Genomic DNA, 63,134 nt, shown 5'->3' on the forward strand with positions numbered 1-63,134 from the left:
AGAAAATGTTTATCATAATACGGACTTGTTGTCTCAACTTGATCAAATCCTATTTTTGTTTAATTGCCATAATGTCATAGGCTGGGTGAACCCTGCCTGAACTTCCGGGGAATTTGAATTTCGCCCGGCAGCTCAGGCTGGATACCAGCAGGTCTAATTCCTCTGCATACTGCCAGAACCTTTGGCTCCAATCAGAAAAGGCCATACTCTAGTCCTGGCACGCTATTGGCCGGTGACGCTCCGAAAACGAAACTTAAGCGACGCGAAGTGCAGTAGAGACAAAGCGCAGCCTCGCCAGACTAATGTTCAATCTTAAAAGATATAGTTTAGTATGGTGAAAACCAGACTAATGACCTGGTGCTTATTAGGGAAATAATGATAACAAATAAAGGTCACATGACTGTATCCATTTGGTTGCGTGCGTGGTGGATGGGTGGATGTTTGCATGCGTGGTGGACGATGTGCGGGATGCCTCTTCGGGTTTAACTGGGTAACCTATTCCTACGCACCTGTCCCCACAAAAGAGGTGTGTAAAAGCGTTTTGTAAACCCTCTATAGTATAACCATTTATATCACCATTGATATACTTATTAATACTTAATATGACTTACAGTAATACTAACACACTCTATTTCTCTTCCCTTTCCCCTATACCTCACCTGTGAGGTAAACCATTACCAGCCATCAACCATCTCAGTGCCTGTCCCTCATCACACCTGAAGTCACATCCCTATGACTGCCCTACCATCGCCTGCTGTGGTTCCCTGCCCGAATCTTTGGCCCTCGGATCTCAGCGACCCATCACCTTCCGAAATAACTAATGGATTACTAATGGACAATTTATTCCCTACACTGGACTATTTGAACGTTCATTCTCATTGTAACTTTCAAACTACAAATGACTGTACTGTAACTGACCCAAGGCAGATGGGTTGGGCCCTTGAGTCGTGGGTCTGTCTGAGGTTTCTTCCTATATGTATCTCCAATTCTAGGGAGTTTTTCCTTGCCCCTGTTACTCATGGGCTCTCTTTGAATGTCTAACACTCTGTAAAGCGCCTTGAGACATGTGTAATGTATTGGCGCTCTATAAGCGACATTAAATTGAAATTGAATTGAAATTGAATTGAGTTTATTCAGCAGGCCAAACACCAATTTCACAAAACATCTTCTGACATAACTAGAGTGTGAATGATCAAAAATCCTCAGAATTACAAAAGCGGGTGATGTTCTTGTCTGTCGGGTGGTGTGGACTACTTGGCAGGGGGTGACAATCATCACACGCAGCAGATATATTCATTTTGTACCCCCTCAAGCCACGTGTAAAGAAACAAATACTGGTATTGTTCCAAGGCAAATGTTGTTAATAGTCTTTATTTTGAAAACTCAGGAGAGGTGTTTTAATAGAAATACTGTATGGTAATGTGAAGACCAAAAAGTTTGGCGCTGCTGGCGCATCTGTGTCTTGTTTGCCCTGTAGATACTTACAGTATGTTCCCAATAATGACCGGTGCTCTATACAGTACATTATCCCTCACTTATTACAGGGTAGTGTTTATTGTTACACTATTGTCTCCTATTCCCACAGTCTCTTGATTGTTCCCTATTTTTGTAAGTTGCTTTGGACAAAAACATCAGCTAAATGAATTTATGTAAATGTAAACCTTTTTTTCTGAACACGGTCACTTGAAGGAGGAGATTATTTATGAAAACAAAATATTTTTAAAAGCCTTCTGGACTTGGTCAAGACCAACTAAAATATCTGGCAAGACCCATTTCTGATAGAGAGACAGAAGACCATACATACTGTAGTCCCATGTATAGGCCTGCATAGGCAAGCCCATTTCATATGTGTAACATTATGTTGCATGCCCTTTATTAATGGCACATTTTATTAGGTAGCTTATTAGACTTGTTTACATCTTAGATTCCTTTTCACCTGTGACATGATGGTCTCTGTATAGAATATCTCACTAATGTATTTTCTATTTTGAGCAACAGAATAAAAGAGGAGGCATATTTTTTTGTGATGTTAAAGTGTATTGCAAAATGAGTTTGTGTTATGTAGCTGAACATCATTCTGTTATCATTCAACTTTGTAGGTTTGCTGAAGGAATGGGGAGTTGTCATTGGTCTCAGGTCTTCAGCCAGTGGTGCTGTAGCTGGAACTCCATGGAGCTGCAGAGTTGGCTCTATGCTTCTGAAGGAAGGCAATCAAGGCCCTTCTCTTGCTCTCCAAAGCGGTCAGCATGAGAAACAGCAGGCTACGGCTGGGGTCATGTAGGGTCATCTTAGGGGACAGAACCGGCTTCTGGGGCTGGGCCACATTGTCCTCACAGAGAAGAAGAGACTTGAGCTGGTCCGCCAATGCGGAGGTCTGTGAAGCCAAGCCTACCTGCTCAGCGGCAAGCAGACAAGGAGGTTTCAGGCCGCTCATGGGGCAGGATGATTGGACAGTGGGTCTGTGGGAGGCTGAGCTGAACATTTCATCATTCAGCTTGCAACCATCTACAGAAGCTTTGGTCCCTTCATGCCGCTTCAGCTGGGCCAAGAGGTGCCGACACCCCCTCTGAAAGTAAGGATGGGCAAACACCTGTAGGAAAAAGGGACGTGGGTGGCAGGTGAAAGAAAGAGTTAGTGAGCACTCATGCTCTTCAGACTTACTTTTATCCATGGTTTTTATTTGTATTGATGACTTTGCAGAATTTTGCGTTAAAGTGGTGATACGTACTTTGACCTCTTTGGCAGTCACAACCAAGCTGGGACTTCCATGGTTAAATTCAGGCCTGGTAAATCCATACAGGTAGAGCTGGTGATAGAAGCTCTTGATGCTCTTGCTGCCGAATAAATTTTTTTCTAGGATTTCAGCAATGAACATCATCTCATGGATAACCACAGCAGTTCCATCGGCGCTCCACCAGATGGACCGATAGGAGTCACTATTGGCAAGATTCCAAAACAAATAGGGCAATATGTCTGACTGACCACCCTTGTCGGTGTTTGGTTTTTGCACTATTTGAGTTGGTCTCACTTCATGGCCGATTTTCTTCCACTTGTCAGAGGATATCGATGACAAGAGCACCCATGCCCTCTCTTTCCTCAAGGTGTTTAGGTCAGCAGCTGCTGAAGATAAACCTTTGGCTGTCGGGCGACTGTAGGGCCGAAGTTTGTCTTTCTTTTGACTGGACATCTTCAAATTGATGGGTGACTGCCAGTCATTGTGAAGATCCACCACGTCATCCATTACAATATCAGAAGACATCTTACTCTTTCGCAGTGTTAGCTGTGAATGAAACATTGGACCACACCATGAGATAGAAGTAGAATCCTAACAGCGTTCTTAATTCTAGAGTTGCCAAGGTGAAAGACATCATAAAGAGTAAGCCCATAGACATAATGAGTAAGCCCTATTTTTTCTAAAATTCTCTCATTTGGTTGCATGCCGTTATTAAGTGAAGATGTAATAATGGGATAATACATCTCTTTCTGGGTCAAAAGCTTTCAGACTCTCTTGTTTTTCTCCATAGACAGTAAAATAAGCTATTTCTTTCCCCACTGTCCTGAGTAGCCTTTAAGAAAATGTTTATCATAATACGGACTTGTTGTCTCAACTTGATCAAATCCTATTTTTGTTTAATTGCCATAATGTCATAGGCTGGGTGAACCCTGCCCTGAACTTCCGGGGAATTTGAATTTCGCCCGGCAGCTCAGGCTGGATACCAGCAGGTCTAATTCCTCTGCATACTGCCAGAACCTTTGGCTCCAATCAGAAAAGGCCATACTCTAGTCCTGGCACGCTATTGGCCGGTGACGCTCCGAAAACGAAACTTAAGCGACGCGAAGTGCAGTAGAGACAAAGCGCAGCCTCGCCAGACTAATGTTCAATCTTAAAAGATATAGTTTAGTATGGTGAAAACCAGACTAATGACCTGGTGCTTATTAGGGAAATAATGATAACAAATAAAGGTCACATGACTGTATCCATTTGGTTGCGTGCGTGGTGGATGGGTGGATGTTTGCATGCGTGGTGGACGATGTGCGGGATGCCTCTTCGGGTTTAACTGGGTAACCTATTCCTACGCACCTGTCCCCACAAAAGAGGTGTGTAAAAGCGTTTTGTAAACCCTCTATAGTATAACCATTTATATCACCATTGATATACTTATTAATACTTAATATGACTTACAGTAATACTAACACACTCTATTTCTCTTCCCTTTCCCCTATACCTCACCTGTGAGGTAAACCATTACCAGCCATCAACCATCTCAGTGCCTGTCCCTCATCACACCTGAAGTCACATCCCTATGACTGCCCTACCATCGCCTGCTGTGGTTCCCTGCCCGAATCTTTGGCCCTCGGATCTCAGCGACCCATCACCTTCCGAAATAACTAATGGATTACTAATGGACAATTTATTCCCTACACTGGACTATTTGAACGTTCATTCTCATTGTAACTTTCAAACTACAAATGACTGTACTGTAACTGACCCAAGGCAGATGGGTTGGGCCCTTGAGTCGTGGGTCTGTCTGAGGTTTCTTCCTATATGTATCTCCAATTCTAGGGAGTTTTTCCTTGCCCCTGTTACTCATGGGCTCTCTTTGAATGTCTAACACTCTGTAAAGCGCCTTGAGACATGTGCAATGTATTGGCGCTCTATAAGCGACATTAAATTGAAATTGAATTGAAATTGAATTGAGTTTATTCAGCAGGCCAAACACCAATTTCACAAAACATCTTCTGACATAACTAGAGTGTGAATGATCAAAAATCCTCAGAATTACAAAAGCGGGTGATGTTCTTGTCTGTCGGGTGGTGTGGACTACTTGGCAGGGGGTGACAATCATCACACGCAGCAGATATATTCATTTTGTACCCCCTCAAGCCACGTGTAAAGAAACAAATACTGGTATTGTTCCAAGGCAAATGTTGTTAATAGTCTTTATTTTGAAAACTCAGGAGAGGTGTTTTAATAGAAATACTGTATGGTAATGTGAAGACCAAAAAGTTTGGCGCTGCTGGCGCATCTGTGTCTTGTTTGCCCTGTAGATACTTACAGTATGTTCCCAATAATGACCGGTGCTCTATACAGTACATTATCCCTCACTTATTACAGGGTAGTGTTTATTGTTACACTATTGTCTCCTATTCCCACAGTCTCTTGATTGTTCCCTATTTTTGTAAGTTGCTTTGGACAAAAACATCAGCTAAATGAATTTATGTAAATGTAAACCTTTTTTTCTGAACACGGTCACTTGAAGGAGGAGATTATTTATGAAAACAAAATATTTTTAAAAGCCTTCTGGACTTGGTCAAGACCAACTAAAATATCTGGCAAGACCCATTTCTGATAGAGAGACAGAAGACCATACATACTGTAGTCCCATGTATAGGCCTGCATAGGCAAGCCCATTTCATATGTGTAACATTATGTTGCATGCCCTTTATTAATGGCACATTTTATTACGTAGCTTATTAGACTTGTTTACATCTTAGATTCCTTTTCACCTGTGACATGATGGTCTCTGTATAGAATATCTCACTAATGTATTTTCTATTTTGAGCAACAGAATAAAAGAGGAGGCATATTTTTTTGTGATGTTAAAGTGTATTGCAAAATGAGTTTGTGTTATGTAGCTGAACATCATTCTGTTATCATTCAACTTTGTAGGTTTGCTGAAGGAATGGGGAGTTGTCATTGGTCTCAGGTCTTCAGCCAGTGGTGCTGTAGCTGGAACTCCATGGAGCTGCAGAGTTGGCTCTATGCTTCTGAAGGAAGGCAATCAAGGCCCTTCTCTTGCTCTCCAAAGCGGTCAGCATGAGAAACAGCAGGCTACGGCTGGGGTCATGTAGGGTCATCTTAGGGGACAGAACCGGCTTCTGGGGCTGGGCCACATTGTCCTCACAGAGAAGAAGAGACTTGAGCTGGTCCGCCAATGCGGAGGTCTGTGAAGCCAAGCCTACCTGCTCAGCGGCAAGCAGACAAGGAGGTTTCAGGCCGCTCATGGGGCAGGATGATTGGACAGTGGGTCTGTGGGAGGCTGAGCTGAACATTTCATCATTCAGCTTGCAACCATCTACAGAAGCCTTGGTCCCTTCATGCCGCTTCAGCTGGGCCAAGAGGTGCCGACACCCCCTCTGAAAGTAAGGATGGGCAAACACCTGTAGGAAAAAGGGACGTGGGTGGCAGGTGAAAGAAAGAGTTAGTGAGCACTCATGCTCTTCAGACTTACTTTTATCCATGGTTTTTATTTGTATTGATGACTTTGCAGAATTTTGCGTTAAAGTGGTGATACGTACTTTGACCTCTTTGGCAGTCACAACCAAGCTGGGACTTCCATGGTTAAATTCAGGCCTGGTAAATCCATACAGGTAGAGCTGGTGATAGAAGCTCTTGATGCTCTTGCTGCCGAATAAATTTTTTTCTAGGATTTCAGCAATGAACATCATCTCATGGATAAACACAGCAGTTCCATCGGCGCTCCACCAGATGGACCGATAGGAGTCACTATTGGCAAGATTCCAAAACAAATAGGGCAATATGTCTGACTGACCACCCTTGTCGGTGTTTGGTTTTTGCACTATTTGAGTTGGTCTCACTTCATGGCCGATTTTCTTCCACTTGTCAGAGGATATCGATGACAAGAGCACCCATGCCCTCTCTTTCCTCAAGGTGTTTAGGTCAGCAGCTGCTGAAGATAAACCTTTGGCTGTCGGGCGACTGTAGGGCCGAAGTTTGTCTTTCTTTTGACTGGACATCTTCAAATTGATGGGTGACTGCCAGTCATTGTGAAGATCCACCACGTCATCCATTACAATATCAGAAGACATCTTACTCTTTCGCAGTGTTAGCTGTGAATGAAACATTGGACCACACCATGAGATAGAAGTAGAATCCTAACAGCGTTCTTAATTCTAGAGTTGCCAAGGTGAAAGACATAAAGAGTAAAGGGCCGTTCACACCAAGAACGATAACGATAACGATAACTAGATAACTATAACCATAACGATAAAAGCGTCCACACTGGCCAACGATAAGAAAAGTCTCTCCTCATGTTAATGAATGTGATGGCTAGAATATTATGGGTTCTGATTGGCTGTTAGCTTTTTATCGTTCTCAAAATCGCTCTGAAAGTGATCAACAACGATATCGTTCTTCATGTCGTTATCGTTTAGGTGTGAACGTTGTCATTCATATTAACGAGAGTGATATTTATTTATAGTTATCGTTATCGTTATCGTTCTTGGTGTGAACGGCCCTTAAGCCCTTTTTTTCTAAAATTCTCTCATTTGGTTGCATGCAGTTATTAAGTGAAGATGAAATAAGTCAGGGATAACGGGATAACGGCCGACGAGGTGACCGGTTCGATGGAAATAATGGCGAGGTGGAGGTCTAGAACTCCGGCGACGTGTTCTCAAGTTAGAAAGTGCAATAAGACCAACTGAAAATGAAACCTGCCGTTTTTCTAGGCTGATTTGACATGGAACTACACTCTCATCTGGCGTAATAATCAAGGCAACTTGCAAACGTACCATGGGTGCCGTGATATCACGCAGCATCTGAACATAGTTCCCATAGACAACAAGCAGTAGTAGTGCCAGTAGTTTGCAAGTTGCCTTGATTATTACGTTCTAAAGAGACACGTTTTAAATGGGAAAATTACCGTAAATCTTAGTCACTTTTAAACATGATGCTAGCAGGCGAGATGCTACTGGTCTAATCCGTTTCAATGATCTATGCTAGGCTGAAGCTAAAAGTTGTATCGCCAGACTCACAGAATGAACGGGAAAGCTGGATGAACGGGAAAAAGGTAAATATCAATGGTTTTGCTCGAGGGGAGGTGGAAATGAGCTTATTTCCAAAAATACCGGAATATCCCTTTAATAACCCAATAATTATGCTATTGTATGACCAGCAATTTATCTTTCTTGCCTACCTTGCTGCCTGGAGTTTTGTCTAACTGATTTAGCTAAGCCTTGCAAGCTGGTTGACATCAACAGCTGTTGCGTGTGTGCTTTCATTCTCTCTCCTGTGCAAAAATGATCTCCTGCATACCTAGCTGTGTGTAGTTGCATGAAGTTTCACAAATACATTTGTTTGTTTTACAGAAATACAGCCTATTGTCATGCAGTTAAGGTAGACCACAGTGCAGAGAGGAGTCTGGAAATGTTCATATGCCAACTTGGAGTGACACACAGGGGAATTCGCTCTCACTCCTCTGAGGTTACAGGGAGTATGTCCATACACCTGAAGGAACTTCAGGCGAGATTGGGCTTTCTAACCAAAAAGCTGTTTTATTATTATCATTATTGATTGATTTCTGCGTACCAGGGCATTACGTTTTTAAACAGTAGTAATGTTTATTTTAGTCATGTGGGACTGTGCAACATTAGGGTCAACATTATCAGTAATAGTGTCTACATGTTCGGCCATTGGTGAAATCTGTATTCTAACTGTCTAACTGTACAATAATATGAATCAAATCATACATTTCAAATACTCGCAAAGGTTCCACTTTCACCTATGTTCAAACCCAACCAAGATGAAGAAGAAAACAAAACATTACAACTTCAATGAAATGGTCACAAGGAACAATCATAAAGACATAATGACCACATTCTAACCATTTTCTTTTCTCTGTTGCCCTAGGGCAGGTTTTCTTTTTGGTCAACAGACCCAGTTCCTCTGGCCCCGTCATCTCCAATCTTCTCCCTCCCCCCTTCAGTTCCTGGTCCATGGTGGCGCTGGATGTGGTTCTTGAGGCTGACATTGTGGGTGAAGCACTGCCCACAGTCCTGACACTTGAAGGGTCTCTCCCCTGTGTGGAGGCGCATGTGGGACTTGAGATGTGCTGACTGATTGAAGGACAAGTCACAGACCTCACACCTGTAGGCCTTCAGTCCTGTGTGCACCACCTTGTGTCTCTTGAGGCTATAGGCCTCAGGGAAGCCTTTGTTACAGACTTTGCAGAAGAACCTGCCATGTTTCCAGTGGGTCTTCCTGTGAGCACTACGGCTGAAGCGATCTGCAAACCGTTTTGGGCACTCAGAGCAGCGGTACTTCAGGCTCTCCCCCTTGAGGGTCTCCTCGCGCTCCTGCTTGTCTTCCTGGAACCTGAACTTCTTGTAACAGTTTTGGCAGGAAAGTCCACGGTCCTCAGTGTGCACCAGACCTACTTCATTGATGGAGCGCTTCCCACAAACCAGACATGAGAACGGCTTGACTTTGTGATCACAGATGTGCTTAGTCCGGCTGTCGCGCCTGATGAGGAATTTGCCACAGTCTGGACAAAGCTCACCATGGAACTGTTCCACATGGATTTGCAAGCTGTACGGATCGTTGAAGTAGACGGCATATTTTAGAGGGTTCCGTATCTCCTCATTTGCTGCACTAGTTTCTTGGTGGCAGCTGTTGGAAGACTCGACTTGAGACGCAGAGTCCTGATCTCTACTGCTGGTGTCTTCTGGACTTTCATTTCTAGTTCTCTGGTCACTGCTGCCCATGCAGCCCTGTTCTCTAATGCTACAGCTGCTGCTTAACTCATTAACCCCATTGCTGGTTGACTTCTGGATGCAACTGATGGTGGCATGCTGGCTGGCAGAAGAGATGACCCCTTCACAATTAATTCTGTTTGAATCTTCAAGACGATCACTGGAAGCAGTTTGTTCGTTATTGTTGTTGGCTTCTGGGCTGCCTGCGAGTTCAGCTGCTTGGCTAACATCACAAGAGCCCTCTTTTTCTGCAGCAGTAGGGGACTCTGGACTGATGGTGTGTTGGGTTTGCTGGACGTCTGTGCAGACCAGCTCCTGGTCACCGTCCCTGTAGCCGCACTTAATGCAGCAGTAGAGCTGCAGGTGTTTCTGCTTGAAGCAGCGGGCACCGGCCTCTTCCCCACAGTCACAGCACCACACAATCTGAAGACCATGCCCCTCTTCTTCATCAACATCTCCAGGCTCCTCATCTGACACCTCTAAGACCTCTCTCAGATTCGGTGTACACTCTTCATCACTGTCCCTTCTTTTCCACATACTTGTTTTTTGTTTTTCCTCCTCTTCATCCTCCTCTTCTCCCTGCACCATCTCCTCCCCGGTAATCTCCTCCTCCGTGCATATGTCTTTGAATGCCCTTCCCACTGGCTCTGTCATCTACAGGAGACAAAGAGTTTCAAATGTATTGACTTTTGTTAAGGATGAATCAAAGTGAAATGGAGTTAGAAAAGGCTTCTAAAGCTTCCCACCAAAGTCAAATCTTAGATAGTAGAAGAAGGCAATGCAAAAGTACCAAGTGTCTCAGTGAAGAATGGCAAAGATATAAGGGTGGTTGACAGGACTTGGCCTTTTTGTTGTCCTGAGTGTCAAACATAAGACATTTCTAATCTGCAAAGAAATATGGTTATATTGTTAAGAAAAAGCTGTTTTCAATTAACATTGACTATTCATGCCAGTAATATTCCTGTTTTCACAATTTTCAGCCAAACCAGGAAATGCTCATATGGTGTGATTGTCCCAAGCCTATTTCACACAAAGTGTTTTGATAAAAAACAATAAAATGCAGTTGGAATTGCCGTTGTTTATTCAAAGTCTTTAGACTGTCCAAAGTAACCTGGGCTATCTGAAGTGTCAGTTAGATTGATGAGAAAGTAGGACTGGAGCAACTGGAAGCTTGTAGAATGATGTGGAGCAGAACATTTGTTACCTCTAAAGTGTCTGGGTCTGGGAGCTGCTGGCCAGGGGATGGTTGGTCTGGGAGCTGCTGGTGAGGGGGGGTGTGGTCTGGGGGTGGCTGGTCAGCTGGCTGGTCTGGAGGATGGCTTGCCCAGTTCCTGTTGTTCCCACAGCTCCAGCACTGCTGCACCACGTGGAAAAGGAATCCCTTGGTTTCCGTAGTGACGCTGCAGGCATTACTGCAGCATTTGAGGCACTTCTGGAACAGCTGTAGCAGGCTAGCAACGCTCACAATGACATCCGCCATCAGGCAATTCCTACCAGAAGAAAAGCAGTAAGTGAGTGATAAAATTCCTGGTTCTGCACACTATTATGAATGGCTGAGAGCTGATACCCACCTGCAGATAGCTCTTTGAGACAAACACAACAAATAGGTGGATCAAGTCATCGTTATTGCACTAAAAAGTATTGCACTAAAAACAATATAAGAAAAACATTTTAATATTATATTTATTTCATTAAAAATAACCACTAATAGTTGAAAGAAGCAATTAAAATGTACCCTACTGCAGTAATAGAAATACACACTCTAGTCATCCTGCCAAATTTTGTTTAAAGGCAAAATATATACAGCAGTTAATTTTTAAATAACTTTAAAGTGGACTTTATATATTAGAATATCAAAACTGTACAGTTACTGTGACTAAAAAATGCATTTTATAAAACATACCGAACCGTGGGCAATCTGGGCATAGTGTACTGTTGCATTCCTAGCATGTAAGAAGAGCTTCTTTTTGGATCTGAAATATTAATGCAACTTTAGAATAAAGTGTACTTATAACAATTCTTATCAACTCACATACACTATATGGCCAAAAGTGCTCACCTGCCTTGACTCTCATATGAACTTTGCAGCTATAACAGCTTCAACTCTTCTGGGAAGGCTTTCCACAAGGTTTAGAAGGATGTTTATGAATTTTTGACCATCAGGACTGTGCAGGAAGGGGTCGTCCCCGAGCTGGGCCTGGTCCCTTAGTTCCAGTGAAAGGAGTTATAATGCTTCAGCATTAGGAATTATAATGCTTCACTTAGTTCCTTTCACTGGAACTAAGTGCTTCAGCACTTAGTTCCAGTGAAAGGAATTATAATGCTTCAGCATTTTGGACAATTCCATGCTTCCAACTTTGTGGGAACAGTTTGGGGATGGCACCTTCCTGTTCCAACATCATCGCACACCAGTGCACAAAGCAAGGTCCATAAAGACTGTGTGGATGAACTTGACTGGACTGCAGAGTCCTAACCTCAACCCAACAGAATGCCTTTGGGAGGAATTAGAGCGGAGACTGAGAGCCGGTCTTGTGGAAAGCCTTCCCTGAAGAGTTGAAGCTGTTCAAGCTGGAAAGGGTGGACCTACATCATATTAAACCCTATGGATTAAGAACGAAATGTGACTGAAGTTCATATATGAGTCAAGACAGGTGAGCAAATACTTTTGCCATTGTATGACCACAGGTAGAATGTTATATGGGAACCATGTAAGGGATAATCAACGACGCGCCGTACGTTTATAGGAAAATAATGCACGTTCGAAGTGGTAATAAGGACCCGACGCCGCAGGCGGCGGGGACTTTACACTTTGATAAGTGCATTATTTTCCTAGAAACGCACAGGGCGCGGAGTTGATTATCCCGCTTATACCACTGCTACTATCACTTTCGTTTATATTGCCGCTGTCTTAGATACAACGTTGTTGTTTTTACCGTTACATTGACATTGGCGAATTAATATTCAAGTGTAATAAGCCCAAAAGTAGGGAACTACTTCATAGCCGTGCGGTATATAGAAAAATAATGCACGTTCCAAACAGCGCATCACAATAAAATTTGACCAAGCAGTGGTATAAGTTGAAATAAATTCAGCTTTATTTCAGTATTATAAATGTGCGCAAATACTGTATACAGTATAACAATAAAAGACCAAGGTTTTCTTTTTTTCAAAATATGTCTGAAAGAGTGAGGTCGTCTTATATTCGCGGCCTAGGGAAAAATAGGAAAAGCCCATAAATGGCAACATATCGATCTTTTGTAAGAAGTGTTATGGAGCAGTCATCAACCTTCTTCACAACAGTTTACGAGCCTGAATGATGGAGACCGAGAGATCATCTCAAACAAAGTCTTGACCTAACATCTCAAAAGTAGGTCAAGTTAACCAACAATTGAGAGGGAGCTTTATTGGCAATTTAAAAATTATATGATTAACGTGATGGCAAGTCCAAAAAGACCGTCTTCAAAAGGGAAACATCAGACTTCAAGGAGAAGCCAACAGTCTTTTCAGTGGTAGGTTATGTGATCAATTTAAGGAAAAAATAATTCCCACCCCTTGAATCTGAAGGGCAATGCTGATCAAACATCAATGTTTTTTGCAATGACAATATCGGTCAGTGTTGAAAAAACAAACAAATTCTACATGAAACAACATTTGCTTCTATTTAGGCTATTCAAATTGTCCTGAAAAAGGGGGGTCTTCTTACATTCGGGCCAATTTGGTACAAACAATTGTTCATAAATCTGTTGGAGCCTTACCTCCCGATTCTTTCAAAGTGAAATTTTGTGGAGGGTGCAACAGGAAGTCCATATCGTCGCCAAGGGAGACGTGTGTCACTGCAGGAGTCTGAGTGACTGGAACACACACACACACACACACACACACACACACACACACACACACACACACACACACGAAATTAGACTGAGGTCAGAGGACAGGGGGTATTCTAAGTACGTAGTTTAGTAACAAACCTGGGTAAGTTAACAGAGAGTAAGTGGTAAACCTCCTACAACAAGAGCCCAATGGCATTGTTTTGTTAGTAGAATAAAGCTGTACAGCTCTTCTATTAGGAGGTGTACCACTTACTCAGAGTTAACTTGCCCAGGTTGTCACTAAACCACACACTTGGAACACCCCCCTGGAAGCGCAAGTTAAACACAATGAACTATTCAGTGCAACATATTTGTTGCATGTGCTACACACACAAAAAAAAAATCAGTCTGTGCGATCAATGATTTAGCAACTATTTTTTCAATAGTTCTGCATATGGCAATGTATGCCTGTGAGACTGAGACTCTTGCTTGTTTGTTTGAAGTGCATGTGTATACATTGGTGAGAGGAGGATCAATGTGCTTTTATTTAATGGTCTAAACGATTAAAAAGCATATCCACTTGTGTGTAGTATCCATATAATCCAAGTCCAAATCCCACATCTTGCTAATTATCCTCCCGAATCAAGCAAATGATAGGGTTTGCCTAAAGCGAAAGTATCTCATAGGCTACAGGCATTTCACTTGTGCAATGGCAATAAAGTTGACAAACCTGTACAAACAAAACATGAATGAAATCAGCATTAGCAAACTTCAGCACATCATACAGTATATTGTGTTTAAATAAATTAACTGACTTCCTGATAGCTGGTGAAAAGTCAAACTGCATGGATCTGACAGGGAATGTTGTCGTTGTTGTTGCTAGTATCTTAAAGATGAGATTGAGAACTACATGCCCTTTAATCAATCCAGTTGCAGTAGGCCTGATTCCCCACCACAATTAATTAACTGTGGTGATGTGCCCAACTTGTGATTGTTTCTAGAGATTTTAGAGAATTCCTGATGCTACAGACTTTGTGGCTGGTCCTACACATCACTTCACTTTGTAGCACCGGTGCTACATGCAAAAAGAGTTAACATACAGCCCTGTCTGAGATGAGCAGATGGACATTAGGATGGGCTGCACTTGAAGCATGTACTTTTCCTGTTTTGTATAACAAATGCATTCTACTCTACTGAGTGTGCAGCGCTTCCACCAGAGAAACACACTGGAGTAGCAAGTCATTCCTTATTGTCCTGATGACCCCACACCTTTACTGCACACATAGAAGAGTGCCTTAAAAGGCTCAGCAGAGGGTATACTTCCTGAGACAGCAAAGGAAGTTTAATCTGCCTGAGGAGCTGCTGAACACTTTCTACTCGGCGATCAATCATCTGCACCTCCATCACTGTCTGGTTTGGGTCAGCCACCAAACGGGACAGGACCAGACTGCAACAGACCGGAACTGTACCGGTCCAGGGTCAGGAAACGGGCAGCAAACATCCCTACTGACCCCTCACATCCTTATCACAAACTATTCAACCTCCTTCCCTCTAGTAGACGATACAGTGCACTGTTCACCAAAATCAGTGCAGACACAATGACAGCTTCTTCCCCCAAGCGGAAATAGAACACTCAGAAATAGCACTCACCCTTACACTGAACAAACACCATGTTCTGCTCATCTTCCATTTGCACCTCAATCTTACAGTTACTGTTATTAATACATTATTATTATTAATGCACTGAACTGCCTTGCGCTATATTTATATTTAATCTTAAACCTCAGTCTATACTGTTATTGCACTACTCCTATCCTCTTTTCAATTGTATATTGCTTGTGGCTGTTGAGGTGTCCACGACCAAGGCAACCTTGACAGGGACAACAAGGAGGCGGACATTCCCAGCCGCATTCCCCCTCCGGACAATTGCATTACTCTATCCCACTAGTGCCTCTTTATTTGCAAATGTACATACTGAATGAATTCTTATGCATAGCCTTATTCTACCCTTTATTAAATTCTAACTGTTCTGTTTGTATTCTTTTTATGTTTTATGTCTTTGAGTATTGTACTTTGAGAGCAAAGATTAACTGGAGTCAAATTCTATGTTTGTCTATGCAAATCTGGCCGGTAAAGCAGATTCTGATTCTGATTCTTAACATCCTGGGGCCCATACCTTTGCTGCGTACAGAGAGAAGAGTGCCTTTGGACAACTGAGTTCCAACTGATCTCTGTTTAATATCACACTGGCAGTCCACGTTCCGAGTCCGTGATGAATGCCCCTGCACCTGTGTTGGAAACAAAACTTCATGAAAGACATTGACATTGCTACCAACCAAGACTCCAAACCAATGCAGAATAGATCTCCTATGGTAATCAGACACACCTTTATTTTACACCAATTGTTTGCTCACGCTATTTTATATGAATATTTAAAGGAAAATGCATTATTTTGGAATTTTTATTCAATACCTGCCAAGCCATGACCATAGCCATATTTCAAGTAAAATACATTATCTCCTATAAAGAATGGTCTCTTTTCTAATACCTCTCAAGCCATGTGACCAGGTGAGTCCAAACCAATGTAGGCCTATAATTAACCCATTTTGAGCCTATAAGATTTTTTTTTTCAATAGAGTGTGCATACAATACTGTAGGCTAGGTCACATCATGGCTTTGGAGGTAATGTCAAAAGAGACCATTCCTGATAGGAAATAATGACTTTTCCTTATATTAATATAAAATAGAGTGTAGCCTAGCTACAGTACACTCATAAACTCTCTAGGAACCATTTAATACCACTAGTGTTGAAACATTGGACAATAACCTCCACCGTCATCAAACATGTTCTGAATGTCTGAATCTCATGGCGCAGTCCACCTTAACGTGATAACAGAATTCATAATCTACCCACCTCTTATTTCACCACTTGCCACCCCTGGTCTTAGAAACAGTCGCTCATAAAAAAAAAAAAACAAATAAATCGTCACACGTTCTTCCTACGCTAGATACGTTCGCATCGCTTGGTGACAAATTCATATTGCTTATCGTAGCGTAGCCTACTTACAGTTTGCGGCAGTGATGGCAAGATGGTCGGAACAGCCCCTCTTTTCAAATATAGCCGTGTAGCAAAGCCTGCTTGAAATTGTCCAAGGTTATCGAAGCTGTCTGGGGTGAAATGATTCGAGCAAATGGATATTTTCGTGTCGAAACTGCTCAGAGGGATCTTGTCGTTTATAAACATCAACCATGCCCGTTGAGTGTTTGGTTCCTTGGGAAGAGCATGAAAAGTGATAGCATTCCCTGTACATCCTGGAACACTGCAGTAACGACCGTGGCTCATTTTGATTGTCCTTGAAAATCGTCCAAACTTTCTTCTTTGTGATTCCTGAAGCAGTGTGCAAGCTAGTGTGTCTGACTTCTACACGACTTCTTTTTATATTCCTGGGCCCAGAAAGTGGGTTGTCGTAGACCAAATTTCGGGCGTAACCCAGAGTCACTCTGGCGTAACTTACACTATTTTGCCAAACGTATTGGGTCACTTGCCTTGACTCGCAGACCTTAAGTGACATTCCATTCTTTAATCTATAGGGTTTAATATGACGTCGGTCCACCCTTTGCAGCAACTTCAACTCTGCTGGGCTTTCCACATGGTTTAGGAATGCGTTAAAGGGAATTTTTGACCATTCTTCCAGATGCGCATTTGTGAGGTCACTCAATGTTTGAGGAGGAGACTTGCTCTCAGTTTCCACTCTAATTCATCCCAAAGGACTCTGTGCGGGCCAGTCAAGTTCATCCACACCAAACTCTGTCATCAATGTCTTTATATGGGCCTTGCTTTGTGCAGTGTTGAAACAAGAAAGGCCAATCCCCAAACTGTTCACACAAAGTTGGGAGCGTGGAACTGTCCAAAATCTCTTGGTTAATGCTGAAGCATTCAGAGTTCCTTTCACAGGAGCTACAGTAAGGGGGCAGGTCCAGCTCAGGGATGGCCCTTTCCTGTTCCAACATGACTGTGCACCAGAGTACAAAGTCTGTACAGAATCCTAATGTCAACCCAATAGAACACCTTTGGGATGAATTAGAGCGCCAGTCTTCTCATTCAACAACAGTGTGTAACCTTACAAATGCACATCTGGAGGAATATATTTTCTTTAAATCCCATAAATACACTCCTAAACCTTGTGGAAAGTCTTCCCAGATGAGTTGAAGCTTTTATAGCTGCAAAGGGTGGACTGACATCATATCAAACCCTGTGGAAACACAATGGGATTTTTTTTATACAGGCTGCTGCCAGATGAGAAACAAAGCTATCTTTGTGTTATTTTCTTTTCTATTCCTCTCCTTTGCTGTTAGTTAAGTTATAATAAAGTTATAATGTACTTTTGCAATGAGATGGACTTGTACCACTTATGCCTAGAGGAACATTATTGTAGGCTACTTTATAAGAATGGCAGGTGGGCCTGCTATTTTTGGAAGGCATGTCTTTGATGACTTTTGACATGTTGATTGTTATTACCTTCGCCAAGGAGGTTATATTTCATCTGGGTTTAGATGACTCAATAACTTCTGGATGGATTTCAATGACATTTTCAGGAAAGGTCTGAAATGACCCAAGGATGAAACAAATAATATAAATTTTGCGAGTAATCCGGATCACCGCCTGGATCCAGGAGGTGCTTGGCGGAGGTCTGCACTCTCGGAGTGCTTTTCTATTTTTTTTTATTGTGATATCAGAGCTGTCTACTATGGTAAACAAGCAAGTTAACTCCAAATTTGAGCAAAGCATTTTCACGCCATAGACAGAAACATAGTTGGCTAGCCATGTTTGTGTATGTGTTTGTCTGTGTCTCTTTGTGTGTGAGAGAGAGAGCACGAGAGAAAGCTGCTATTTCACACTTTCTCACAACTTTATGTAAATGTTGCATCTAGTGTCTACTAAGTTTGCATCTAGTAGGCAAGACTGGCAAATGTTTATACCCATAAATTCCAATGTTGACCTTTTTTTTTGTGTGGATCATCCATAATACCTCCTCTCTCCGTCCCTCTATTTCTTTCTCTCCTTCCCTCCCTCTCTCCGCTCTAATTCATCCCAAAGGTGTTCAATCGGGTTGGGGTCAAGACTATGGTTTATACCAGACTGCCCTCTGCTGGCCAAAGTGAGAACTGCTGCATTTTCTTCTCATAGGCTATATTATACACTATATTGCCAAAAGTATTGGGTCACCTGCCTTGACCCCCATATGAACTTCAATCACATCCCATTCTTAATCCATAAGGCTTAATATGACATTGGTTCACCCTTTGCAGCTATAACAGCGTCAACTCTTCTGGGAAGGCTTTCCACAAGGTTTAGGAGTGTGTTTATGGGCTTGTTTGACTATTCTTTCAGACAACACACTGAGGTTGGATGAAGAGACAAGCTTTCAGTCTCGGATCTAATTCATCCCAAAGGTGTTCTGTTGGGTTGTCATGACTTTGTGCAGGCCAGTCAAGTTCATCCACACCAAACTCCGTCATCCATGTCTTTATGGACCTTGCTTTGTGCACTGGTGCAGTCATTGGAACAGGAAGCAGCCATCCCCAAACTGTTCCCACAAAGTTGGGAGCATGGAATTGTCCAAATTCTCTTGGTTAAGCTCTCTAAGCTAAAGCATTCAGAGTTCCTTTTACTGGAACTAAGGGACCAAGCCCATCTCGAGGATGGCTCTTTCCTGTTCCAACATGATTGTGCGCCAGTGCACAAAGCAGTAAGCTCATTCGACTTCATGTAGCCATCTTAAGTTGACTGTAGACGTGACTATTTTTAACATTCTGATACGACTCAAATCGGAATTGTACATGTGTCATGGTTGAAAACGTACCAGAATGTCAGAAATAGTCATGTCTGCATCGTCTTAAGACAGCTACATGAAGTCGAATGAGACTCATGTCCAGAAAGACATGGATGACATGAGCAGCTCAGGCTGGAAACCTGCACATCTATCTCCCCTGCTTCCTGTCCACAACCTTTGGGTCCAATCACAAACTAGCTTATCCAAAAGACGCACCCAGGTCGCTGGTCTGATTGGTTGCAGGACTATTCAAGCGTATGGCGTCATTCAAACTATGCCCATTGATCACGCCTCTTGTGCAGTACAAATACAACGCAGACTCCCTAGACTAATCTTAAAAGAATGAGCTTAGTATGGTGATATCCAGACTAATATTGAACTATAAACCCATAGATCTCAAATTTGACTACTGAATTTTAAATAATGTTGCCAGTCAAAGCCAAACACTGCTTTCACCAGTCCTACACCCCCCCCCCCCCCCTCCAACACACACACACAGGTTTTAAAGAGGAATAATGCAGGATTGGCGATTTCATCTCTGGTTTCGGTTTCGTTTTTCGTTTTCGCTCGTTTTATGCTTGCATATTTCTCTGCAGAGCTTCCCCGACAGCTTGAGCATGTATATTTATATATATATAGGCTATATATAAATATATAAATTGCAAGCGTGGTTCTTCTTGTTCCTTTCGCGTCTCTGACTTCCAGATGTAAACAGCAGACGATCGTTTATCAGAAAGTTGCAAGGTTGTAATAGCGGAGAGGGACACTAGGGGCGGGAGGAAATGTGACTGTTTTCGATAAAACTGGTCAGTCAAGCAAAACAACGATTTCTAAGCGATTTTATGACTATGAAAAAGTTGCATAGGGTCTCTTTAAATTAGAAGCACACATCTTGAAATCAGTATCAATGATAACTTTATTTAGACATTTGTAGCTATACTGTACATCATCACAGATAGAAAACTGAGGACTCAGACACACATGTGCAATCCTGAGTTTTAGTGCTGGTTCGCTCATAGAGCAGAATAGAACAACTCTTGGAGACTGAACCAGAAGGTCACAGACCAGTAGGTGAAACTGAAACATGAGGTCTGATGGGTTCTTTTTAAAGACCAGTTCCATACAGGGGTAAAAAGTTTTGAATCCGAGCTATGAATCTGAAGACAGACGAATAGACACCTGCTTGATTTTTATCAGCTCATCTTTTGCATAACAGCTGTGAGGTTTTTCATTTGAAAAAATAGACAGACAAACAAACATACTAAAAGCTACCAGTACACAAGACATGGCCGTCTCAATCACTGTCATCACTGTCTGAGTACGCCCCCAGCAGGCTGAGAGAGGAACCGTTCTGAGGAACCGCTGACTGGGTCGCTGGGGAGCTGTTCTGCTTGGCTGCTGGTTGTGTGTTGCTGCTGGAAGGGGTTGCAGTCTTCCTTTCTGTGGGGTTGAAACAGAACAGGGTTAGAGTGACAGCGAAGATTACACAGCTACAGGAGTACAAACCTGCAAACACAACAGACGGTCTTTCTGAATCAGAACCAGTGCACCACGGACAGACAACCATGATGCTGGCATTCATGCCAAGTGCAATATCACTACTCACAATGGTCCATGCAAGATATCCATATTATCATATATATTCTTAATATTGGTGTGTTGTGAAAGTGTTATGTATTGTTGTTTTTTTAAAAGGTGATTGTGTATTTGTGGCTTGTACTGTATTTATTGTCTATTTATTGTGTCTGTATTTTAGAAACCCACCTGTGGAGACAAATTTCCACTTTTGTGGACAATAAAGCTGCTATTATTATTATCATTAATTGTTGTTGACAGTAAGAAACACTGTGCAGCTTTGTTTATTGATTTGTCAAAGGCTTTTGACACTGTTAATCACAGGTTACTTCTTGAGAAAATGTCCTCTTTGGGTCTAGATGAAGTTTCATTTACATGGTTTCAAAACTACCTCTCTAATAGAACACAGTGGGTAGACATGTCAGGTTCTATCTCAGAACCATTGAGACTAAATAATGGTGTCCCGCAGGGATCAATTTTGGGGCCACTGTTGTTTACATTGTATATAAATGACATCTGTGCTTCAATGGAAAATTGTAAAGTGCATTTCTATGCTGATGACACAATCCTTTATGCCTATGCACCATCTGTAGAGCAAGCAGTGTCATATCTTCAATGTGCATTTGATTGTGTGCAGAAGTCTTTAAATGATCTTAAACTGGTTCTAAATGAAGCTAAAACTAAATGTATGATCTTTACTAGATCTAGAAAGTGTGACCTTGATGCCTATAACATTAGTTCCTTAAATGGGACAAAAATTGAGCAAGTTTCTCAATATAAATATCTTGGCATATGGCTAGACAATAAACTTTCATTTAAAACTCATGTGCTTGATCTTACAAAAAAAGTAAAAATTAAATTAGGTGCACTTTACAGGATTAGGTCCTGTTTCTCTTTAGAAAGCAGAATGACCATCATTCAAGCAACCATACTGTCAGTCCTAGACTATGGTGACATTGTGTATATGCATGCAGCTCCTTCCACTCTGAAATTACTTGATGCAGTTTACCACAGTTCACTACGTTTTATAACTGGAGATGGGTTTAGAACTCATCACTGCACACTATATGAAAATGTAGGATGGACTTCCCTTTTATGATAGGAGGGAAAGGCACTGCCTCCTTTTTGTTTATAAGGCATTACTGGGAAAGTTGCCTCCTTACCTAACTTCTCTTCTGAATATGAAATCAATCTGCCACAATACACGTTCACAGGGTTTTATATCTCTTCAAACTCCTCAAATTAAATCAGAATTTGGTAAATTAGCTTTTACATTTTTTGCATCTAATAAATGGAACAAATTCCAAGAATTATTCAAATTAGATAGGTTTGTGTCACTAGACCAATTCAAAGGTATGATTGATGATATGGCTGTTGTAAAATGTTCTTGCTTTGACTAATATTTAGACCTTTTATTTTATTATTATTATTATTATTATTATTATTTATACATACTTTTCCCTCTTCTCTTCTCTCTGTTTTTATTATTATTGCTTTATAAATTGTTTATGTATTATTTTTCTTATTCTTGTTTTGTTATTTTGATTATTGTTGTTATATGTTTTGTGACTCAGGGCATTGCTGTAAAAGAGCTTGATGCTCAGTAAATTTTCCCTGAATAAAAAACGGTTGATGATGATGATGATGATCATTATTACTATTATTATTCATATCACTGACCAATCAAGAGTCCCATAATGGAGCAGTGTGATAAAGGTTAGTGCACAGAACCACTGACACACGGAACCACTAACACACGGCACAATTACTGTATGCTTTGTGCACGTGTCGGTCGCTTGTCAGAGTGCAGCTGGTGTGAAAATCTGCTCACAGCAGTAATCCTCCCACATGTTGTGAGGAGTAAGATATTTTGGTTGTGAACAAGTGGTGAAAAACAAAAAGGTTTTGGCTGGTACAATACAACATTTCTAATGCAATACTGAAACCAATAAAAACAAAACACTAGAAATAGCTATGCATGAGAGATCATTAAACAGTCTTTAATCAGGCCCCAGCCGTGGCGCAACTGGCTGGGGCACCGCACGCCGGCGACCCGGGTTCGATTCCCGCCCCGAGGTCCTTTCCGGATCCCACCCCGACTCTCTCACCCATTCGCTTCCTGTCTCTCTCTACTGTCCTGTCAAAATTAAAGGCACAAAAGCCCCAAAAAACAAAAAAACAGTCTTTAATCAGCCAAAAAATAAAATAAAATGATGTGTGACATGAGCGAAGACCAGTGCCCACCTGTCTGCTGAGTGCTGGGCCCAGACGGTGTGCTGCTGCTACTGGACTTTGAGGCAGAGGCAGTGGGCTTCTTCCTGACCACCAGGGAGCCCAGCACAGCTTTGGCCCCCAAACCTCCAACACTTCGCTCCCAGCTCTCTGGCTGCACCCGCTTCACCGGCCCCGTGCTCACCTGGGGGGCAGAGGGAGATAGAGGAGGGGAGAAGGAGAGGGTGAGTGAGTATAGACTATGACAAAAATGTAATTATAAACAGTTGTTTCTTGTGATACTGTTGAGGGATGCAGGAAATCACACATACGTTTTGAATCATAACTACAGAACACATCTCTAATAACAGAATTGCACCCTAAGGCAGGAGGCACACTAGCCAGTGGCAAGCAGCAGGTTTCCTATTGTTCTCTATGGTTTGGCAGCGTACCGGTGTCAACGCTGGTGTAACACTTGCATTGAGCATTGAGCATTGAGTGTTGAATTTGGTTCAACTTGGAAGCGCAACGCTGAGCTCATCAATGTCAGTTTTAGAATCTTCAGATAGTTCTAGCAGATACACTTATATATGAGGAGACACTGCACTGGAAAAATCACCCATTGAAATGCATGGGGTAACTTCGTAACGCAAAGATGGCGGGTGTTTACACCGGTTAGCACATGTCCCGCCTCTTCCAGTGCCGTTGCTCCAATCATTTTGCCGATCCTTGACAGTCATGCATGCGCAGTCCCAAGATTACCAGTAAGAAAAAGGCTTTTTAAGCGTTAATTTGATACAAAACCACCAAACCTTTTCAGAGATTTTAGTCTGATTTTCATCGTGATTTCAAACATGTGATTTTTATGTCCCTTACACCTCTGAACATGGACATCCAGCTCTCTCCCCATTCATTTAGATAGGGCCTGGTCTTGTTACGGTCAAACTCGCTGCCCGACCCCATGGCCAATATGGCTGCTGACGTGACTTGCTTTAAAAAGACTTTGGTTCTATTTTCACCAATCAGATTTATCTAAGAACATAACAACAAAGATAACCGTTTCTAGTAACAACTTTGACAGCAGCGTAACTTAGAAACGAGAATGTTTTGGGTTATTATTATGGTCTGAGCGTTGCATTACGCTTGCCGCTGGCTAATGTGATCCCCGCTTAAGAGAGAAAAAAGGAGCTTTTTTCAAAATATAGAAGCTCCTCTTTAAAACAAGAGACAACAGTATAGCCTTCACCTTAACATAAAAGTGAGCTTCTCTTCTGGGAACATATTGATACTATTATATTTCATTCAAACGAGACATCAGTACCATCTCTCTTAATCCTACTGGGATAACAGTACTAGGGATGTTAACCGGTGACTGTTTGACGGATGGTTGACCGTATCCACGTTAGCCGATCAAAGTTGTCGCTAGTCGGTTAAAAAAAAAAAAAAAACGATCTCTAAATTAGGCCATTATTATAGACAGTGGACTAAACGCTACTACAGCTAGCCATCTCATTCCAAGGTCTTTTTTGCGTGAAGTTAACAAATTATCCCTCACACTCAATTTGTAACTCGCCTGCTTGTAGGCTACTTAATAAACCAATAAAAAACATTCGCACGCATGCCTTGGCCGGTGCGTCTTTTGCAATCTGGAGGTGCCCGTTTTATCCATTGGTTTTTATCGTGTTGCAGCAACTTTCCGCATAAGATGGGCTTAGATTTGGAAACACATTACATCTACATTTCAGGAAGGGTCAGCAATGGCAACAGATAAGGTAATGATGATCATCTTTCTTTATTATTGTTAGTAGGCCTACTTCCTCAAACTATAGCGGCGTCTCCTCGGAGCTGTCATTTTCTTAAGTGAGCCGCAGCAATTTCAGTTTCAAATGAGCTTCTAACGCTAGACAAACGCCTTTATTTGCAACGCGATCACCTTGTACCCAAACCATTTCGAAACGAAGGAGCCATTTGTCCTCCACTTATTTACAAGCTCCTTGCGGGACTCATGTTTCGCGCTCTAGGGGATCTTAAAAACAGTGACGTGAGTGAAAGTGCGGCGCCGCCGCCGGGGCTGTGTGTGTGAGCGGGGGACAGAGAGATGCGACAGAGTTGCAAAACTGCGTGGCTGTTATTTCAAATAGCGTAGAATATTTTAAACGAATCGGTTAACCGGTTTCAACCGGCTAAGGAGGCTCGGTGGTCGGTCAAGAAAATTAGTAGTTTTCGCCATCCCTAAACAGTACCCAAATGTACACAATGGTTTGTTGTGTGAGCTTATTTTCAACATCAATCAAGACTAGGAACAGTAAAAGAATAACTAAATACAAACATAGACAAATAATGGAATGGTGTGCGGTACCTGGATGTCTGTGCTCTTTGCAGTTGTGAGGATGTCAGTGGGCCGCTCTGCTGCGTGCTTCTTCACTCCTGCCTTCTCTTTCTCGTCCTGGTCAGAGTCAGAGTCGGAGTCCCTCAGTCTCTTCACCAGGGCTCTGTCCAGCATCTCCCTACGGGACAGACAGAGGGACGAGTAGAAAGGGGAGAGGTGGTCAGTTATGCTGCTATTCGCTCAGCATCAGTAAGCAAGTACACAAAGATCTGCTATTGTCCAAGTGGCGCAAGTACCTTCAAGTGGTTTCATGTGGTTTCATGTGGTTACATGCGGACATCCACATTCCCTCCAATTTATGGTGACCACACAGACTTGAATGCGCACTATGAGTTCCTGCATGATTTTTCAGTAGGATTTTTATTTTTGTCTCATTGTAAACACCTCTCCTTGATCCGCTAACTGCCTACCCCCTGAACACACTGTGAAAAGGCCCTGTCTCGGGAGACAACACAGGGGCCGTAAACGTCAAACAAACACTGGGGGCACAGGCTGTGCACCAAAATATAACAAACCACGTTATAGCCAATCACCGAAAAGATAACAAAGTTGTATAACTGTTGTAGCGGTGTAGTGGACTTAGAGAAAGGAAGAATATTATGTTGGGCGCCAGACGCTCTAAAGGAGCGCCACAGAAAGAAGAGAAGATAAGCCACTACCACTACCAGGTTCACTTCAGCTACTAATAGCTTTTAGACTGATAGAAAACCTGCGTCGGCTAGCTCAGGGATGGAAATAAGGCACAGGTTCAAGAGCCTAGTATTCAAAATGAGCAACCATCAGTGTATTGGGGAAAACAGCAGAACCGTGGATTAACACACATACCAAATAGTGAAAAGAAAAAGGAAAAGAAAGCAAAACAAACAACTTTGTATATCAACCGGTCACAATGGAGTCATTTCTCAAAACATTTCCCTCCACAAATAACCTTTTCACGTTTCAGGTACAAAGTATAAAAAGCACCAGCAAACCCCCCCCAAAGTCCCCCCAGTTTACACAGCAAACAAGCAAACAATGTTCAAGAGTCACTTCACTCATCAGCACAAACGCCTTTTAGTCATAGACTAGGCTAACAAGAAACCATGGAGCAGTCAATGAGTGTGTGTATAGCCTATAGCGTTTCGACGCCAGAGGACGAGGAAGAGAAAGAGAGAGAGAACGAGAGTTAGCGTCCAACTCGGCGGAGAACAGTCACAGTCGAATGCAGGTCAGCAGAGAAGGCCTGCTAGCAACTTTAAGCCATAGTTCCACACAATGTTAACGTCCCAAGCGAAGGAGAACACAACCGTAACGTCGGTTAGCTGAGGTGGGCTGTGTAACAGTTTACTGCGTAATTCCAAACAGTGTTATTGTCACGAACGGAGGAGAACACAGTCGAAACGTCGGGTTGCTTAACGGTAGTGGATAGAGCATGGAAGAGTCACCTGAAAGTCAGTTGAATGTCCGAGCAGCCTTCGACATTCCACACGATATCCAAAAAGGGAAGTAGCCAGCACTGGGGTTATAATCCACTTTTAGATCCACAGGTAGCGTCTTCACTTTCACGAGCCTACACCGCACTTAACGCAACTACAATCGCCACACCAGCGCCGGTCGCCAGTCCAAACATTGTGCTTGCCTCAACCAGGAAATAGCGTGAGCTATATGGAACGTATTGAATTAAGCACAGCCAATAACGTTCTCGGGAAACATGTGGAGGAGGGGAGACGATTCAGCAATCAATTGGGTACAGACAACGAACAAGAGGCTTTCAGAATGGGCGGGCATGGTGAAGGCTCCATGACTCGCCACACTGTATAAATAAGTTCGGCAAGCTTAACTTTACATGTCATAATATCAACGCCTCACAAGTCACACCTTAATTCGATCACTTGCAATACGAAGGGGTTTCCTAAAACTAGGTGAGATAATTATGCTATCTAGCTAACTGTTTACATTGGAGATTATCGGAGTTAGCTACGAGCTAATTTTCTCCTCAACATTGGAGTATTGGAAACAATAAAGGTTTCATTCACTAAGAACTCATATCCAGAATCACTTTCCTCAGCACATGTACACGTACACAGGAATTTGACACGGTGACTTCTGGCTGGCTGGGTCTGACTGGGTCTTCAATTTCTCCACACACACACACACACACACACACACACACACACACACACACACACACACACACACACACACACACACACACACACACACACACACACACACACACACACACACACACACACACACACACACACACACACACACACACACACACACACACACACCTCTTCCTCCCTGACTTACTTGGTCTCACGCTCGTCCTCGTCCACCTCTCTCTGCCGCTGCTGCTGCTCCAGGTCCCGGTACTGACCCAGCATTCCCTCAAAGTCCACCTGCGCCTGCCGCTGGTTCAGCTCCTTCAGTTCCTGCAGGTTCTCCAGGACCTCCATCTCCATTTTTGAGTCACGTGTCCGGTTCTCCAGGACCTGTCATAGCCAAAGCATAGCCCAAATGTCAGCAGAACCTTCTCATCACTTTCTTTTAGGATCACTTTTTTCCTCTAACTGGTTTCTGCTTCAAAATCATCATATGCATTTTTCAGCATTGTGTCTTAAATGTAGGACAAATACTTGTACAATTACTTAACTCATACTGTGCTCTACCCCTTGGAATCAGACTGATTTGGACAAATGAGTTAACATACAAAAGGAACATGGTTCTGCCAATGGTGTCATATCTTGTCCCATATGTTAATCACATGTTAAACATATCCAAAGCAAGCAGGTGTGAACTATGTCTTGTGCCAGTCTGTCAACTGAAATACAGTTAGCTCCCCAGGGGGAGTCAAGGATGTACACAATTTCTGATCTTTTCCAAGTCACCTTCATGGGATTGTTCAGCTCCTCCTCCTCTCGATCCCTCTGGATCTTCTTCTCCTCCTCCTCAATCAGCTTTTCTGCTTGAAAATTTCGTGTGGCACCATGCTCCATTGCATAGTCTGTGTTCTCTGGGTCTGTCTGTGAGGGAAATAAAAATGCCATTAAAGTCTAACAGATTTGCCTGTTGGGTTTCATTTGACAAGATACCTTCACAAGGAATGATAAGTACACAAAATATACAAGGGCACTGATCAGTCACTCCAACTTTCAGCCATACCATGTCTCCAATCAATAAATCTTTAGTGACTTGCGCACATACAAAATCATACCTTGAAAGTGATCTCAGCCAGGCATCTTGTGCATTTGATGTAAAATCGGAAAATGGGCAGTCCCATGTAGTGCTCATTTTGTACTGTTTCCTTCCGAGCGTTGAACTTTTTCCCCTTGTATATATACTCCCCGCAGGTCTTGCACCTGTTTTGGTCACAATACAATAATCAACTTCAGCTCACATTGTTTCAGTACTAGTTCCCTGCCTTGTCATAGCATCATTCTGAAAAACGCAGCGATGCAGATAAATCAGCGTAGCGTTCTCTGATCTTGGTGGTTCCACTTACCTCATGTTGAATGGGGCCATCAATCGAACAACATACTGACGGTCTTTAGGTAGCTTGAGCTTGGGGATTTTCGAGGGGTCGAAATCTGGGGGATAGTATTTCTGCAAAGAGAGACAGTCATGATCAAATACTCTTGTTACTACTGTCTTCTTGAAAAACATCAACATCAGTTCAATTCATCAGATTAATAGGAACACATATCACTGCCAGGCGTATGTGGCCAGCCAGTCATATCTCATCATGAAAGTGCAATTTGCGCAACGTTAAGAGGTTAATGTTAGTGATGGTAGAGCTTAAACACTGGAACCAACGGGGATATAAGAGTATCCATGGGTAAGATCATTCTGAAGTGCTCATTAAAGTAGGTTTGTTTTGAAAGACATTCTGGTTGTTGACAAGAAGCCGAGCTGGTTAGCCAGCTAATATTAACGTTAGCTAGGATAGCTACCAACAAAGTCCTTCGGGCAATGTCGGTAACGTTACCACGTTGGTGTGGGCAGAAAAGAATGGAAAAGAAACACTTATGGAAAAGAAACACTTACGTTCAAAACTTTTCGTTCGGACATTCTGAACCTGTGTTAAATGTAGCTATATTTCCAACAATTATAAGAGGCCGGTGACAACGATGAGTTTCCTCTGGTTTCCTTTACTGTTTTTTTTCTTCTTCTTGTTCTTCTTCTTTTTTTCTTTAATGACATCCTTCAAAATGTTGTATACCGCCACGTACTGTACAGGAGTGTGTAGGCTACTCATGATGTTCTTCTTCTTCTTCTACCACTACTTCTTCTTCTTTTTCATCCGGACAACCAATGTACTGGCTCTTTACTGCCACCATCTGATAGAATACGTAGCTGCGTATTCTTTGTAAAATATTTTTCATCATCAGCTGTTCTTTTTTAAAAATAACAAACTCCACAGACGATGGTAATCATGTTACGGTTTCTGTTTCAGATAATACTATCCAGCTTGAACTATAAACCCAGACATATATCAAATTTGACCACTAGCATTGTAAATTACGCTGATCCGATAGGTGGCAGTCACTGCCAATTATACTGCTCTTTCACCAGACCTCTTGACGCACGCAGAGGAAGGGAGAGTGAAAGGGGCAGTTGATTGTTGTTGATTTTGTCCTGCTAGAATATGCCTGTTTTTCGCGTAATAAACGTATTTTGAGTTAATAGGATAATTCAATGTGTTTTCTTAACAATATTCATATTTAGATTTGGTGCATTACCCAGCGACTAAAATGACTAACGCTAACTGTGGGTCTATACAGACACAGTTGGGTGCAATAATGGAAGTCTTGGCAAAGGCAGCTATTGCAGACATAATCAAACTTTTTGACGACAGTTATGCAGTGTTGCGCCTTGAGATATCCCGACATCAACACGAAAATGAGGACTTGAAAAGGAAATTACAGGAGACGAAAGAAGAGTTAAGGACTGTACAAATACGAATCGAAACAGGTGAGCATGGGTAGTGGGCACTGGGCAGCAGCTGTATACCTTCAAATGAAATGGATAGGTCAATTGTGTGCGGAATTAACAAATATTGCGACTACTGACTCCATCCCAAAGTCGCACATTTTGCAGAAGCATTATGTACTTATAGTTCTGTGTTTGCATGTATCCTCCTCCTACTCAGTAAATAATATTAGGTGTCTTTCTAGAATAGAATAGAATAGAATATATACTTTTTTGATCCCGTGAGGGAAATTCAGTTCTCTGCATTTAACCCAATTTAACCGAATTAGTGAACACACAGCACACAGTGAACACACAGTGAGGTGAATCACACAACCCAGAGCAGTGAGCTGCCTGCCCAACCGCTCGGGGAGCAGTGAGGGGTTAGGTGCCTTGCTCAAGGGCACTTCAGCCGTGGTGGACTGGTCGGGGATCGAACCGGCAACCCTCCGGTTACAAGCCCGATGCGCTAACCAGTACACCACGGCTGCCATTCTGTGCGCCATAGTTCACGCAGAGACACATTTCTGGCAGAGAATGCACCATATCCCTTTCTGTCATGCCTTGAATCCTGTGTGTGCCCCATACCGTTCAATGAATCCTTGAGTCCTGTGTGTGCTTTACCAGCAGATGATATAGTACAGCACGACTGGAGCAGCCCATTGAGAAGTGGGAGACTGGAGAGCAGGAGCGACAGCCCTGAACAGCCTCTGAGCATTGAGGACAAGGTGTGGAAATAGTACAGTATGTAGTTTATCTCTGCTGGTGGATGTAGCACAGTGTTGTTGTGAACAGTAAGGGGATTATCAAACAGGGTGAATCTGTCAGACCGAATGCAGGTCTTTCAGCAAATGTTTTGTACTGAATCTGTGCTGTGTCAATGTTTTTCATTTGATTCACGCATGAACTTCACAGTGAGAATGATGTGTATGTGTGGTTTTTATGTATTCCTCAACAGTGTTCAAGCAGCCAAGGACAGGATTCAACCCTGCTGCAGATCAAAGAGGAGAGACTGGAGGATGACTTATGGAGCCAGGAATTAGGTGGGCACATGCATACACAGGGCACATAAACAGTTAGCAAGCTCTGAGTGAGTGGAATACATGGTCAGTCATGCTGCTCATGATTTGTGTTTGTGTTCTGTACTGAGGGTCTTCCTTTTGAACTGCTGTTGCAGAGCCCATGAAATACGAGGTCAACATTGCTGATGACTCCCGTTTCAACCAGCGGCTCTACGCAGAAAGCTCAAGTTCTCAACATATCCGAGAATCAAACCCAGGACAAAACCATCCATCCTACACTTTCACTCAGGATCCCCCCACACATTTGTCATTCATACCAAATGCAAACCCCCATCTCACACTTAACAGCAGCTCAAACGCACCCCTGACATATACACAGCGCTCAAATACATATCCCTCGGACTCTGCCACAGACTTTACAGGCATGCATGAGCCACGGCTCGACCTCAAACATGCACAGACTACCAGCCGAGGCCTGACACATGCACAGGACTGTGATATTCCAGAGACGGTGGAGTTTGGCGATCTGAGGCTGAAGGCTGAGCATCAGGAGGAGAAGCAGGCGGCCATCTTGGGTCACCAGGACATCAGAGGTCACGCTGCGACTGGACTAGAGAAACAGACCGAGGGCCAGGCAGTGGACCAGGACGACACTGACCTGTGGGGTCCCCTCACGGAAGAGGATGAGGACGAGGAAGAGGACAGCGATACGAACCACAGTTTTGACGACCTGCTCTACGGGGTGGAACAGTACTCCCATCCCCACGGCGACAGCCCAGGAGACGTGCTGCATGTAGACACCTCGCAGACGCCTCCTTCCATGGAGGGAACCAGCATGGAGGGGTTTGCCGTTGCTCCTGGGACCGATATGGCCGGGACGCAGTCTCAGCTACTGTCGCCACAGAGGACCGCTCATCCGGGACACGCGCAGGTTAGACGGCCAGTGCCCCCTGGTGGTCCACAGTTATACCCGCGCCTGCCGCTTCCCCTGCCCCCTCCTGAGCTGCCCCTCCATGTGTGCAGCATCTGCAAGAAGGGCTTCTCCAGCTTGTCTTACCTGCGAAAGCACCTGCGTAGCCACTCCGGCGAGAGGCCCTTCACCTGCTCCATCTGCTTCAAGCACTTCCTGTGCTCGTCGCACTTGACCATCCACCTGCGCACACACACGGGCGAGCGACCGTACGCCTGCGGCACCTGCGGCAAGCGCTTCACGCAACAGAGCAGCCTGAAGACGCACCAGAGCGTCCACAGCGGCCTGCGGCCCTACCACTGTCCCCACTGCGGCAAGAGCTACACCCTCATGCACCACCTCAAGAGACACATGGGCACGCATGAGAAATGCTGAAGACCAGAACTACACCTTGACGCACCAACATGAGGCATATGAGAAATGCTGAAGATGAGAGCTACACCTTGATGTACCACCTCAAGAGGCGCATGAGATATGTTGGAGACGAGACTGGAGCGTATCATACAGACAGACATACTTAAAGGAACACTTCACCGTTTTTTCCTATTAAACTACGTGATTCCCCTAATTAAGACGAGTTGATACACCTCTCACGTTTCAATGCGTGCACTCACTGGCTCTGGCGCGCGGCGCAACTTTGATAGCACTTAGCTAGCCCAATGCATTCATTAGGATCCAAACAGAGATGAAGTTAGAAGCGACCAAACACCTCCATATTTTCCCTATTAAAATACAGTTACACGAGTAGTCACACGACCAAGTATGGTGAGACAAAATAAAACGTGGTGCATTTCTAAGCAGGTAAGAGGGATAGCTATATTGTGTGGCGCAGTAATATCCTCACTCTTGCACTCTCAGTTTCACTTTGGAGTGAGGATATTACTGCGCAGAGTCTAAGTGCTCCAAATATTATTCCGCCACTCAATATAGTTATCCCTTTTACCTGCTTAGAAATGCACCACATTTTAGTTGTCTCACCATACTTGGTCGTGTGACTACTTGTGTAACTGTATTTTAATAGGGAAAACATGGAGGTGTTTGGTCACTTCTAACTTAATCTCTGTTTGGATCCTAATGAATGCATTGGGCTAGGCAAGTGCTATCAAAGTTGCGCCGCGCGCCAGAGCCAGTGAGTGCAAGCATTGAAACGTGAGAGGTATGTATCAACTCGTCTTAATTAAGCGAATAACGTAGTTTAATATCAAAAAACGGTGAAGTGTTCCTTTAAGGCAGCTTCACGTTCAAAGTGGTGCAGTTTGGTGCAAAATCATAGTAGCCACTGTTGCTGTTGTTGTCGAACTTTGAGTGTGGTGGTGTGCATGAGGATTCAGTGAGTGGCACGCTTGCAATGCACAACTCTTTTGCACAGTGCAGCAGCAAACCATTCTTGTGCCACACAAACCATTGAAAATAATCGGTTTCAGAGCACAATGCTGCCGTTGTAGCGTTGTATGTAAGGCCTGCTACAGGCAGGTTGTTACGGCTACCTGTGTGAAATCTGACAAACGACTATACTCACAGACATGCACACACATTCATATACACACTCATACACACACACACACACACACACACACACACACACACACACACACACACACACACACACACACACACACACACACACACACACACACACACACATTCTGGTCAGGGGTGTGTTTCCTATGGAAATATGACATGCCATTATTACTGTTCTGTTTTATTGGTTTAGCAATCAAGTTACTTCTATCAGAACAATTTGCCCATTAATAGCAGGTTCCCCTTAGTACATCTCAGTGAAACTGCTGGACAACATGAAATACTATGGTGATGCAGGACTGAATATGCTAATACATACACCACAAATCAACTAGGTATTCACATTTTTAATAGCACATTTTTAACAAATCTTAACAAACAACAAACGTACTGTATGTGTTGCTGTGTTACCCATAGGTGTGAACAACACTGACATCCAGGGTAGACTTATGCTAATAAATGTGTCTATCTACGCTGTACTGATATTCACTTTGGACAAGTCACTAGTTACCAGAGTCGGTAAATCTTTGAAATGCACATCTGTCAAACTGTATTTTGCATACATGTGATGCCTCAGATCACAATTGCATTTTAATTAATATATTGAGGATTGTTAAAAGGGACATAACCTGAATGGGTTCTGCTTTGTGTAATTATTTTTTCAGCTTCTGATATCATGCGCCCCAATATTGCAGATAACTGACAGATAGAGGAATGCATATTAAACCGTGATGACTGGCTGTGTCCATATTCCCAAACACACACACACACACACACACACACACACACTGCAGTCAGGTGGACGTTGACAAGACTGTGGAGAGGGCACACAAGTTTAAACAATGGTTTTGCTCATAATAGGGAAGCACGAGTCTGGAACTTCATACGATGGCGATCATGTACATGTAGGCTACTTTCAATATAAGATATTCTGAAAAAAGAGGAGCTGGTGAGAGAGCAACAAAAACTGATTTTAAGCAAACAAAGGAATGGAGCACAATCAAGTATTAAGGCTATTGTGGTATTCCAACGAGAAACTCATCTTGAAAGAGGCATTAAGTAAAAGTTTATTTATTTTAAATATCTTTTGATTTGATGTCCCAATGAAATCACCTCAGTCCAGAAGATGGCAGTAATGCACGTAGAGTGAAAACTGCCAACAAAGCTCACAGAAGAAGAACTTTCTGCAGAGCCCCCTAGAGCCCCTCTCTTCAGAACTGAGGCAGGCAGCCCTGTATAGGCTACAGTCAATGTATAAAACCAAAACACCTAGCCCGATCAGAGCTCGTTTACTTCTCTGGCCCAACGTAGAGGCTGAAGCATCATGGATAAAGCTAAGCGTCGTCCTTTCACTGCTAGGTACAAATTAGATGCAATACAATTGGCAAAAGAGAAGGGAAATAGAGCAGCTGGACGAGAATACGGCATAGATGAAAGTGTGATTCGGAGATGGCGTGCTAATGAGGAAAAACTAAGAAGTTTCCCAGAAAACAAGAAGGCGAATCGAGGGCATTCTAGCCATCATCCTCAGCTCGAGCAGGATCTTGTGTCTTGGATAAAATCATTGCAAGAATCTGGGAAAGATATCTCAACGGAGCAAATACGAAGGAAAGCTCTTGATATGGCCAAAGTTATTCAAATCATTGGGTTCTTTGCATCGCCACATTGGTGTTGGAGGTTCCTGCGACGACATAAATTGTCCATTTGTCGACGTAAATCTGTTGCCCATAAACTGCCAGGAGATTGGAAGGAGAAGAGTCTCCAAGTGTAGGCTATGTCCATTCACAAGTCATAAAACGACCCGCTTTCAAATATCTAGTAGCCTACCAAGTGGCATACAGTTTAGGCATGATGTACATTGATTTTTTTTTCTTCTGACAGGCCACACGAAGTCCCTAGCAGTAGTGGGCAAAAGAAAAGAGAAAAAATTCAGGAGCTGGAAGAGAAACTAAAACAAGTCACCAAAGAATGTAACAAATACAAAAAGAGATATTTCCGTCTCTTAAGGCAACAGCAAGCAACTAATGCTGAAAATGTTAGTCCAGGGGATGCAGACACAGAAGGAATGTCTCAAGGTAGGCCTATGTCTCTCCTTATCCCATTACGGTGCATTGCAATAATAATAATAATAATAATAATAATAATAATAATAATAATAGCAATAAACGTATTGAGCGAAACAGTCTTTGTTTTAACAAAGTAGGCTAATGTTCTCAATTGTGTTTCCTGAGTGTAAACCGTTTTTTACAGACAATGTATTAAGATTTTAAACCATCTTTTTTTCTTTTAAAATACCAATCATTTGATTCATTAATTTGTCCGCCCATCCTGTAGATGGCACTCCAGTATCATATCATTTGTATCAGAGACACTTTGTTTGTATGCGACAGCTCCGCTGTTTCCTGTTCTGTTGTCATTGTGATGTTCAGGATCAATTTGCTAGAGAATATTGGCACAAATCATTTTTTGTTTTATAAAGGTAATTGTGTCGTGGCGCAATCTTAGCTGCACTTTGGACAAAAAAAAAAAACAATATCTCAAATGACTAACGTAAGCCCAAGTAGAAATTTACAAAGCCAGTTGGCTTCTATAATGGAGCTCATTTCAAAGGCAGCTATTTCCGAAATAATCAAACTTTTTGACGAGAATTACGTGGCATTGCGCCTTGAGATTTCACAAAATCAAAACGAAAAAGAGGCACTGAAAAGGAAATTACACGAAGTGCAAGAGGAGCTAACGTGTGTGCGAATGCGACTTGAAACGAGTAAGTATTTAGCTAATGCAAAACTGTCTATAGATGTGAAAACATTATGTCCCCCATGATTGTGAAGTAGGCTATTGGTTATCCTGGAGGGTTTAAACCAAGCCCTTGTCTAATGTAGGCCCTATGTATGTTTATTTTTTGGCTGGTCGGAGTGTTCCTACAAATTTGAGTAGGCCTACCGGTAAATCAATTAGCTATTCATTGTCAGTTGCTGTTTTGTCGGGGACAACTATTGGAGGAGGTCTTGAAATTTGAAACATGACCACCAAATATTTGGGAACACTTCATCTCTCAGTCCTCTCTATGGCCCCATTATGAAGAGTAACACTTTCCTTTTTTTTTTCTGCAGGCTTACCCCTTTCAAATTGTCCCCTGCCTAGAGAGCATGCATTACAGGACTGGACAAGTCAAGGACAGGCAGTGACTGTGGGTGTCAACCCTGAACAGCCACTCATCAGTGAACACCAGGTCTGTACAAGAAAGGGCTTTCTTTCTTTCTCTCTTTCTTTCTTTCTCTCTCCTGTCTTTCTTTCTTCCTTTCTTTCTTTCTTGCTCGTCTCCTGGTTTCTTATGTAGTGGAGCAGAAGTACTAGTCGTGTAGTTCAGTGCTGACTGGTGAGAGTAATGGTGTTAATTGATGTATATAGATATAGATCACTGATTTCTTGCAGTCTTTGGAAGATGATCCACACCTTGTGCGTATCAAAGAAGAGGGACCTATAGATGAGTTCTGGAGCCAAGAAGCAGGTGGATACACACAATCACACTGAATGCACATAGTACAGTTAAAATTGAACACATATAAGGTCACATATTTAAAGTAGAATTTGTTGTCCTTTTGGAGGATTGTTTTTCTGCTGACGTTGATGAAATGCTGTTACAGGCCCTGTGAGATTTGACACCACTGTTGCGGAGAACTCAAGAGAACATCTGCAACTCTCTCAAGTGAGGACATTTGCTTGGCAATCATACTGTACAAGAATACACACACACACACACACACACACACACACACACACACATACACACACATACACAACTTATCGCTGCTCTAACTATAGCCTAGTGGCATTGCAACTTAAGGCTGGGATTATACTTGCTGTTAGACCAAGCGTAAGCGTATGCGCCCGTGTGCGTCCTGCTGTGTCCTGTGTACAGACTCGCTGCAGCATCACGCACCCAAATGGAGGTCTTCACTAGGGGGAGACTATAAAAAAAACATCAGATGTGGATGTGGCCATGTGCCATTGTTTACTCTCATGATTGCCCCCAGCTTCGATGTCGATAATGCATCTTGCAGTCACCTTTTTTTGGAGTGATCGCCCCCTACTTTCTTATTAGTATTGCATCTCGCGGACGCGTCATGTTCGCTTGCGACGACGTGCACGACCGACGCACCAAACGACCGCAAAATACGCGAGGCAGCCATGATACGAACACGAACGCGTTGTCTGCAGCAAGTCTAAACCTGCCTTAATTGCACCTTATTGCTGCACTAACTGGCACTGTACCTTTATTGCACCTTGATTGTTGTCGCCTCAGCTAAATGACTATGTAGATGTGACGGTGGAATTGAATTCTGTTTATTGCTTTACTACACACACTACTGGAGACACAATCACCCATCAATTCAGTGGAGATACACTGACAAGACAGCTGTTTTCTATTATGATGTATTGTGATGTATAAAATCCATAGACAGTAAAAGATATGGACAGAGCTATCACGTAGACGTCAGCAGAGACCGAGGAAGCAAATTTCAATGTTTTTTTTAAGTCTTCTATTTCCGTCATAGGTCTCCTGCGCAGGCTCAGGTGTCGTATATGTGACGTAGGCACGTAGTCTGACCGAGTCTGACCTATGGCGACGCTTTACTCTCTCTGGACGCATGCGCATTAACACTTTAGCATTGATTTCAGAAAAACTTTTATTACTCCGCCGATAAGACAGTTACTAGGTTATAACGGCAATCTCACAATGTTGTATTTACTCCGAAAATAGAAAATGTTCATATAAAGGCCTAGAACACTTCAGCTGTAACGTTATTTGATGTCAAAAGTGGCGCTTACGCCCCATAGGATTCAATGGAATGGCTAGCTAGCACTGGTCTCCTGTTTAGCATGGCGGCCGCCATACTGTCTACACTCTCAGAACGTTCGCTGCCCCCTTGATAAAATCACCCTGAGAAATAGAAAGGGCGAGATTAGAGCGATGCAACGGCCGTTGTTCCATTTGCCGTGTTGGCTCATTCACTTCTATAGATTCTATAATATTCTTCCGGTCGCCAGCCATAAATAGCCATTGCATCACCGGCTGTGTGTGGGTAGGGCTTAAGATCACAGGAAAGTAAATAAGACAGCCTACCAGTCCTGTGTGCATCCAGTGTATCGTCACACGCCTCCTCACTTGTCTCCCGCAGGAGCCTGTGGAGTTCCGGGAGCTGGAGCTGAAGGCTGAGCCGCAGGAAGTGCAGGTGGCTCAGGGCGACTGTACGGAGGACGAGCAGACCCAGAGTGGTGCCGAGGGCTCACGGTGGGAACCCCTCGCCAAAGAGCAGGAAGTATGCGCCCGTGAGGAGGTCGAGCACTTCCTGCCGTTCCTGCCCCAGGTGGAGCAGGCGTTCGGCTACTTCCACTCCAACCCCATCAGCCCTGAGCATCAGCCAGAAGTGACCCTCACGCCCCCGTTGTCTCTAGTGCCAAGAACCAGCAACGCATTCAGTGTTTCCATGGGAACCGATATGGCTTACGTGGCGCCGCCTCTGCCACGCCAGGGCCGGGGCATGGCCAGGAGGCCGATCGTCTGCCCGGTGTGCCAGAAGCACCTGCTGGCGCCGTCCGAGCTGACCAAGCACATGCGCTCGCACACGGGCGAGCGACCGTTCGCCTGCGGGATCTGCGGCGTCCACTTTGCGCAGAAGAGCAGCTTGAAGACACACGAGCGCCTGCACAGTGGCCTGCGGCCCTACCGCTGCGTCCACTGCGGCAAGGACTACACCCTCAGCCACCACCTCAAGCGACACATGCGCTCACACTTCAGGGAGCGCGGTGGAGCCAGCCAGCCAGAGATGCAGTTGCAGGGCCCTTAGGGAATGAAGGAATGGATTTTAAACAATTTTTTTCCCCTTAGTGATTAACATGCTTTTTATTTCAGTGGCTAGATTAGGTTTTGGTGTCTTGATATGTCATATTTGCATAAAGACTTAAAAGTGTAATAAATATGAATGTGAACATTTTCATCGTCGTAAAGACCAATTTTATGTGTCAGTTGTCACAAATTGCTACCATCAGAAATCGCGGAGCTGTAGGCCTTCATAGTCCAGCACCAGTGACAAATTGTGAAATTGAACATCAACTAGTTTCTGTAACAAATTGGACAGTAATGCTTGCCATCCCATATGCATTTATGGTTTTGTTTTTGCCACATATTGTAGAGTGCATGTTGATTTGATAATTTGATTGACAATTTTATGCCAGACAGTTTAAGGCCCAACTATTTGATCATGTGTGTTTGGATCATAAGCATATCCTAGGCTATATGAACTCTTGTTTATTCATGACTTCATAAAATATCAACATCCAAGGTAGCTTTTAGGTATTCAACCACTGGCCCATAGTGTGAGAACTCAAAAATAATGAAAGTAGAATTACATAAGCGTAGAAGCTGAAACCTCCCACATAGCAAGAAGCTGGTCTGAGGGCAGATCTGTATGTGTGTAGTGCAGTAAAGCAGTTTGTTACATTGCAAGCAGGTTCAGACGTTCTGTCTGTGAGTCCAGCGGCCTGCCAGCCCAAAAGGGTTGTTTTCTGCTCACAGGCGCCAAGGGGAAGTGAGACAGCCACCATTCAATCCGAAAAAAAAAGACAACCATTCCAACGAACCCAAAGATGTTCAGTTAAAGTAAATTAAGCTTAAAATGCATAGTCCCCGTTTAAGCACTACCTTAGTTCATCTTAAAAAGAGCCCTGATTTCAATGCAAATTAAACCAGCTAATAGACTAACTGAAAAAAAAACACCATACCAATTTCTAGGTATGGTGAAGGTAGTATGATGATGTGGGGCTATTTTAATTCCAAAATCCAAGGGAACTTTATCAGGATGCATAGTATACTGGATCCTTGAAGTAACTGGCCTTTAAATAAAAATCTGCCTGCCTCTATATGGGAATTTAACCTAGGGGTGCAAATACGTATGACCCCTGCATTTTAAGGAAGAATATTTATTCAGTTATTTACGATACATTATTCATTCACAAAGAAAATTGGTGTCCTTAAAAGTTGGGTATTTCCTCATTTGTTTTTACTGAAGGCACTAAGATCAACATCCGAAGATGATTTTATATTCCTCTTTTTAATCAACTTTAGAATGGGTTCAAATACGTATGGGCCTCACTGTATAGAATACAGTATATACTGTACACTGTATATATTTAATACTCTGTTCATACCTTCTATGAGCCCTTTAAAACATATTCATCCTAAATAAACACCTATTTGCTCAAGTATGGCTGAAAGAAGGATGCAGCTTTACAACAACCAGGTTTTGTTCTCACATGAGGTGGCGTTACAAGATTTACAAGGCGTTTGACGTTGACAAGGACTTACTGAAGCCAAGTCCTGATCCCTCTGGGCCCAGTTGTAGCCCCTCAAGAGGCAGCTGCTGATCGCTATATATATCCCATGTATGGTCCTGCCCTGCTGATCATTATTTTTTATGAGAAATTAAGAAATTGTGTCCATTACCTTCATACTCGGGAATGAAACATGCTTTGATATTGTGCCACCAGAAGGCAGTGTGGTTCTTCGCAGAGAGTGAATATACCAACTGCACAACAGCTGCCAGTCAGTTCAGTTTTTTTTATTTTTAAAACACCAAGAACTAATTCCGATTTACTACTTAATGGGACATATTTATTTATGTATACAGTTGTTATCTGATGCATAAATACAAGCACATTCTCATGACTTTCCACTTTAAAGAGGAGAGTGACTCGTCTGTATCTGTATTATTTGAAAATTAGGTGTGCACACCCTAAGGATATGATAATTAGTCATGGGGTGTGATTTTTAAACTGGTTATGACACTAGTTGCATGTGATTGGTTTCTGAAATTCACCAAAGAGGTCTCATTTCGTTCCCAGTGGTGACCAGGGGTTACGAGTGGTGAACAGGGGTAACTTAATATCATTGCCTAGGTTAGAAACTTGAGAGAAGCAAGTCAGCATATTATTATTTGTTGACTTCAAACTTGACGAGGAACTCAACACGTTTACTCAACTGCTGTTCCCGCAGCTCCCTCGCATGGAGGTTTTTCTCATGCCCTGATAGTTCTGCTTCATCTTCTCATCAACAACATACTGTAACTCACTAACATGAGAGGGTGAGGCAAAGGACCTTGATTAATTTGTGGGGGCTCTAAAATATATGGAAATATTCTGTCCCCCAAAATATAATATTTTTGACACTTAAAAAAATCTGTATGGGTACAACGTGCATAGTGCATAGGGTGATCTGTCTCTGAAGGTGGCTTTACGCTGTACTAATATTTGGCAGAGAACAAGCAAAACAGGAATAGAAGCATTCTGTCCGCTGTGTACAACCTGACAGGAAAAGCAGACATGTTTGTATTGAACAAGCAGACATGTTTGTATTGAACAATCAGTCTAGTAGCCACAGCCCATTATCTCCACTTGGAACCACAACACAGGAACTACTGAAGAGTCAGGCTATTATAGCAGCTAATCCCAGCCACAGATATTGATATAATATCAGAAAAGCGTTTTGTAAACCCTCTATAGTATAACCATTTATATCACCATTGATATACTTATTAATACTTAAAATGACTTACAGTAATACTAACACACTCTATTTCTCTTCCCTTTCCCCTATACCTCACCTGTGAGGTAAACCATTACCAGCCATCAACCATCTCTGTGCCTGTCCCTCATCACACCTGAAGTCACATCCCTATGACTGCCCTACCATCGCCTGCTGTGGTTCCCTGCCCGAATCTTTGGCCCTCGGATCTCAGCGACCCATCACCTTCCGAAATAACTAATGGATTACTAATGGACAATTTATTCCCTACACTGGACTATTTGAACGTTCATTCTCATTGTAACTTTCAAACTACAAATGACTGTACTGTAACTGACCCAAGGCAGATGGGTTGGGCCCTTGAGTCGTGGGTCTGTCTGAGGTTTCTTCCTATATGTATCTCCAATTCTAGGGAGTTTTTCCTTGCCCCTGTTACTCATGGGCTCTCTTTGAATGTCTAACACTCTGTAAAGCGCCTTGAGACATGTGTAATGTATTGGCGCTCTATAAGCGACATTAAATTGAAATTGAAATGAATCTGTGGTTGTCTGCTTACAGTAAGTGAATTAAAGAAAGCCAATTACACGTAGCAAAAGAATGTACATGTATGTGTGTGTGTGTGTGTGTGACAAACACATATGAGTGTGGGTATGCACCTTTGGTGACAGAGTGGTTGGATACATAGGAAGTGAAGAAAGGGAAGTTTCACATAAATGTACATGTCTGCGCACACGCATATGGATGTGTGTTTAGACTGATAGCTGCTAGGTTTTTCTCTCTCTGACCGCTGTTACCACTGTCCACTTCCTAAGAATATGTCATGTTGCATTGCTCCGCAGCTCAGATACACGATGGCCTCAACACTGAATTATAGAATTGCAATTCCAGAATTGTCTTCCTGTTTACCCAAGACCCCAACTGTCCATTTATATGGTGATGTACTGCAGATGAGGTAATGCATTGAAATAAGGTAAGCACAGTGAAGTATAGTGAAGGTACCGGTAAGTGAAGTGTCCAATGCAATAAATCAGAGTTACTTTTGGTGTGCTACATGTTTTGCACAGTTTATATTATTGAGAAAGAACAACAAATGTCCTCCTTTATCAATGTTAACAATAAATATTTCATATATTCTCTTTATGCAATGACTATCTTTGTCCTTTGGTGAGACATTTGGTCAAAAAAATCAGGTTTGGAATTAGGGAAGTTACATATCTCTTATTTCAAACCGTTTGTAAGGTTGGTGACATTTTTTTTTTCCGCATCTTTTTTCCATTCCATTTGCCCTGTACCTCGCTGGTGGGGATGTGCACACTACAACTATAGTATACTCAATGCAAAAATATGCAATAATTGACATTCATAAGAAAAAGTCAATCAAGTTAATCTATTCATGATGAAAATGACTCAAGTACTTTTCTGTAAAATAAATGTAATTTTAAGAAAATTATGTTTTAATAACAACAATTCTGTCAAGTATTTTTTGTCATTAAATATAGTTTTAAATATCACACCATAGGACACATTTACAGTGCAGTTGAGTGAAAACGTGAAACATATGTGAGGTCATTGACAAAATGAGTGACCACTATTATTATTACCGTATTATTTTACTCAGTAATTTTCTGTCAACGATTCCCAGGACACCCAAGACCGTCCCTCACGAAAGGATGACACTGAACCATTGTTTTTTGTTTTGATCCGTTGACATCTGCCCACCAGTATGTTGTATGTTGGTCTTGGGGGGCCATGTCAACCCACCTAGTTAAAAATGAAAAAGCAAAAATTAGGTGTTATCACAGGTGTCTCTGGCTGACAACGAACTTGGAGATAAGGGGGGGGGGGGGGGCTATAATAAATTGATTTGTGTGTACATTTAGTGACTGTACACCAACTGGCCTGTAGATGTCCGGATAGTTTTTTCTGCAAATATCTCGAGAACCACGGCCTAGAATGACCACATTTAATTAATCACAGATATCTTTGGCTGACAGGTTCAAATGTGCACATAATTGTAAGTGTTGGATCATTGTGACGTCCATGAAAGCATGCCAGTTTTGTGTAACTCAGTTCATGGGGGATCATACTATGAATTAATATATAGCCTATGTGACTGTACACTACGCATGCGCGCACACACACACACACGCACACAAACCCTCACATAAAGTGTACGATGCAGGCACACACACAGTCGCACGCACACAAACACATAAACGCACACACACAAGCACAGACATACATACTGTACACAGATACACACACACAAGCATGCACATAAACACACACACACACACATGCACACAGGTACGCACATTCACACAGTAGACAGGCATACACATGCACTCACACACACACGCTCGCACGCACACACATAAACGCAAACACGTACATGCACGAATGCACAAACACACCCACGCATGCACACAAATTGAAGTGTGATTCATTTTTGCGGAGAGAATGTGCAGTACTGAGTAGCCGTCATATTTTGTACTACTTTGCGTTATATCTGGTTTTCTGAAATTGCAGTTTTCATACTCCATAAGTATTTTTTCTTAAAAAGTGATGTTTTCTGTAAAACTACTTTTTCTTGGCCATTTGTGTATAAAAAGTGCATAGTAGAGTTCAGTGTTGATTATATGACTAGTCTACTTCAAATAACTATTTTCTGATCATGTGTATATATTATAATTATTGTCACCTTGGACAAAAGCATCTGCTAGGAGCATTAAAAGCATTACTATTGCGCGGATGTGTCTTGGACTAGTGCAAATAAAAAGCCACTCTAAAATGTGCAGTTTTATCACAGAACACAATGCCACTGATGTCTCAAGTTTGGGGGGAGTGGGCAATTGGTATGCTGACAGAAGGAATGTCCACCAGAGCTGTTGCTTTGTGAACTGAATGTGAAGGTCAAGTACTCACTAATATGGATTTCTGAACATAACTTTACTAAAATAACACTTTTGTGAGCATGGAGCCTATCTTAGATCTTTTACTCAAATGGTTGCTGTCTGAGAGCACATTTCTGTACATGTCTATTCTCAGATTGAAGAAAATCCCCTGAATATGTCCATAGGTCAGGTGTTTTAGTATTGTTGTCATGTAGTGCACTGTAGCTTATATAGTGGAGGGTCTCAGCTCTTTGGCTTTAAGTTTGGCAGTCATTGATGGGAATGAGTGGGTCTGTTGGGGAATGGAGGTGGTGTTGTGGAGGGAAGAGGCACTCCATTTTATATATATGGAGGTGCTGTTGGGAGAGGAAAGGGGGGCACTCTATCTTATATGAGGTGGTGTTGGGAGACGGAAGGGGGGCACTCCATTTTATATGGAGGTGGTTGGGAGAGGGGGGCAGAAAGAGAGAGCACTAGAAGTAGTGTGGGAGGAGGAAGGGGGCAGATAGAGAGAGCAGTGGAGGTGGTGTGTGTGTGTGTGTGGGGGGGGGGGCGGGGGGGGGGCAAAAAGAGAGAGCACTGGAGGAGGCAGAATGACCATGTATGGACACGACTACACTGTGATGTCATGGAAAGCTTAACTGCAGGCCTGTCAGGGAAAGATGAAAATGTGGGTTTACTGGAGTTGAGCTTCCCTTGAGAGAGACAAATGTAAGAGGAACAGGAGAGAGGAACAAGGGAGGGGAGCATCATCACACACAGGCTCAGCATATAGCAGCATACATACAACACACATTATAGTTGTAGTATCTTGCAGACTCTTTGTTCCAAAGCGACTAACTGAATATAAACATTACAATATTTAAAAAATAAGTTTAAAAGCATAACAGCAATGATAACAATATAAAATATCATCAATGAAAAATAATGAGTTTTATATTAACATAACCATAAATATTGTAGCCTACTTGTGTTCACCGCTAAGATGATGTCTAACATGATCTGTCACATAAATATTGTCGATGTCCATGACAATGACTGAGATACAAAGAAAGTATATCAAAATAAAGGTCCAATATTAGATCTGATAAGGTAGCATTTTAAATGGACGATTCTGCTTTTAGCCACAAGCTCCACGACCCACCCAGCAATTCCGCGACCCGCTTTTGGGTTCTGACCTATCAGTTAAGAAACACTAGCCTGGTTACAGACCTAGACATGTCATCAGATCAGCTATTATTATTTGTATATCAAACTTGAAGAGGACTTTTCTCTTCTCATGCACTGATAGTTCTGCTTAATCTTCTCATCAACATCACTCTCACTAACTTGATGCTAGGGGGAGGAAAGGCCTTCATTAATTTGTGGGAGCCCTACACAATGAAGAGGCCTTCGTTAATTTGTGGGGGCCCTACACAACGAAGAGGTCTTCGTTAATTTGTGGGGGCCCTACACAATGTGGGGTGGGGTGGTCCGGCTCGGCATATGCTATGGAACTATTGGACCAGCATTTACTGCAGCCTGTCCTCTGGAGTGGTGCCTGTTCATTTTAAACATGCAGTTGTGCAACCCTTGTTAAAGAGACCTGGTCTGGATCCTACTGTTTTAGCTAACTTTAGGCCTATTTCCAAATTGCCTTTCCTTTCTAAAATCTTGGAAAAGATTGTTTATTGCCAGCTCATGGACTTTATAAATGAACAAAATATTATTGAGATTTTCTAATCCAGTTTTAAAACATTACAAAGCACTGAATCAGCACTTTTAAGAGTTTTAATGACATCTTTTTAGCTACTGACTGGTCACTGTGTTGTCCTTGTACTTTTAGATTTGACTGCTGCTTTTGATACAGTGGATCATGACATCCTGATTGCTCGTTTGGAGCAGTGGGTGGGCATTAGTGGCACAGCACTAGATTGGTTCAGGTCCTACTTGTTTCAGCGAACCTTCTGTGTTAGCCTGCCGACTCTGTGTCCTCCACCGTTCCCCTGTCACATGGGGTGCCACAGGGCTCTGTGCTTGGCCCCCTTTTATTTTCCATCTATCTACTCCCACTTGGCTCAATTCTCAGGAAACATGCCATCTCTTTTCATTGCTATGCAGATGACAGCCAGATCTATGTCCCTCTTAAAAAGTCAGACTCCTGGCCCCAGCCGTGGCACAACTGGCTGGGGCACCTGCACCGCACGCCGGCGACCCGAGTTCGATTCCCGCCCCGAGGTCCTTTCCGGATCCCACCCTGACTCTCTCACCCATTCGCTTAACTTCGCCTGACGCTCTCACCCATTCTTAACTTTTTAAATTTGAAAAGACAGAAGTTATGTTTTTTAGTGGCACTTCTGTGAGTATGTCAGTATCTCTGTCAGTATCGCAGGCCAATTATTAATAATCTGGTGGTAAAGGTGGATGCTGACCTTAAATTTGACACTCAGATTAAAGATGTGGTGAAGTCTATCTTTTTTCAGCTAAGGCAGCTGGCAAAAATCAAACCAGTCCTCCAGAGACAGCACTTTGAAACAGTAATCCACGCCTTTGTGACCACCCGGCTGGATTACTGCAATGCACTTTATATGGGGGTTTGTGGGTCCTCCATTGCCAGTCTGCAACAAGTCCAAAATGCTGCTGCTCGTCTTTTAACTAACACTAGAAAGTATGACCACATTTCACCTATTTTAGCCTCACTCCATTGGCTGCCTGTTCATTTTAGGATTCATTTTAAAATGTTGTTGTTTGCTTTTAAAGCCTTGAATGGCCTGGCCCCACCATACCTCTCCGAGCTGTTACACCCCTACATTCCCAGTCGTTCTCTCAGGTCAGCTGACCAGCTGCTCATGACAGTGCCTAGAACTAGGCTAAAATCCAGAGGAGAACGAGCTTTTGCTGTTGCAGCCCCAAAACTGTGGAATGTATTGCCACTCTACATCAGACAAGCCCCTTCACTGTCTCATTTTAAATCTCTGCTTAAAACCCATCTTTTTTCACTGGCTTTTGATACCAGGTATCATGGTTGATGTGAGGTAAATGTGTTATGGGCAGTACACTTTATTTAGTTATTTATTCATTCTGATTTGATTTTACCTATTTTATGTTATCTTATTTTATTTCATTTTATTACTTTATGCTAATTGATTACTTTTATCCTACTCTTATTTTATCCTACTTCTTTTTTAGTTTATTTCTTTTACTTTTTAGAATTAGTTTTTATCTCTTTTATCCTACTGTTGTCCTCATTTTTGTGGTGTACAGCACTATGGAAACCTTATGTTTGTTTAAATTGTGCCATATAAATAAAGTGGATTGGATTGGATTGGATACACGATCACACACGCTCAACTACAAATACATGGCTACAATTACTCGTGTTAAATTTAAGCTTTTGGTTACATTTCTGCATTCATTTAAACAAACAGTCTGTACTGTAAATTAGATCAGTGGTCAGTTATTTACACATTTGAGCTTGTGATTAGATTCCTGCATTCACACACACACACACACACACACACACACACACACACACACACACACACAATGCTAACTCTATGGAAGTAACAAATGCATGCATGCTTGAAGAAGACCCAAAGTGAGCTATAAATATACATTTGAATTTTTAAATGTTTTATTTGAAACAGTCAGAGTGAAAACCACTGAACAGGTGAGTGAGAGTCAAACAATCTTCAGACAGTCACAATACAGATGTACAGTTTGGCTTTTAACCTCCCTGATAACTGCACGTGCAAACTAGGACTTCATTAGGACAGAAATACCTCTACAAAGTAGAACGGTAAAAGGCTTTAAAATAGTAGCAGTCATTGCAATTGGATTACATTACCATTTAAACAGTACAGTGCAGTTCAGTTCTCAGCAGAACTCTATTTTATGGAGTGTAAGTGCATTAACATAAATTAAAAATGTATTAAATTAAAAGGTGATTTAAATATCTAAACAAAAAGAATATTACGCACAGTTGTCAATGCTACAAATGCAGGTGCTTGAGACATAATTAAGATAGAAATACAAAACAGTTATCTCTGTAACCAAATAAAAAACATTTTAGACATCCAAATATTAAATTAAATTACTCTGTATATGTCAGGCGATGTTTCAGTAAGTAAGATTCACATCTTAAAATAATTTATGCAAATAAATTGGAATGATCCCACAGCCATGAAGGCCATTTAGGATTTACAATACCCACACTGCACAGCAGGAAGTTATTCTCAATGATAATAATAGACTTCAAACAGAGAAGCTTTTAAGACTCACACCTCAAACACCCAGACTTTCCTTCTGCACAGACTCTACGCATTCACTCTGCACAAACACACACCCTCTCCAAACAGACACTACGCTATCACTCTGCATAGACACACTCTCTCTCCAAACAGGCACTAAGTGACCAGCTCCATTAGGGTGAACTCCAGCCAGCTGATCTATCAGAGCTGGCACACTGTGGTCCTGGCACACAAGGAATGTCAACGGAAAAATGCCTCCAATAAAATTAGACCAATGAGAGGACCGGAAGATAATGTATACAAACTAGGGCTGCACCATTTCAGGAAAATATCTAATTGCAATTTTTCTGACAGATATTCGGATTGAGACTGTGATTTGCGATATGATTGTTGAACGTCAGTGAATGTCAGTTCAATATTCCAAATATCTCCTTTAATTTTTACCACCCCTGATTGGTGAGCAAGCCCAGTGCATAAGAGACACAGAACCCTCTGTGACCAACTGTAAAGCTCACCCATCAGAATGTCTGTACCTCTCATGCACTATGCACAGCCACCAACCAGAAATGACATAGTCAACCAGGAAGAAATGAATTAAAAAGACAGAAATTTGACTAAATGAACCATCTGCGATTATTTGTAGCTATTATATTGCTCATATTGCGATTAGGTTTACAATAATTGTGCAGCCCTAATACAAACATAGGTCAAAAACAAAAACTGAAAGCTACAGTAAGCTGTAATACAAAACCTCACCCTGTAGCAAACACCTTCTGCTGGTTAGTATGACATGTATACTAGCTGAATGTACAATTGTTAATTAGATCATTTGTCTTGTACCTAGTCAGTGCGAGTAGAAATATATATAAATATATTTTGGTCCAACTGGCTTGTCTCCTAATGGAGCGGAAGTATGCATTATTATTTTTTTTTTTTGTATATTTTTTATGCTGTGTCATGCGTTGTAGCATCTAGTAGATTGGAGCGTGCTCAGTTTGTGCCATTGCTGGCGTGCTCCAGGCGGGAGACGAAGGTGGACACAAACATCTCCAGCTGCTTGGCACGCTCGTCACCGGTCTGGAGGACCTCCTCGTGATTGGCCCGCTCCTCGCTCTCGTAGTCCATCACCGCCTGGTTGGAGATGAGTGAAAGGGCAAACACACGCATGCCACAGTGACGCGCCACGATCACCTCGTGGACAGTGCTCATCCCTGGAGGGGGCACAGAATTAGAAATGACAAAAAACAGGAAAGAATTCAGATAAGAACGGGAGGCATGGATGGAGGGATACTGGATAAAATGGTCAAATTACATGACACACTTCTGAAAGAGTTCACCCATTCTGCATATCTGGCTTCTGTCAACCAGTACCAGATGTGGATCCTCTGAGCTTATGTCCATCATTCTCACTAGATATGACTGAATAATCTTCATCGGAAATGAATACACACCACACAATACCACACCCTAACACAATAATATATAATAATATAATAATCTTCATCGGAAATGAATACACACCACACAATACCACACCCTAACACAACATATTATTGTGTTAGGGTGTGGTATTGTGTGGTGTGTATTCATTTCCGATGAAGATTATTCAGTCATATCTATCCCTCCATCCATGTTGTGTTAGGGTGTGGTATTGTGTGGTGTGTATTCATTTCCGATGAAGATTATTATATTATTATATATTATTGTGTTAGGGTGTGGTATTGTGTGGTGTGTATTCATTTCCGATGAATATGCCTCCCGTTCTTATCTGAATTAGATTATATACCTGAACATACAACATCAAGTAAGCCTAATATGAACATGAATCAGTACTGAGATGCAACAACAGAACACATATTTGATGTACTTTTATGAACTCTTTTACAAACGCTTTTGCACACCTCTTTTGTGGGGACAGGTGCGTCGGAATAGGTTACCCAGTTATACTTGAAAGAGAGAATCCCGCACACTGTCCATAACGCATGCAAACATTTATTCAGTATTCACAACGTTTCGGTTATAGACCTTCCTCAGGTGAATTTCTTTTAATGAACTCTTAAAATGGTTGCTGCCTCAAATAGCAAACACGGGATAGAAAACACTGGATGACAATGCTCCAAAGAGGTCACATGGCACAAAAAGAAGTCTCATGACCACATGTCTCCATGGATGAATAGCACTATCCATGCTTTTTGTGGCTAAGGTTCACCACAGCATTTTAAATGTGTTATGTGGAATTCTGTAGACTTTAAGTTGTATTTAATGCAGCCACACAACACTTCTCTGAGTATTTAATTCAGCGCCCTGTGTGGTGCAAAGTGATATTACAAGAGGGTCAGGCCAACACTGGCTGGTTTCCATGTTAACTTCAGTGGATATCTGGACAACATGATTTTCACATTACGTCAAATATTTTATTTCTCCACATGCTGAATTTTAAAATATTTTAACCTAAAAATGCACCTCCACCTACAATAATACCCACACCAAGAGGAAAAAAGTAATCCAACAGGAATGACATTTCTTACCGACGGCGTCAGCTCCCAGCTTGTTCAGCATGCGGCACTCTGCGATAGTCTCAAAGGACGGCCCACCCAGCACGCAGTACACGCCCTCGCGCAGGAACTCATCGAAGCCCAGCTCCGTCCCCACCTGGTGGGCCAGGTGCACCAGCTTACGGTTGTAGGCATCAGACATACAGGGGAAACGCACTCCGAACCTGAAAGAGAGACACACAGTAAATACACTACATTGTAGCAGATGACATATAGATAGACTTTAGAAGAACGGAGAGAAGAGAGGGAGTGAGAGAGACAGAGAGAGAAATCTCTCCATGCTCTTTTGAAGAGTTACCACTTTTGTTTTAATATTTGAGTTTATCATGGATTATACCATTTGTGTCAATGAAGCTTTGGCAACATATTGTATGATGTCATGCCAATAAAGCAGCCTCTACAGAACTGAACTGAACTGAACTGAACTGAACTGAACTGAACTGAACTGAACTGAACTGAACTGAATTGAATTGAATTGAATTAATAACTATACTGAATTAACTGAATTTTGAACAGAAAATGAAAGAGCATCCCCTTGGCCTGGTCTGAGCCATGCTGTCCCACTGACCTGTCCTCGTTAGGGCCGGCCAGAGGGTTGACACCGGCGAATCCCGGCATGTTGATGTGGTCCTTGATGATCATGACGTCTCCCACCCTGTAGTCTGGGTTGAGGCCTCCGGCCGCGTTGGTCAGGATCACGGTCTCCACTCCCATCAGCTTGAACACTCGGATGGGCAGCGTGATCTGGAGCAGACACACAACGGCAGGCATACGTCACTTACACACGACTGAGCTCCTCTTTCTTAGAGTTCATGAACTAAGGAAATAAAACGGGCTCCAAATATGTGCTCTATTCAGAATAAGTAACGTGGGTCGAGATCTGGGAGAGACAATGGCCATGCACTCAATGGCAGGAAGTTCAGGAACACATCAGATGAATGTTGAAAACTGAGAGCTGAGTTTTCTGTCTTCAGAGAAATTCATAAGGGATGTGCTCAAATGCTCCGTTAGGAATCAGTAATCTGAGAAAACTGTATGTGACCTCATGCGTTTACATTACATTTACATTCATCAATTTAGCAGACACAAAATTTTATCTAAAGCGACATACATACACTATATTGCCAAAAGTATTCGCTCACCTATCTTGGCACACATATCAACTTCAGTCACATCCCATCCTTAATCCATAGGGTTAATTATGACGCCGGTCCACTCTTTGCAGCTATAACAGCTTCAATTCTTCCGGGAAAACTTTCCAAAAGGTTTAGGAGTGTGTTTATGGGATTTTCTTTACCATTCTTTCAGAAGTGCATTTGTAAGGTCACACACTGATGTTGGACGAGGCAACTGGCTGTCAGGACCAGCTCTAATTCCCCCCAAAGGTGTTCTACTGGGTTGAGGTCAGGACTCTGTGCAGGCTAGTCAAGTTCATTCACACCCATCTCTGTCATCCATGCCTTTATGGACCTTGCTTTGTGCACTGGTGCACAGTCACGTTGGAACAGGAAGTGGCCATCTCCAAACTTCACACACAGTTGGGAGCATGGAATTGTCCAAAATCTCTGGGTTAATGCTGAGGCATTCAGAGTTCCTTTCACTGGAACTAAGGGACTAAGCCCAGCTCAGGGATGACCCCTTCATGTTCCAACATGACATGTGCAGTCCTGACCATAACCCAATAGAACACCTTTGGGATGAATTAGAGTGGATCCTGAGAGCCAGTCGCCTCGTCCAACATCAGTGTGTGACCTTAAAAATGCGCTTCTGAAAGAAAATTCCATAAACACACTCCTACACCTTGTGGAAAGTCTTCCCAGAAGAGTTGAAGCTGTTATAGCTGCAAAAGGTGGACTGACGTCATAATAAACCCTATGGATTAAGAATGAGATGTGACTGAAGTTCCTTTGTCAGTCAAGGTAATATAGTGCATGTCAATTATATAACAAGGGCAACTGTGCCCACAACTTTTCAGGCTACACTAGTCTAGCTCCTTATCTACGACGCTACCACTGTAGCCTACCACCCACAACACAAACCACTATGATACTGGCCAGATGGACATGGTTTCAGCAGGTCTCAACAAGTTTTTTGGGTGTTAAATATTCTATATATATATATATTTTAATGATATAACTGGAGGTATGACGAGGCATAAGATAGCAAGGCAGTAATTTGTTGCTTTGCACTCTGTCTTTTAATTATTCCATGTTGTCTTTTAACTATTGTATTTTATGTACTTTACTTTGTAAATTTTTTTAAATGACTGCCCTTTCCTGTTTTTATGTACTCTTTGCTTTTGTTTATGTAAAGCCTGTTACATTACCCCTGCGTATGAAACGCTATATAAATAAACTTGCCTTGCCTTGTCCCCCCTAAAACCATGAGTTAAATAAAAGACCTTTTCTATGCCCATACAGGCAAAGAATATGATTAATGATATAAAGGAACATTCGAGTCCCAGAGTGAATACATTTCCAGACTGCAAGATTGTATTCTTTATCAGTTCTGTGTAAATCTCGTTTGCTGTTTTATCGCCTACCGTACACCTAATCTGTTTCTCAGTGAAAGAGAAACATGTTGAAGCATGTGTGACAAAAGAATTACCTTTGTAGAATTTGTGTCAAATGAATGTTAAATTAACATTACATGAAAGAGTTCATACATTTGAGGCACTTTTTAAGATCCTGTAAAAACTGGATGAACACACCAAGTAATGACTACAAAACATAATTGGTTGAGTGTGACAAACATCATAGCACCAGGTTTACGATATTTTCAGCTGATGTTTAGACAAGAAGAAGGAAAACACATTGGGCCCTTCACATTCTTGGTGAAAGAGAGTTTGGTGACTACGTCACGTTTGGGTAGCAACAACCATTTTACCGGTACGCTAAAGGAAAATACAGCAATTACTCATGAGAAAGTAGTAGCGTCAAGAGGGGATAAGAAAACAAATGGACATTGATATAAGCAAATGTGAGCTTCTTTACAACGACGAGATGTACAAGTAGGCAACGGAGTGTTGCTTAAATAAAATAAAGACCATTAAATGCTGTAGATTTCTGTGGGCTCTCTACATTAAGTTTGGCTAATGATGTTACGATGCTGTAAGTTACTGCTGCCCATACAAACACTCATATTAAGTTGTTTCACACCCACTGGGTGAAGCAGACAGTTATATATCCATAGAGATCCTTTCCATGTTGGTCAACGTTTGTGATTACATGTTGAACTTGTCAGTAATGAAAAAAGAGGTTTATTTGACGTAAGATATATCTACCTCATTGGATTTCTATCTATACAGTAGCCACTCTTATCGTGATTCCAACAATTCTTAGTGATTTTAGGACACAATCCCGAGCTCTATATGCTCTAACATCTTAAGTTTCAACAGGCAGCTTTTTCACATGAGGAAACATCATGAGGTGATATGACTGCAGATGGTCTGTCTCTACTTACCTTCTGAATGGGGTAACCCTCATAGAGATGAAAACGTCCCTGCATACACACGCATGATGTCCCCTTCAGAGTTCCAAACACCAATCTGCCAGCGTGGCCATGCACTACACACACACACACACACACACACACACACACACACACACACACACACACACACACACATATATATGCACAGAGGAATGACTTAGGGTGGTATAAGGACACACACATTTAGATCCTTATGTGTGGCATGAGAGAACATAGTTAGGACTCACTCAGGACTCACTCAAGTCAATTTAATGACACTGAAAGCAACACACTTACTCGAATTACTGTGACAAATATACCTACACACCGCTCTGCATTAGAGAATACAGGGATGTGTGGTTCGTAACATCCAAACAGAATCACAGCTATATAATTACAGCATTCAGGCTTCAGACTCACATCATTGGGATGGAATTACAACCAGCCCTTATAAGATAAACAACATACCAGCAAGGAAGACACCCACCCAAACTATTGCATACAAACACAACACAAACACGAACACACACCCATGCATGCACACACACACACACACACACGCACGCACGCACGCACGCACGCACGCACGCATGCACAACAAATACCATCACAGATACACACACACAGACACTATCACTTACACACATATATAAAAATGCAACACGAAAACAAATACTGTTACCAAGCTACTAAAACACAGTCTCTTTCTTCGGTCACTGTTGTTCAGCTCCACAAACACCCTCCTACACACACATAGACTATTTTTCTCCCTTTCTCTCAGTCACACATGCCCCCCCCCCCCACACACACATACACATATCCACTCAGAAAGAGAGAGAGAGAGAGAGAACGAGAGAGAGAGAGAGAGAGAGAGAGAGAGAGAAAGAGAGGCTCACACACATTACGTTTCTCTCTCATACACACACACACCTGTGCTTTTGGGAAAGTTGGGGATGTCACTGTACTTGAAGACCACCTGGTCCTTCAGGCTGTCGGCCAGGCGTCCGAGCCCAGAGCCACACACGATGCCCACAAGGGGGCGCATAGACAGCTGGCTAAGTAGCCAATCAGCTGTGGCTTTGCACTCATCATACGTGTACCTGTCGAGAACAGAGGCACATAGAGGCACGTGAGCAGGTGGAGGTGGAGATATTTTTATGTTTGTGAGAGTGGATCTGTATCTGAGAGGCTGGTTCAGCCTCAGGTATTTACAATGTCAACATGGCAGAGCCAACCAGAGTTGCTGATAGGGCTCTCTCATCTGACAACAAACACACACACACACACACACACACACACACGCACACACACAGAGCTCTCTCTCACCTGACTCCGCACAGACTCACATGCATAGACTACAAACAGAGAGAGAGAGACAAACAAACATCCTCACACACACACAGGTCATTAACAAATAAGGATTTTTATAAATGTGTTATAAATGTGTGTGTGTGTATATATATAGCCTATATATATATATATATATATATATATATATATATATATATATATATAAATGGCCATAATGCATTAAAACAATATTTGGAGGACCGTTTTATGTCTTAATGGCTCATTCCATAAGCCGTAAATAACCTGTTAAAAATGTTAAAACAATGAATAATAGTTAACCTCATGAATAAAACTAGCATATGCGTGGCCCTGACATCGAATTGCGTCGTAGACAAGTAATTTCCCAGACGCTTAAAATACTGAGCCATCTAACATTAGATGATGAACTTCCTGAAACATAACGTGACCGCGCGCACGAAAAGGGGTTTCGGTGGCACGGTGAGTCACTGCAGTAAGGAACACATGTGGAAGACATCCACAATTCTAAAATGTCCCTAATCAACCCTAAATCGAGTATTTGTTTAAATGAACCTGATGGTCCCAATTAAACAACGAAAGGAAAGTGTCTCCGAAATGCTTACGTAACAGTAACGCGTTAATTTCCATCGCTGGTTTGCCGCGTTCGCCCGCATCCTTCGCGTGGATTCTGGCACCTCTTGCATCATCCTTAATTCTATCCCCCGACTGCGTGTAGACTAACCCACAGCGAGAAACGAGTAAAGCATTTAGAGTTTGGGAAATATTCAATCCGCGCAAAACACCATGGATCTTCAAGTGTTGAAGGCGGAAACGGCAGCCAACATTTGGCTAAAAGGCTCCCTATCATCCAGAGGCAAAAAAGAGTAGGCTAGTGCACCATCTGACCATTAGTCTAAAGAATAATAGGGAATCTCTGCTATTTCAACAAATGATTTTGAGTGAATTTACAGGCCTATTTCATGTCGCCTAAGTTAAAATGTCATATGCCCATACAAGCAACACTTTATTCCTTGAGACATTTCATCTTTCTCTCTGTCCCCATCTAGACTTACGCTATTAATTTCCCCCCACATAAAACCTACATCAAGCCTATATCGAAACCAGGCAGCCTATATCGAAACCAGGCAATCGATATCGGCTAAGGGCTTTATACCAACATAATATGTTAACTTGATAAATGTAATTTAATCTCTCAGACTTACCCCGGAGCAGCGTTAGATTCAGGAAACATTATGATGACGTCGATCGTAAGAAGAAATACAGTTAAACACCAATATAAATAGAGATCCGACAAATAATAGACTAATGTTATGACTGAAAAATGAATAAACAGCCTTTCCGATTCGTTCCAAATCCTCCACGACAATGCTTCAGCCTGCGACACGAAGTGGGTAGGCCTATATTACTGTCACGTATATTACTGAAGTTGTCGGCATCTTCTCTCCACTCCACGCCCACTCCCGGTTCTACGTAGTCAGATGTGAGCGACACCATTGGTTAAGACCGCAGGCGTTGGTCAAGCGTCGTCAAAATATAAAAGTCCGGAGTGAATACTGTTACGGTTACTGTTGGATGGCAGCCAATGAGACCATGGCAACATCACCGGCATCTTATGCAAAATCACCTGCCAGTGTAATCCTTTTTCTGCCTTGATCTCGCTCAACACACCAGCTCACATAATAGGTCTATCCACACACAAACACACACACACACACACACACACACACACACACACACACACACACACACACACACACACACACACACACACACACGGCCCTTCAACAGTCAGCAGATGTGAGCTTTCACACGTCTCAGACCCTTTCTTTCTCAAATTTACCCCTCTTTTCTTCAATCCCGCTCTCTCTCTCTCTCTCTCTCTCTGTCTCTCTCTCTCCCTCTCTCTCTCACACACACACACACACACACACACACATAGTCTGGGCGCTTTCACACTAGGTCCTCTGGACCGGACCTGGGTTCGTTTGGTCCGATGGTTCGGTTAGTCAAGTCAAGTCAAGTCATTGTATTTATGAAGCGCATTTTTTGTGTGCACAAAGTGCACACCTACGGTGGCGTATTGCTGTCACACTAGAAATAAAAAAAAGGCTCAGTATCAAGTAATTACGCAAAAGTTTCAAGTAATTACGTGAAAGTTTCTTGTTATAACAAGATCTTCTTCACGTTTTAACAAGATAAGTTTCATGTTATTACATGAAATTATAACGTTATTTCGTGATAATGATATTTTCACGTTATAACGTGAAAATATCATGATATTTCAATATATGATATTTTCACGTTTTTACAAGATATTTATCACGTTATTACTTGAAATTATCACGTTATTTCATGATAATGAAACTAAACAGAAGGAGGGGCAAGAAAGACTGGTTACTATGGCTCACAAGTCAATCAAATTCTATGTTAAGATCGGTTTATGGCGATTTTCCAGTTATTAAACTTGTGGATGATATTGTTATAAATGCAAACACCCAAGCATTGTCCAGAATATTCTGCACCTGTATGCAGTGGAGTGGCAATCGGGAGAGTCGGGAAGAATCCCGGTGTGGCGTTTTGGCCGTGCTGATGATTACTGTGATGAAGTGATCTCAAAAAGCTTGTTTAAACATTTCCTTTGCCGTACTCTCCAGCAGCCTGCACTGTGTGACTGCAGCGCTTCACTTTTCACCCCCAGCGGCCTCTCCCCGCAGCCCTAAAAATGCCCCCGCAGCCCTTTCTCCCTCTTGCGTTAAGTTGCTTTAATTGGATGGGAAGAAGAAGCAAAACTATCAGGCTACTCCTGCTCACCTCTCTATCCGCCTATACGCAGCGGCTCTCTGAGAGAGTTGGCTAAGTTGAGCAGATGGCAAATCAGTTTAATTGGCTCTGTTACGACCCTGCCGGTCTTTGCTTGCCTGTCTGTCTTTCTCTGGGTTGCAGGGCGGAGTCAGGTCACAGGTGCTGCTGATCACCTGATTGAGACACCAGTGCTATAAAGAGGACCTGGCTGGAGTTCGGGGTTCCCTCTCTCTCCATCCGAACATGCGTCGCCTTTGTCTTGCGTTTAGGATTCTGCACATACTCTGATTGACACAACATTATGCTTTCTTACCATCTCATTTATGCTGACTACACCTCATGCTTTTATACATATTTACTTTAATAAATATATTTTTGTTAACGCTTTATCCACGTGTGGTCTCCCTTATGTTGCAATCGCCACAAACGAGCCTGGTGGTTGTAACAGCTCTTTGTGGGACCTAGTTGAGCACCTGTCAGTTTATACAGGTGCAAATCAGTTTAATTGGCCATGAGGTCATAATGCTAATGCAAAGTCTATGGGGATTGTGTCAAAAAAGTACAAAGTTCACAAAAATCACAAAATAAAACCTGGTGCATTTCTAAGCAGGTAAGAGGGATAAATATATTCTGTGGCGCAGTAATATCCTCACTCTTGCACTTTCAGTTTCACTTTGGAGTGAGGATATTACTGCGCCGAGTCTAAGTGCTCCCAATTGTTATTCCGCCACACGATATAATTATCCCTCTTACCTGCTTAGAAATGCACCACGTTTTATTTTGTCTCACCATACTTGGTCGTGTGACTACTCGTGTAACTGTATTTTAATAGGGAAAACATGGAGGTGTTGGGTCGCTTCTAACTTCATCTCTGTTTGGATCCTAATGAATGACCTGAGCTAGCTAAGTCCTATCAAAGTAGCGCCGCACACCAGAGTGCACGCATTGAAACGGAGAGGTATCAACTCGTCTTAGTTAAGGGAATAACATAGTTTAATATGAAAAAACAGTGAAGTGTTCCTTTAAAGTAGTTAAATTTCTGATCGGCTGAAACTGGCCAAGGGCAATGATGACTTTATAACGGATGTAACTTTAAGCATGCGCGTAGGAACCGGAGGGGTCGCAGGGGACGTCTGTTGCCTGTTGTCCGCCCCCCTCGCCGCATTCCTGTTACTATGATGGACAAGGTGAAAGTAGAGTTAGAGAACATGGTGAGACAACATCAGCCCATCTCAGAACCCACTGAATGGGTATCCTCAATGGTGGCTACACACAAAAAAAGACACGGTCAAGATCCGTTTATCCATCGACCCAAGAGATTTAAATGAGGCGATAATGCGCCCCCATCATCCCATGTGCACTGTTGCTGCGCAAATATCAGGTGCAACTGTGTTTTCAGTGCTTGATGCCAAGAGCTCCTTTTGGCAGATCAAGCTGGATCAAGTCTCCTTGTTCCTCACCACTTTTGCCACTCCTTTTGGGCGATATCTGAAGTTTCTCAGAGCAGATATTTGCAGGCCTCCCATGTGCAATAATCGTTGATGACAATATATTCGGAGGAAAGGACCTTACAGAACATGACGAGAACCTGCTAAAAGTGCTTGACAGGGCTCGCAAAGTCAAGTTGAGGCTGAACCCACTAAAATGCAGATTTCAGCTGAAAGAGGTCAGTTACGTCGGACATGTTTTCACTGCACAGAGGCTGAAGCCGGATCCAACGATTCAGGCGATCACTGATACTGGTGCTATACCTGACACAGTGAAACAGTTCTTCCCATTCCGAGATGAGCTCTGTGTGGAAGTTGGAATAATAATGAAAGGCACAAGAGCAGTAACACTGCACAAAGACTACCTTATGCTGCTCCATAAAGGACACCCTGGTGCTGAGGCCACCAAGCGACGAGCATGCAATGTAGTTTTTTGGACAACAATGATTAAAGACAGTGATTGTTACGTACAGGCCCAATCCAGAACTTACTGTACAATGCATTAAAACCACGTCATCAGCAAAAGGAGCCCATGCAACTGCACACAGTCCCAGAACTCCCATGGTCAACAGTGGCGACAGATCTTTTTGAATGGAATGGCCAACACTACTCTGTGCTAGTAGACTCCTATTCAGGATGGTTCGAACTGGATCCTATCAAGAAAATCACATCACAATGTGTAATCAACGAGCTGAAATGTCATTTGTCTGTTCATGGAATTCCCCACAAGCTGTTGTCAGACTGTGGAACACAGTACACAGGCCAAACTTTCAAAGACTTTCAAAGATTGGGATTTCACTCATGTCACCAGCAGTCCAGAGTACCATCAGGCAAACGGACTGGCAGAAAGAGCTGTGCAAAGTGTGAAGCGTCTGCTGGAAACATCAAAAAGAGATGGAACCGACCTGTTTCTCAATCTTCTGAATATCCGAAACATCCAATGAGACAGCACACTTGGTTCAACATCTACAGAGATTGATGTCCAGGGTAACACGCACAACCATGCCTATCAGCAGACACCTGCTAGAGCCAGTCAATGAATTCCAAGACAGAAACAGAAGTGGCAGAAACAGATAGATAGATAGATAGAAACTTTATTGATCCCCAAGGGGAAATTCAAGAAACGCCTGCAAAATTGGATCCAGCGTCACCATCAAATTCACCAACAGAAAAGGACCGCATTGAAAATGTGCCCAATGTCCCAGCATCTCCAATCAGGCAACCCCTTACACACACTTAACACACACCTGGCCACTTTAGAGAGTCACCTTTGCAAATATCCACGGAGCCCTCTCCTGCCCGTTCCAGATATGGTAGGCTCCTAAAGCCCAACACCAAGTTCAATGGTTGATCACAAGCTCTTTGTAAATGAAGTGTTTATGTAAAAAGCATCAAGGCTATTTCATGGCATGAGATGAGATGTTTTTGTTTCTTACTCTTTAGACAAATGGGTTGCAATACACACACCTGAGTTTATTTGAAGATAACCTTTGTTATGTGGGGTGATGCTTTAAATTTATTTTAACTAATGGATTGTTTTGCCAAAGCAGGTCTATTTCCAAAGGAATGTGATATGTTTTCTGTTGTTAGAGTTCTATACTAAAGAAGGGGGATGTAGAATGATGCAGTGAATTACGTGGTGATATCACACATAAGCCCCCCCCCCCCCCCCCCCAACAGCTTGAACCTTAATAAAAGTTAATGAGGAATGCCTTCGTATGTGCCATTCTACACGGCACATCATGTGTATGAGTCAAGATGGGATAACCAGACTGCATAATGCACAATGACAATAAAGCTGAATCTAATCTAATCTAATCTAATCCAATCCAATAATTGCATAACTGAATACCTCTTATCTGTGATGGTTGGCCTACACATTATTGTTAAAGCTCAATCTCGCTTTTGAGTTTTGAACTCACCCTTCCTTAGACACCTTCCCTTCTTCATCGATCAGTCCATTAGTGTCTCCTCACTACCCAGTCACAGCGAATCAGTGTCGCC

The 63,134-nt window shown here is 42.5% G+C and overlaps 5 protein-coding genes across 6 annotated transcripts; 2 read left to right on the top strand and 3 right to left on the bottom strand.

Annotated features, from left to right (window-relative positions):
- Positions 1–8,269: 8,269 nt before the first annotated feature.
- On the bottom strand, positions 8,270–16,680 carry LOC134100067 (zinc finger protein 211-like). Its single transcript, XM_062553118.1, has 6 exons — positions 16,372–16,680; positions 15,481–15,592; positions 13,248–13,343; positions 11,396–11,465; positions 10,697–10,982; positions 8,270–10,146 (listed from the first exon to the last, which is right to left on the bottom strand). Exons 1-6 carry the CDS (start codon positions 16,645–16,647, stop codon positions 8,647–8,649), a joined length of 2,340 nt encoding a protein of 779 aa, XP_062409102.1. The 5' UTR covers positions 16,648–16,680; the 3' UTR covers positions 8,270–8,646.
- Positions 16,681–20,036: 3,356 nt separating this feature from the next.
- yju2 (YJU2 splicing factor homolog) lies at positions 20,037–29,463 on the bottom strand. The gene is made up of 8 exons (XM_062515797.1): positions 29,343–29,463; positions 28,801–28,901; positions 28,513–28,657; positions 28,187–28,321; positions 27,609–27,790; positions 25,284–25,431; positions 22,958–23,129; positions 20,037–20,578 (listed from the first exon to the last, which is right to left on the bottom strand). Exons 1-8 carry the CDS (start codon positions 29,364–29,366, stop codon positions 20,433–20,435), a joined length of 1,053 nt encoding a protein of 350 aa, XP_062371781.1. The 5' UTR covers positions 29,367–29,463; the 3' UTR covers positions 20,037–20,432.
- A 443-nt stretch (positions 29,464–29,906) lies between these two features.
- LOC134059412 (zinc finger protein 316-like) lies at positions 29,907–32,818 on the top strand. The gene is made up of 4 exons (XM_062515808.1): positions 29,907–30,269; positions 30,897–30,994; positions 31,225–31,309; positions 31,444–32,818. Exons 1-4 carry the CDS (start codon positions 30,050–30,052, stop codon positions 32,631–32,633), a joined length of 1,593 nt encoding a protein of 530 aa, XP_062371792.1. The 5' UTR covers positions 29,907–30,049; the 3' UTR covers positions 32,634–32,818.
- Positions 32,819–34,994: 2,176 nt separating this feature from the next.
- LOC134059421 (zinc finger protein 768-like) lies at positions 34,995–39,777 on the top strand. Of its 2 annotated transcripts, XM_062515817.1 has the most exons (6): positions 34,995–35,546; positions 35,661–35,854; positions 36,893–37,011; positions 37,215–37,290; positions 37,427–37,488; positions 38,963–39,777. In XM_062515817.1, the coding sequence occupies exons 1-6, from the start codon at positions 35,104–35,106 to the stop codon at positions 39,629–39,631; spliced, it is 1,563 nt and encodes a 520-aa protein (XP_062371801.1). In that variant the 5' UTR covers positions 34,995–35,103; the 3' UTR covers positions 39,632–39,777. The 2 variants fall into 2 exon arrangements, with proteins under 2 accessions (XP_062371801.1, XP_062371807.1); XM_062515823.1 differs by lacking the exons at positions 34,995–35,546; positions 35,661–35,854 and adding an exon at positions 36,142–36,543.
- A 9,071-nt stretch (positions 39,778–48,848) lies between these two features.
- Positions 48,849–58,246, bottom strand: LOC134059437 (purine nucleoside phosphorylase-like). Its single transcript, XM_062515834.1, has 6 exons — positions 58,044–58,246; positions 56,443–56,612; positions 55,504–55,607; positions 52,610–52,785; positions 52,015–52,205; positions 48,849–50,697 (listed from the first exon to the last, which is right to left on the bottom strand). The coding sequence occupies exons 1-6, from the start codon at positions 58,070–58,072 to the stop codon at positions 50,477–50,479; spliced, it is 891 nt and encodes a 296-aa protein (XP_062371818.1). The 5' UTR covers positions 58,073–58,246; the 3' UTR covers positions 48,849–50,476.
- Between the last annotated feature and the right edge of the window lie 4,888 nt (positions 58,247–63,134).

Source organism: Sardina pilchardus, chromosome 2, assembly GCF_963854185.1.
Source record: "Sardina pilchardus chromosome 2, fSarPil1.1, whole genome shotgun sequence".
Lineage (NCBI taxonomy): Eukaryota > Metazoa > Chordata > Actinopteri > Clupeiformes > Clupeidae > Sardina > Sardina pilchardus.

Excerpts from the sequence above, each read along its gene's own strand:
- LOC134059437 (XM_062515834.1), bottom strand. The coding sequence starts at position 58,072 with ATGTTTCCTGAATCTAACGCTGCTCCGGG. Across the intron at positions 56,613-58,043 it reads GAATCTAACGCTGCTCCGGG|GTACACGTATGATGAGTGCA; the intron begins GTAAGTCTGAGA and ends TGTTCTCGACAG. Across the intron at positions 52,786-55,503 it reads AGGGTTACCCCATTCAGAAG|ATCACGCTGCCCATCCGAGT; the intron begins GTAAGTAGAGAC and ends TGTCTGCTCCAG.
- LOC134100067 (XM_062553118.1), bottom strand. The coding sequence starts at position 16,647 with ATGAGCCACGGTCGTTACTGCAGTGTTCCAGGATGTACAGGGAATGCT. Across the intron at positions 15,593-16,371 it reads TGCCATCACTGCCGCAAACT|GTGCAGGGGCATTCATCACG; the intron begins GTAAGTAGGCTA and ends TTTCCAACACAG. Across the intron at positions 11,466-13,247 it reads CACTTTGAAAGAATCGGGAG|ATCCAAAAAGAAGCTCTTCT; the intron begins GTAAGGCTCCAA and ends TTAATATTTCAG.
- yju2 (XM_062515797.1), bottom strand. The coding sequence starts at position 29,366 with ATGTCCGAACGAAAAGTTTTGAAC. Across the intron at positions 23,130-25,283 it reads CAAAGAGCACAGACATCCAG|GTGAGCACGGGGCCGGTGAA; the intron begins GTACCGCACACC and ends TCTGCCCCCCAG. Across the intron at positions 20,579-22,957 it reads GCCCAGCACTCAGCAGACAG|AAAGGAAGACTGCAACCCCT; the intron begins GTGGGCACTGGT and ends TCAACCCCACAG.
- LOC134059412 (XM_062515808.1), top strand. The coding sequence starts at position 30,050 with ATGACTAACGCTAACTGTGGGTCTATACAGACACAGTTGGGTGCAATA. Across the intron at positions 30,995-31,224 it reads CTCTGAGCATTGAGGACAAG|TGTTCAAGCAGCCAAGGACA; the intron begins GTGTGGAAATAG and ends ATTCCTCAACAG. Across the intron at positions 31,310-31,443 it reads CTTATGGAGCCAGGAATTAG|AGCCCATGAAATACGAGGTC; the intron begins GTGGGCACATGC and ends CTGCTGTTGCAG.
- LOC134059421 (XM_062515817.1), top strand. The coding sequence starts at position 35,104 with ATGGATAAAGCTAAGCGTCGTCCTTTCACTGCTAGGTACAAATTAGAT. Across the intron at positions 35,547-35,660 it reads AAGGAGAAGAGTCTCCAAGT|GCCACACGAAGTCCCTAGCA; the intron begins GTAGGCTATGTC and ends TTCTTCTGACAG. Across the intron at positions 37,489-38,962 it reads AACATCTGCAACTCTCTCAA|GAGCCTGTGGAGTTCCGGGA; the intron begins GTGAGGACATTT and ends TGTCTCCCGCAG.